This window comes from Thermobia domestica, chromosome 6 (assembly GCF_964235325.1).
Source record: "Thermobia domestica chromosome 6, izTheDome1.hap1.1, whole genome shotgun sequence".
In the NCBI taxonomy this organism is placed as follows: Eukaryota; Metazoa; Arthropoda; class Insecta; order Zygentoma; family Lepismatidae; genus Thermobia; species Thermobia domestica.
In genome coordinates, this window is record NC_137459.1 from 64,227,282 (window position 1) to 64,299,370 (window position 72,089).

A 72,089-nucleotide genomic window follows, 5' to 3' on the forward strand; every position below is an offset into this window, starting at 1 on the left:
CATTCTTCTATATCTTAATGATTTATCCTTAAATATAGAGAGGGGGTAATTTACTTCTTTTTGCTGATGACACAACAGTAATTGTAACTGAGAAAGACAGATATATAGCTTGCAAGAAACCATTGACCTTACAACATCCAAACTTACGCATTGGTTTTCTTCAAATAAATTAAAACTAAATGCAAATAAAACAAGGTGTGTTTTCTACTATTTATCTCACAGAATATCACACCAACTGCCACAGATATCATTGAATAATGAAATATGTACATTTACTAATACTGTAAAATTTTTAGGTAAGTATATGAATGATGATTTTCCATGGAAAGAACACGTACAGAAATTAAGCAAGAAATTAGCCCAGGCTATGTACACTCATGTTCAAAATGATTGTTACATATCTATAAATGTCTTCTTGTAAGAATATAATTTGATAATGATTTTGTACGGTACATCTAACACAGATACTATGTGTATAATCGAGAAATGTATATTTGTGGTAAATTTCATAGGAAAAGAATTATAAATAAGTTAATTAAAATGAGTAAAACAAAATGTTGCTAAATGGACACGAAAATTTTATTTTTGTTTTATTGTTCTTATTTACTGCTCTTTTGACCGATTATACACATACTAACATTATAAGAAATACCGGGCGAATTCGTTATCAAATTAAATTCCTACAACAGCATATTTATAGACATGCGACAATGATTTTGGACATGAGTGTACATATGTTTGGAATTTGGTGTCAATTCGTTGGACGGCATTTAGGCGACAGGAATAACTTGAACGAGCATACGGACACTCGGAGAAACGCCCAAAAATCTTGATTTCGGTTTGTAGAACCCAAGAAATGTGTTTCCGTTGAAATGTCTAATTCGATTTTTTCGCGAACACTACTTTTTTCTCGCTTGAAAATAAACATACAAGAAGTCACTATAAATGCTATGGCAATTATTGCAAACTATTGCAAAAGTCAAATTTTGGTTGCTTTGACGCAAACCATTATGGAAGGTTAGACATAAGTCTTTTCTCATATAGTTAAATTTCATTCGTGGAATTTACGTTTTATGCCAGTTTGTTCTTAATTTAAAGCGTATTTTTGTTTTAATCTTAAAACATTCACTTTATGATAAGTTATTCCAACCTGCACCACTATTTGACTAATTTCAAACGATTTCATTCAAAAATTACCAACATTTTACATATTTTGATAGCGCTTAACTGGAGGAAATAGATCTTTTGCCTCACTCCGTAACATTCTTTCACAAAAATTCGAATCGCAACGGAAGGCAAATAATGTAGAAAAATATAAAAACAATTGTAGCTGTTTGTCAAATAGCGCAAAGAAAAAGCAAAATTTTGCGTTTCGTTGATGGAAGCTGGTAGAGAATGAGGGCTCGTAAGTAGCATCGCAATAGTCATTTGTTTTAATGTCGTATTTACGAAAACACAATGGACAAATGAAAATCATCCGAAGGATGTGATATTCGAGGCTGCTCTGCGTTTATTAGTTTTCTGGTGAACATATACATTTTTCTTTCGTATGTACTATCTAAATGAATGAGAGTATGAAGCTTTAACAGCGGTAGAAGTGCTTCTGATAGAAAGAGGACAAAAGCTGTCAATCAGGATGCACGTCATTCCGATTTGTATGGGGCATATGTACTGTGTAGAAATTAGGTGCTCTTAGTAGTTGGACCATTAATCTTATGGAATCATTGACATGTTTCAGTGTCAATGAAACCAAAAGCTGCAGTAGTTGGTACAGGGAAAGAAACGTAAGTAAGACTAACATTTTTTCTCCTCTTAATGGTTCATGTTCATAAGTTGTTTCAATTCTAGGACAGGTTAAAAGTTGTAAGACATTCCTTAAATGTAGATATCTTAGCCAAAATGCTTTTCGGTAATTATGCTTAGTCCGTAAACGGCATACATATTTTTTGTTACACTAAAGGAATAAATGGATCCCTGGAACCCAGTATAAATTATTTGTTTAACATAATATTTGTATATTCAAAGATGATTATAATACTTGTGCCTGCACATTTGAATTTCTTGAAAATATGGACAATCTTGTCTTGTAAGTTTTTAATGAAAAACAAAATTTACAAGGGACACGTGATAAAATTAAGTGTGATTTTGACACCACAATTTTACTTAGGACTTATAAAATTATTATTATTTTGAACTCGACAGTCCATTATCTCATTTTACTGCAATAGTTTGAGTTCTTAATACAGTAGAAAACTGCAATGTGTTCTGTAAGCAAGTTAGATGTAGCACTTGTATGGGAGATGACAATTCTGACTTTTGATATTTGCAGTGCTTTTCCTATTAGTTCAGGTACAGTAGCTCACAAAATTGATCGTACACTTGACGCTGTGAGATAAATGCATAGAAATAACCTCTTTTACATATCTTATATTACAAGAAACTGAAATATATTATGTCAAGGGATCTTATAAACAAAATATATTTTATTCATTCCTTTACACAAAATCAGACCTTGAAAGTAGAAACAAAACACTTACATACACAAACTTAAGAGTCACAAAATTATTCGTACACCTTGTCCATTTACAAATTTGGAAAGTTCAGTAGCGAGTTGCGAACTCGTTTCTTCTTATCATCTCGGCTAGTCTGTTTGGCAATGATCGCATCAACTTCTTTGTAACATTAGGGGTAGTCTTGGCCCATTCTGCTTTGAGGAACGTCTACATTTCTGTCACGTTATTCGGTTGACGCTGCTGCACGTTCCTCTCTAATTCCCAGGTAATAGTATACATGAGAACCCCCTGATCTGAGTTTCTTCTGTGTTCTATTACCACCTCTACATGAAATACCATAAATTTTCTACATAATGCAATAGTAAGAAGTATCCATGTGCACAAGACATGCGATATGCGTTAAATTCCCCTCCCCCCCACGCACACACATAGTCATAGATAAAGTACAAGGGCACTACACATGCAGATATAAAGTACAGGTACGTTCTTTTTTATTTTCGTATCAGTCGATAAGTAAATAAAAGTCGCTTTGTTACCCCCTTTGTAAGTCCGTACATACTCAATAAATAATCCCTAAAAGTATGAGCGTCCTGCTCCTTCTGGAACTGATGCAGCTTCATGTATACTATATCTATTTGGTGATTGAGGAGGGGTTGCAAGAGTCTTTGGTGTGTTTTACAATAGCCATGAGCGTCAATGTAAGCATTATGCTTGGGATCGTTGTCTTGCTGAAATCTGTAAAACTATCCAAGTCCTAATTTTTCTGCACTAGACTTCAATATGTTGAGATATACAAATTTATCCATTGTTCCCTCAATAAGGTGTAGATTTCCTACGTCAGAAGCTCCTATGCAGTCCCAAACCATGACTGATCCTCCTCCATGTTTTACTATTGGTCTAGTGTGTTCCTTCTTAAATTCTGTATTAGGTTTTCGCCAAATAATTTTGTGTCTGTCGGATCCATGCAGGTTAAATTTGCTCTCATCACTAAATATTAAGCTATTCCAAAAGTGTTCGGAGCATTGTTTGTGTTCCAGAGCAAATTAAAGCCTTTTGCGTTGATTTGTCTTGTTAAGATAGGGCTTCTTCCTAGCAACTCGGTCATTGAATCCAGTTTATTTTTTTAGGATTCTTCACACTGTTTCTGTGGAAATGTGTCTCCCGATGGATAATGCCACTTCTGTTGTCAGTTTTGGTATACTCTGACGAGGATTCTTTTTAATTTTTAAAATGATTCTTCGTTGGTCTCTTTCACTCAATATACGTTTTCTTCCTCGACCAACTTTATTTCTTATCCTGCCCTCGTACTTGAATCTGTTGACAACTTCCTGGATGGTTGAATGTGTTCTGCCTGTTACTTTTGCTATAGTTCTTAAAGGTTTGCCCTCCATAGCTAGTTTAATAATTAATTTACGTTCAGAGTATGTAGTTTCACTTTTTGGTGCCATTGTACTGCAATTTTGTTCGTATTTCACTCACCTCAAATACGTAGAAGGACGTGGATAACTTACTAGTACGGTGACTTACTCCTTCAGCTTTGTTTGTTTCTACCCCCTCCTTCAACACGAGCTAAATGTAAAGTGTACGATCAATTCTGTGACTGTCTTTTGTACATGGATCTGGAGAATCCACCAACAACTGTAGATACGGTGGACAAGAAGGTGCGATACTCATACAAATAGGTTCCATGATCATCAATTCCGCCTCAATAACTGCAAACATGTGGACTTGGTGACGAGTAATGACTTTACTCGTTCATAGTTAGAAATTAGTCGGGTGTACGATCAATTTTGTGAGCCACTGTAAATGGAATTTCATTATGTTATGGTGTTCTACCGCGGATTGAAGGATTATCTGACACTTGCATCGATTCTTTCCGTAAAAAGTATGTGAATCATTAACCACTTGACCCTCACTTTCAGATCTACTAAGATCTTCATCGCCACTTGACACTTCACAAAGTACACGTCTACTTCTTCGTCTACAACAATCTTAGCACAAGTCGTTCCCCTGAACTTCTGAAGCATTTGTAAAATGTTACACAAAAGGAACATATGGGTTCCCAGGACCCGAACAAAGCTAGTTCACAGAAACATAGGCACGGCAAGGACCTACCTTATGCTGTTTGAACGAGAACTGCAGCGTACACGAGTACTGCGATAATCACTACAGTATTGACAATACAAGCGGAAAGAAAGGCAAGAAAATATTTTCTGCTTGGGTCCCCAGGACCGATATATTCCTGTTCCGGGTTATATAAGTAATCCTGTAATCACTGGAAATTAGTTTAAAATTATCAGCATCGTTCAAATTACATCATATATGTGTGTGATTACACCATATCCATATATATCACGCTGATGATGAGATGGATGGTAATGGTTGAATGAAGAAAGTGTGAGGAAATGGGAGAACTCCGAGAAAATCCACGCACACGATGTTTGTCCACCGCAAACCCCTCTTGGCGCTTGCTGACATGGAGCAATCTCCTCTACTAGAAGTGAACGTTATTTTCAAAACTGAGGTTGTATGAGACTCAGTGGCGGAGCTCAAATTCTCAAATTCTTGGCCCCCTAGTGCCCCACCCCCCACACACAAAGTGATACTGCTATAGGTCGACAAACGGTGAGTTGATAGTGGCCACAAATGAAACTACTACCGAAACATCTCTCGACAACAGTTACCAACTGCAGAATACCGTATATTTCAATAGTCTGCGTTTCGAGTGAAAAGCTTCAGGCTCGTTTTTGTTTGTAGTACAGCAAGATCTAATTCATGGAAATCTGTAAGTTGCATGCATTGACACCCTCTGAACGTTCCTTTTAACCTCAGTCCCTTATCTGGTTATCTTCTTTGTTTCCGACAAAGAACCAGAAAGAAAAAGCAATCTCAATCGGCATTCTCATTCACTTCGATGTTGAAAGTCATACTAAAGTAAGAGATGCTTACTTACAAATAGCATGCGCTGCAGTAAAACATTACACTTTTGTTGGACTAAAGAAGTCTTCGTGAACTAAATAATTAATTTCCGTTGCTTATGGCGACATAGAACAAATGCATCCATTAAATTTTTTGGTATTATTATTATTATTATTATTATTATTATTATTATTATAAAATAATATCGAGCCGTCATGTTTAATATAGAGTAAAAGAAGAGAGAAGTTTTTTATTATTATTATTTCTGTCATTCTCTCTGTTCTTCGTATCCCAATCGTTCGAGAAAGTTAAGATACTAAATACTACAAACACCTACTATTTGCTAGTGATACTGGTTCTCCTACTCGATTACCTTTTGGTCTTGTCTCTAGTACGTCTAGTTTCTTTACACACTTTGCAGTTGGCAACTCAGTAGTGTCAGCGCTTGGTGGACCTATACTACTAACTAAAGCCTGGGGAAATGAGGTTAACAAAAATCAGTGATTCTTTATAAATAAATCGTTCAGAAGTAGTTTCTTTTAAACTATTTTAACTGTAACTTAATCCCAAAACTGCTATTACTAGAGAAATTATGATGTTTATCACAGAGCCAGTGCTACAATCTTCTGATTGCTAACCATCATGTAAGATACCAAGATGATACAACTTTGTCGCAGCAGTAATGCTATTTTGTGTAAAAGTAGTAGATAATCCCGTGACCAGGTTGTATTATCCCGTTATCTGATGTTTAGTAATGAGATATATCAGGAGTTTGTGGGACTGGTCCACAGATATTGTATTCAGTATGTTCAGTCACTGAATAGCCATTTTTATCACAGATTTATCATTTCTGAGAAAATTACATTGTAGTCATTATGCAGAACAGTAAATCAGTTGTGGCATGAATTTTCAACAGGATATACTAATAAATGCCCCTCCTTCAAATCTAACCTGAAAAGTAACTATATTAATTTAGCATCGACGACGGGATAGTAGCGTTAAGTTCTTCAGAGGATAGAAATTAGATAAATGAGTCAATATGGCCACAAAAATTTCCCTAGACACCGAGGAAGAATCTTGGTAATCTCCTCAGTCGAAATATTTATCTACGAGGGATCGATTGCACTTTCTTCCGAATATTAAGCTGATGTTCTACCGCTGAGAGTTGGCCATTCGGTGTGGATGTGAAGTGTTTGTGTATTTGAATTTACGTCAAATTCTAAAAATTAGTGAAGGTAAACAAACAAACGAAAGAAAAAGCCCACGTATACTTCTTTTGCTGTAAAGAGTCCCGATCGAAATGTCTGTTCTAACACTGTTTGATATTAGGGAAATAATACATTTCCTATCTGTTTCAAAGAATGTTCACTTTACCATTTTAATAAAGTAAAGGCACATTCATTGCTGTTTTAGAGTTCAAGGGTAAAAGTAACCAAAAATAATTGAACTACGGCCAGATCAAAACAAGAGGCTGCAATAGGGGCAGTTGCCCCTGGCACCAGCAAACTAATCTGTGTGTTTATTGTTGTAGATGTAGATGAAGGGGATGCTAATTGCAAAATTTACCCTGGGCACCAAATGTCTAGTTTCGTCATTAATTAGGCTACCCTATTTTTAGAGCGTGAAATCAAGATATTTTTCTGAAATATTAAGAATACATGATAATTATTGGCAGTTTACTTTAAAGTGAAACTTAAGCTTGAAGAGCAATACTTAAAATTTAAAGTGGGCTGAGACGACAAATCAGTGTCCTATTAGAGTTCAGCTCCTGTTTCTGTGCGACGTTTGTCTCTTAAGAACATTTGTCCTTGTCCATCACTTTTTACGTTATTATTATTATTATTACAGTTTATCTACCAAACAACTGTTTACATTATTATGCGGTATTAAACCAAATCTGGAACTTGTGATATTTATTTGCTTCCATCATTCCATCCGGCAAATTAGTGTGATGTGTATGAGAGGGAATGTTTTCGGGCTGGTAAAATTTGAGATGACTGCTACCACTATAACCTTGAGCTTTGGATCATGTAGCAAAATCGTTAGATCAATCACCACTCTACATCCAAAATATGAAAGCTTTCTAAATTACGACATTGTGGATCCTACGGCCCAGTATTATGGAAGTGATCTGGAAATATTCAAATGTGAACTCAAAATCCTTCCAAACACAATTAAGTTTATGAAGACGAGAGAAAAGCAAAGTTGATTCCTTGATGAATTTAGTTGATCTTGGCGTCTACAAAAGCGCATTCCTAGAAACCTAAAAGCTAGATATCAACTTTGTGACTATATCCGTTTCTAGTGCTACATGTGAAAGGCCATACTCATGTTTGAAAAGATTAAAGACATATACGCAATTTAATGACTGATGATAGGTTGAAAAACTTAGGATTACTTTATATTGAAGAAAATTGCAAAATCGTTAGATCTTGAAGTTGTTGATAAGTTTGCTGCTGTCCACAAGAATAGAAATATCTTCTTTTAAGTTAAGGCATGAACCTATAAGTTATTTTCTTTACCTGTAAAAGTGTATTTCTCTGCTTCCACTTAAATCAACCAGCCACACATAATTTAAACGCCATGATTAAATGGCTACTTATTTATATTAGAAATCAATTGTATTAATGTATCCTAGTTGTTTGAGATAGTAAATTCTTACATTTTTGCTGTAAAAGAGTAAAATCATGAACAACGAAGATAACAACATTCAACTTGAACACACACAATGTGTGTATGTTAATACATTTTTTAATTCATTGGAGATAGCCCCCTCAAAATTTTCTTGGGCTCTGCATTGACCTTCCTTGAAGAGAATTCTAGCTGCGCTACTGCTTAGACTTGAAGCTTGAAGTGGGATTGGAATTTATATAGGTGCAGATATACATGTTTATAAAATTTACAGAACAAATTTGTAACATTGTTTTTACACACCAGTGTGCCAATGATCTAATTATGTTGTTACATGCGAGATGCAAATCTACGTAGACATACATTAATGAAAGTATAACCTGTTAAGCACGAATTCGCCCATGCGGTAGCCATTAACCACAGTAAACAAAGTGAAGTGTCTGAAATAAGTGTGGTAACTCAAGACGCGGAACTATAGGAGTGTTCGAGAGTTAAGGTTTCTATATATTTGAAAATTTACATTAGTAATGTGGGGATGATTCTAGATCGAAGGTCCCCCATATATAGGTTAGTAGCGAGGTTGGTACCTTTCTCTACAGAACTCAATACTTACCTAATTCACACAGTATTGCCGAGCGAGTGAATGCGGGTTAGAAGCCCTGCCGGGCATGTTGTTTTCTATCTTCATTACAACTCAATGGTGAGGGGGACCTATATTCTAGAATCCTGTCAATAATGTGTTATGTTACTTTGGATCACAAATGTGCAAACAATGAGAAGCGTATCGGGACATCTTCAATAACGTGCAAATATATAATCCAACACATAAGGTAAGATTTTTTTAATGCCATGTACAGTGTTTTGCACTTTTCTCGTTTGTATGTGTACTCGCCATCGCTAACGCGCCTGTTTACTACTGACGCATGCGCTCGCCCCTTCCCTTCGTGCTACAGTTCTAAGTCAGTTAGATAAGATTGTACTTTTCATTGGCTACCTAGTACAAGTTAGTGTATTTTGCACAATACTTCTTATCGTGGACGTACACTGATGCCCTTCTAAACTAAATGTGCACAGAGGAATGCAAGCCTTCACCCTAAAAATAACTGTTTGATACAGGGAATTCCTTTACTGAAAAAGAAGCATGTATGCAATTATATGTTTGGATTTGTACAATAAATTTTCACCCGTGTTTGAGCCCCCACCAGGGATGGAACATTGGTTTCCCGCCAAAGCGGTACGTACAATGATTCTGAAATTGCATGAGGTAGCGCAGAGAAGTAGGTTAATACATAGTTAGGTTTTGTTAGTTTATGTGCTACATTATTACTCTGAACGCATATCTTAAGCACGAATTCTTTCGTATTATTCTTTCTCAAGTAGTGTATTCAGACTGGGAAGTTTCTGTAACCCTATTCGCAGTTGCCACTGAAACTGTAATTCATTGTCAAGCACGAAATTGTGAGAAGCCGGTACTGTTAGTGGGCCTAATATTGATGAACAAAATTCTTTCGCTAGTTATCAATTTATTTCTCTGTAAACGATCAGCGCAGGGCGACATGACATTGCTTATATTAAGTATAGCTAAAGTTGAGGGGACAACCACAGATATTCCCTTCCTCAAGGACTTGTATGCAATCCCCAAAATTTAAAATTTTTCAGTATGATTATACCATTCTGAATGGAAAATTATACCCCTCCAAATATTTTTTCGGGCGCAAGCTACGCCTTAAAACTTGCTTGTGAGACCCGTGAAAATGACTATGAAAATAGTTTTTTTTTTCTCTCTTTCAAAAGTTGTTACTAATACCGTGCAATCCTATATATTTTAGCGACTTCCCATTTGTATTAGGAACAGATGAAGTCAAAAGGAATTGCCTAAAACGTGGCTGTAAGTAGTTCTTTGAAAAGATCGTCAAGAAAGCTCATGTTAGTGACTTCCCATTTTATGTAGTTTTTACTAGGATGATTACTGGAGGGAATTTGTTTCGTGACTCACGGGAAGTTGAAGGATCAAATGGTTTTGGAGACTCTCAACTTTACTTACACATTTTAAAAGTGGAATTTTGCTAATAGAGTAGCGACACGTTCGTAAGAAACAAATTTTTGCAAATAAAGAACAAACAACTCATATTTATAGACATATTTCTTGTGTCTACCCTGAAATTCACTCATGCCAAATGGATGGAGTCTCATGTCAACCAATAGAAAAGCTTTTGCAAATGACATAAAAATCCAGTCCAATGAGTACTACGGCATGATTCTTGAAGACTGCTTCGCATCCCCATTGAATTGTAATAACGAAAGCAATCGACCTGGTTGTTAACCTTCCTTCACCTATGTGTGCAGGCTTGCATTCTATTGCCTTCGCGATGCTGTATATTGTTCTGTGACATACTTCGTAACTCTACAGTTTATTTTCTCCGTTAGTTAATACTAGCAAGTGCCCGACATGGTACTGTGAACAACGAATATTTTGCGTTCTTTGAACTCGAGGTCTCGCTAAAACTTTGAACCTCTTGTATGAACATCTTAAAACGCTGAAACGTTTTTATTTTAGATTAAAAGTCCAAAACGAGTCATTCCAGGTCAAATCATCAAGCGGAGGAAGTGTGTAGCTCGACCATCTGTTTTTTCTTATGTGGCGGTATATATAGGTTTTCGAAAAAACTAACCTTACTAATGGTGCACTAAGAAGGGTTATCGGATTTTTTCATCTGCCACCGTCTTGGATTTAGATTTTCTTTTGTCTGCCTCGCGTGCAATTAAGGATTTGCAATGGTGTAGTGAACAACCCCCTGCACGTTACTACGAAAGATAGGAAATTGAAGTTTGTACTACCTTAAAGCAGATATGTTGGTCTATGTAGAGTAGACAGTATGATATTTTGGTAAAAGGAATTCCGAATATCTTAGATGCAGCCATCAAAAGCACAATAACTGTGGGTAGAAAAGTTTTTAGAAATTGTAAAATGTAGTTTGAGTTGGAAGTCCTTCATACTAATTTTTGGCTCCGAGAATCAAACATTTTTTTATATTGCAGGATAAAATATTTGCAGGTTTTTACAATCCTTCTATACAGTATGATTTTTTTAGCTTGAGGTTGCAGAATATCTGCAGAGACAAGTATCCGATGAAGAAAGAAAAAAAAAAAAGACATGTTCGAAATAACAAGTTATATTCAATATATGACGATTTCACATGGAATGCCCCAAACACCAAATTTCATCTCTCTAATATTAAAGGATTCCGATATATATATAGTCGTGTTTTTAATGATAATTGTAACCCCGAGCCCTCTTTCTTCCCACATCTTTTCTTCCCTTCTAGAGCGAACATCAAAAAATGCTGAAATATGTGTATTATCATCATTTTAAATAAGAAATCCATATACTAAGTAAGTTGTCTCTAACCTTCAAAAATTCCGAAATATGAACATCTTAATTTAACAATTGTCACCTTTATTCTCTCCTTCCCCATTCCTCGTCGAATTTCCGAAAGTGCTTCCATAGGTCACAAATTTAGGTCCTATTCAAAGTTGAAATTTCTAGCTTAAGCAGTTTTGCCTGAGCGTTGATCAGTTAGTCAATCACTCAGTACTTGTTCTTTTATACATGGTATTGACGAACTGTACGACAAATTGTAAGAGCTATTTCCTCACATCAAGATAAGAGAAAAAGTTCTTATGGATCTGTGGGGAAAAGTACATAGTTTCAGAGCTAGGGTTGTCCAAAATCGTGAAAAAAGTTTAATTTCAACACGCCCTATTTCGAATTCGAGAAACTGTGGATGGTATTCCTTATCTGCATAAAGGAAGTCACACATACAAATCCAAAAATGCGTATTTCATTAATGTGCAATAGGTGTGCAAGGTATTCTCTGGAGGGTATAATACCCAGACATGCTCTTAACAAAATTCTCAAATATGCTCTGATTTCAAGGTGAATCCAAGATGGGTAAAACGATAAGCATTGACACCTGTGAACACGGAATGCTTCAGCGAGATGTTGGGGGTATTAGGAATCATCAGCCCCACGCTTTTTCATATTCGGTAAAACGTATGTTTCTACTTTTTTTTTTCTTTCTTTTCACGCTTATAAATTTGAAAACATGGAATACCGTGACAAACGAAGGGTTACTTGGCAAGCAAGGGACACTTGTAAAAATTAAAGCCAGAACCATTTATCAGCTATAGTTCTATGGAGTTAAGAGTGTAGTACTGTATTTGTGAGAGATAAATATTGTCTTTGGAGAAATACTATTCACTTCTCATAAATAAACAAATATTTCTGGATAATATTCCATATGTTTACCTACCCTTTCAAAAGAATATAAATTTCATGTACTTATTTTTTTATGTTCTGCACTTGTATATACCGTAAAATAATGGAATGTTATCTGAAAAAAAAAAAAAAAAAAAAACTGCCCAGTAGTTGTGTACATAGATTCTGGGTTTTAACCATCCTCCCTCCTCTCCAACAGAATATTATAGGGAAAAAAAAAAGAAAGAAATAACATTTCTGTCTTTAGCTATGTATACAAAAGTCCTGAAACTATTTGAACTGTGGACCTTGAATCTCCTTGGTGAAATTTTGCGCCCATAGTGTGTGGTTGGTTACCCGTCAAACTGACATAGTATGTGTGAACTGAAATTGAATTCATGACCCATTCTAACCTCTGTCTTTATTCACTGCAGCGTCTTGTATTCTTCAATTTAAGACCTGAATTGCATAACATCTCAAATCCACTCTTTTTCTTCGTATTTTGCGTTTTCTGTTTGTTTGTTTATGTTAGCATCTGTGTCTTAAGGGCTATTCACTTGCGATAATAAGTAAATCCAAATCAAAACCTTTTTAAACAAAATACAAAATAATTTCAGCTAAACAGAATAGCATGCCAAGCATAATCTTCGTGTCTTTCTTCTAAAGTCACAAAAGTACTCCGGATGTTCTGCAATTCAGGTCTTCAATTCAGTACATCTGTGGTGTAAAATATAAAAGATATACAACTTAAGAAAAAGTAATTAAGTACGTGTTCTGAGACATCTTCGGGAATGGTCATCGCTCCAACATTTTCAAAAGAACAGTTGAAATAGAAGAATAGTACCAAAATTTTATAGTACTTTCAGAATATTATTTAGTATTGTGAGTGAAAGAACTTTGTGTTATGAGGTAAGCAGGAAAAAATACAATTTCATTGTGACGATGTAGACGACAAACCGGACAAGAATAAACATAACCTAAAAGACATTGATTAATAAGTCAGAGAACACAATTGGTTGTTGACTTACTATGTCGTTTGCTGAGTTAAATTTCATGCTTACCAGAAAATTAAGGTAGTAAATTATAGTATTTTTTCTTTCTACATTAGAAGGTACTTAAGAAGAGGGGATATATACACAATATATATATATATATATATATATATATATATATATATGTGTGTGTGTGTGTGTGTTTGTGTTTGTTTGTGGTGCTATGACACTTTTTATAATTGCACTTGAATTGAAATTTATATTATTACCTAAATTATTTATTTATTCAAATCTGAGATGAATGGAACTGAAATTAATAATGTGGATATTTATGCCTACAAAACAAGGACGACTTTTTATACCTATCGAAAAATGGAGACAGTGCATGTTTAACCTTTCAGGATAAGCGTTGTAGTTTGTAATGCCAGAACGGCATTTTTGTATTTTTACATTAGAAGAAAATGTTTGTAAATAATGATTCCATTTGATTTTATTTCTTATATCAAAATATTTATTTTTATCTTTATTGACGTTTACGTGTGATTTGGCGTACACTATTATATTTCCCCCGTTGTTATTGCACCATACAAAACAAACCAAATAGCAGATAGCCGGTGTGATATAAAACGCAAGAACATGCTCATTTTAATTTTTACACCATAGAAAGCTTCCATATATGGGAAAATTTATTACTGCATCTGATGATCTAGGCTGTGTATTGTATATTTATTAAAACTTATATATTTCATTTACGTAACTACACTTTGCATTATATTTATTGTAATCAATGGCGACGATTAGGGGGGCAAGAGGGGGCAGTTGCCCTCCCACTTTTTTGAAGTGATACCCTAATCTATATAGTTTAATTTGGAAATGTAAACAGGGTGTCCACACAATTTGGAGAAAACATCCCCATGACGAAAGTTCCAGATTTCCTTGACCCCTAGATAACTTAAAAATACAGAAGAAAGTAAGAAACCCCAGCCTCCACATTCCCCATAGTTGGCCTTGTTCTCTTCCGCTTCTGTTTCTTTCTTTTCTCAATTTTCTTTCCAAAGGAATGTAAATTTACAAACATGTGCATTAGGCTGATATTGATTAGGCCTACATATTACACAAAATGTAAAGTTACAAACGAAAGTGTGTAGTATACAGAGTACTTAAGATATGAAAAAAATACACATTATAATACCAATTACACAACATTATAATATTGCCTATAGTAATAAACAGTCCATACATGATTTTACTGATTATTAAAAAAAAAAAAAAAAAACTTTCATGTAACACTTACTTTTGCTGGTGCAGTTTTTAAGTGCAACCCATGTAGAAATTCGTTTTCATCCTTTCTCGCTTAATTTTCTTCTCATTGATCTGAATATTCTTCTTGTTGTCTCCGCAGTTTAATTTTCTTCTCTTCTTCCTCCAGCTCCTTTAGTTGTTGCTGAATTTTCCGGTTCCCTCTCCTCTTCTCGCCTCCTGCATTTATTTCCCTTTTCTTTTCTAAAATACACCTGATATTGTCTCATTGAACTTCTCACTGAACTTCTCATTCATACCTCTTGAAATTATTAATCCTGATGATCCACCTATTCTCATCACAGAATCATATATGATCCACTGAGCCACCAGAGTTTCTTCTTGTAAGTTGTCAACAATGAGAATTTTATTTATTGTGACACCACATTCAAAAAATGCGTTTCCGTGAAAGAAGATAAAAGACAATTTCATAAAACTGACCGTAAGTCTACGAAGTTCTTCCCATTTCTTAAGACTAAGAAGAAAACTCATCAAGTCCAATACCATCTCTGCCATTGGCTATGAATTCATTTGAATGTTCGGGGGCGCGGTGGCTCAGTGGTAGAGCGTTCACCTCCGGTGCTTGGGGTCCCTGGTTCGATCCCAGCTCGCGCCGTGTGGACTTTGTGGTGGACAAACACCGTGTGCGTGGGTTTGCCCGGGGTTCTTCCGTTTCCTCCCACTTGCTTCACTCCACCATTTCATTCATTTCTCATGATCACCGTCTCCTTTAGCCTAACCGGTATAAACGTGGAACGTAACACTTAAAGATTTCATTTTTTTTTTTTTTTTTCATTCTAATGTCCCTTAAATTCTTCAGTCTGAGCTTTCACTGTGAGCTGGAGATACTATTTTTTCGCGTTCTCAGCCACTTGTCCAGATATCCTCTTGGCACCATGCAATTCTTCTAGAACAGCGTCTACTCTTTTGAGCAAATATGCCAGGATGCAGTTAGATGTGTTTCTTGCAGAAAATTAGTTTCAACAACTATATCACAGAACACTGACTCCCTCAATATCATCATTGAGAATGCCACATTTTGCATCCAGTAACAATAAAGAAAACAAACCTATTTCATAAATTCAGTAACTGAACAATGGATCTAAATCGTTTTTTCCCTGACTTTCCCTGACCAATCTGCCATTACCCTGACTTCACCTGATACATTTTTACTTCCCTGACCTTTCCCTGACTTTCACTTATTTTCCAGAATGTGGACATCCTGGTAAAGGTTTTGTATTTATTACTGTTTCATAGAAAGAAATGTTGCCATATATTTGCCGTTGCGTGAGTACGTATTGGTTATTTGTCTTAACGTGGAGTTAAGAAAGCTATTGGAATTGCGTTTTAATTGCAATTCAAAGCAATTAATATTGCAGTTGCATATTTCTTTAAATGTCATAGCATATGCTTGCAATACTTACTATATTTAATTTTCTAAGAGTAAAAACATTCATTTAATGGCATGTGTGGAATTAAAAGTATAAGTTGTTCATTAATTCCCAGTTTCAATATAACTTCTGCAAATCAAGCGTCATTAATCATTACTATGATTAATATTATCCCTTCTATTTATTTGTTTTGCAAATTTATTAAATAATCTGATCACACAATTTTCCAGACATAATTTTAAGATGTTCATGAGCAAGGACTCAAATCTCTTCTTATTCTTTCGTTGTTTAAAAGTGTAAAGGAGTAGTACCTACCAGTATTGCTCTTATGAATTTAGTTAATAAAATAGAAATACGATATACGGTATTTTTAATAAAGAAAGATACTATCCTATTAATTATACAACCTTTCATGAAACAGTGTTAGAAACAACCAGGAAATCTAAAATTGATATATAATTGTTCAGATCACGTCTTGCCCCTCCCCCCTACTTTTAACGTCCAACCGCCGCCACTGATTGTAACAAAAGTACCTGAGAACGGACACATTGCAAAAGATATATCACTGCGAGAATGCTTATGTCACATATTACGCACCAACGTGGCAAAGCAAGTTGCTACCAGTTAGTAGTGGCTCGAGGAGGGTTGTCTTAGAATAGGTTAAGGACGCAGCCTGCTTCCTGGTGACATCTGTAAATTACACCAGATAAGACGTCATTTGTGTACTTTTCACCCTAGCGCCCGTCCCCGAAGGTCAAATTGGGACTTGTAGTAAAGTGGACCAGTAATAACAGCGCTTACCTTTGTTGTGAATGAGGCCATATCACCTTGTCGTGTGTTATTTTGCGCTTCGTTCATTTCGTATCTTCACTTCACCAATTGAATCGGTTATTCTCAAACGACGAGGGTATGTGCCGTGGAAATATCCCCTTTTAACAATAACTTATTCAATTTTTAAGTTATAGTTCAGGTGCGTTTATTTATTATTAGTCCTTCTCCTATAGGATATAACAATGGGACATCTAATATTTCCTTTATTTTCTCAAGCACGCATTTTTGCGTACTCTATAACCTCTTGCCGCCTCATTCTTCCTATTTTCACACATACAAAAGCAGTTGCTGATGCATATCAGCTCTTAGGCATGGTATAGCTGATTACTCACTATTACTTGACCTCATAAATAAGATATTCCTTATTTTTTAACGTTATATTTAGTCATATACCAGAGTTATAGAAATTGTAAACATTTAGTAGTTCTCATCAGTCTCGCTAAAATTGTTTTATTTTCTGTTTTTCAGGAGTGAGAAGAGATCCAGTTCGTTTGACATGGAATGAAGGGTCAATCAATATCATCTGTGTTTTGCGTGGATTCCACTTTCCTACAGATTTGCAGAAAGTGTATGAGTCATGATTTTGAACATGGTGATAATCCAATGTTCCTATCACTAGTAATGAGCTTGTGTGTTCTCGGACTACTGTACGTAATCGTTCCAGACATTGATCTTCCTGACGATGAAGTAGTTCTGGCTGTCGTTGGTCTTCTTATCAACTGCATCTTATTTCTTGCACTCGTCACATCCCAGAATATGTCGCAAAGTTTGCATCAAAAGTCTGACATCACACGAGTATTTTTATGATCAGAATGACATCCTTATTGTTCAATTCTAAAACAACATGATTCTTTTTGGAATGACAGGGTTGTATATTGCTTTAATAGTTACCATTTGTGGACTTGCTGTTATTTTTTTAGCCGTTCCTGATTTGATGGAAAATGACTTATGGTTTGTGGCATTTTTAGATTTGCTAGCGAACTGGGTGTTAGTGTGGGAACTTACAAGTTTTTGTCATTTTATTGAAGGACTAAGAAATCGGAGTATTTTAGGAAAAGAAGTGGGAATTATCAGGATATAGGACGTTTTCTTATTATCACAGTACTTGCCGATTATATACTGTACTTTCTTCCCCCCTTTTTTAAATGTGTATATATATTGCTCAACATTTACATCAAAAGAGTAATAGTATTCGGAGAATTTTCATTTGTTCTGCAGCTGTGAAAATTGCTGTTCAGTGTTCTTTTGTGTGTGTGGCCATAGCTTCATAATGGTGGCTACTATGGAACACAAACGTTATTTTACAGACATAGCTTGCTGCTCAACAGACATCTCAAGAAACCTATCTAACGTTGAAAATTCTCTAAACAATCCAGGACTGTATGGTGGAAGCAGTGCTATAGGAGTTTGCGAAAGATCTACTTTTTTAGAGAATGTGGAAGAGGGCGATGTTGAAGATATCGTAGTTCGCTCATTATCTATGAGTGCTAATGTTGCCAATGCCGTTAAAGATGAAGTAAAACATTTAATACGTGTGAATCCTCATAGTGTTGACATGACTTATTCCAGCGAAACGAGTGATAGTCCACAGGATGGGAATAAGGACGATACAAAGGAGGTGAGAGAATCCTCGACAAATAAATCCGAAAATCCAGTTGGCCAGTCAGAGTATCAACAGTTCCCGAATCCCTTAAACATTTATTCGTATATACTTCCCCGTAAAGATAATATCATTAGCGGGATAGTTCTTTCAAAATGGGACGATATTATGGGCCCTCAAACGGTACACGTTTGGTTACAAGACTTGCGTTCGAATGTACGGAAACTAAAGTCGAGCAAAAGCGACGGAAATAAAAGCAGTGACAAAAATTATAAATCAAGAGTTACAGATATCCTATCTTCCTTAGAACAAAGTACAAGTAACTCTTCGTCGGAATATGAGACTTCTAATGTAGAGGATCATGAATCCTTGTTGAAGAAATCTGTGAAATATGTAACATGTCATACAGTGAATTGTGCAAGTGTAAATATGGGTGGTAGTTCAAGTATATCTGGAACCTGTGAAGAAAGCACGATGTTGTTTTTAGTGCCTGACCTCAAAATGGTGGCACTGGCTGTGCTGTTCCTAATTGATTTAGAGTTGAGTGTACCATACTCGTTAGCAGTAATAGTAAATTATGAACATTACGATTACTTTCAACATGTGCGTAGCTTGTGCTTACATTGGTTACGAAGACTGGCATCCAGATTACACGTACTTCTTGTAAAGGTGAGTTTTCCTTGTTTTTATCCGTTAATATACATTAAAACCTGTAAACAGTCAATTTCATTTTCTGTTTAACTATTGTGGCAAATGTAGGCTTTTTTTATTATTTATTTATTTATTTATTTATTTATTTTTAAACACTTTACGAAAATCCCTGTAACAATTTTTTACTATATTTATGAAACTGCAAATCGTCGATGTTTAAGTTGCATTACTATAGTGTTAGATTACAGCTTCACTTTATTATTTATTTTAAAGGAAAGCGTTGTTAAAATGTGATGGTAATGGTCAAGAATTTGTGTAAAAAGCGTAGTGTTTTATACTATCAGTGGAGAACTGGTCCTCCGGGCAAATGCCCAGTGCGCACTACCGTTTATGGCGCCCCTCCAATAATATGAAATGTCTGTAGCAACAGGGTCTGGGGGGCCAGGGCCCCTTCCTCAAATTCTTGGCTTCCCTAGTGCCGCCCCCCCACACAGAATTATACTCATAGGTCGACAAACGGTGAGTTGATAGTGGCCACAACTGAAACTACTACCGAAACATCTCTTGAAAACAGAGTTACCAACTGCAGAATACCGTATGTTGCAATAGTCTGCGTTCCGAGTAAAAATCTCCAGGCTCGTTTTTGTTTCTAGTACAGCAAGATCTAATTCATCGAAATCTATAAGGCCCATGCATTGACCTCACCATCTCTATGTTCCTTTTAACCTCCGTCCCTTATCTAGTTATCTTCTTTGTTTTCGACAAAGAACCAGAAGAAAAGCTAAATCAATCGGCATTCTCATTAGTTTCAATGTTCGAAAGTCATGCTAAAATAAGAGATGCTTACTTACAAATAGCATGCACTGAAGTAAAACATTACACTTGTGTTGGACGAAAGAAGTCTTCGTAAGAAGTAATTAATTTCCATTGATTAAGGCAACATAGAACAAATGCATAACATCCATTAAATAATTAGGTATTATTATTATTATCAAAAAATATCGAGCCGTCGTGTTTAATATACAGTAAAAGAAGAGAACAGAAGTTTTTATTATTTCTGTCATTCTCTCTGCTGTTCGTATCCCAATCGTTCGAGAAAATTAAGATACTAAATACTACCAACACCTACTATTTGCTACTGACACTGGTTTTCTTTCTCGAATACCTTCTGGTCTTGTCTCTAATATGTCTAGTTTCCTAACGCTCTTGGCCTTTGGCAACTCTTTAGAAGCCTTCTGTTGCGATGTTAACAAGCGATACTAGCGATATCCAAGGAAAACGGATTCAGCACTTGGTGGACCTATACTACTAACTAAAGCATGGGTAAATGAGGCTAACAAAAACTAATGATTCTTTATAAATAAATCGTTCAGAAGTATTTTTCTTAAACGACTTTAATTATAGCTTAATCCCAAAACTGCTACTACTACAGAAATTCCGAAGTTTATCACAGAGCCAGTACTACAATCTCCTGATTACTAACCATCAGGTATGATACCGAGATGATACAACTTAGTTGTGGCAGTAATGCTATTTTGTGTAAAAGTGGTAGTTATTCCCGTGGTTGTATCATCTCGTTATCCGATGTTTAGTAATTAAAGATATATCAGGAGTTTGTGGGACTGATCCACACACATTCTATTCAGTAAGTTCAGTCAGCAAATACCCATTTTTATCACAGATTTATATTTGTTCTTCAAAATATGCATTTCTGAGAACATTAAGCAGTAAGCATTTCTGAGAAAATTACATTGTAGGAATTATAGAGAATACTAAATCACTGGTGACATGAATTTTCAACATGGTATACTAATTAATACCCAAATCTAATCTGCAAACTTAACAATATTAATTCAGCATCGACTACAGGATACTAGCGTTAAGTTATTTCAACTACATTTGAATTTATTTTAAGACTTTGAAACATCCGAGACTCATAGGATAGAAATGAGGGAAAGTAATCAATAGGGCCATAAAAGTTTCCCTGGTGACACCGAGAAAGATTCTTGGTAATCTCCTCAGTCGAAATATTTATCTACGAGGGATCAATCACACCATCTTCCGAATCTTAAGCTGATGTTCTACCGCTGAGCTTTGGCTATTCAATGTGGGTGTGAAGTGTATGTGTATTTGAATTCACGTCAAATTCTAAAAACTAGTGAAGGGAAGCAAACGAAAGAAAGAAAAAGGTCACGTATATTTCTTTTGCTGTAAGGAGTCCCGATTGAAATGTCTGTTCTGACACTGTTTGATATTAGGGAAACAAAAACACACTTCCTATTTTTGCTTCAAAGTGTGTTCACTTCATCATTTTAATGAAGTAAAGGCAAATTCATTACTCAGTTTTAGAGCTCAAGGGTAAAATAAACCAAAAATAATTTAACTACGGCCAGATTGAAACAAGATATTGTAACTGAGCCAGCAAACTAATCTGTCTGTTTATTTGTGTAGATGCAGATGAAGGGGTGCTAATCGCAAAATTTGCCCTGGGCACCAAATGTCTAGTTTCGTCACTGATTAGGCTACCATATTTTTAGAGCCTGAAATCGGGACATTTTTTCTTTTTCTGAAATATTAACAATACATGATAATTATTGACAATTTACTTTAAAGTGAAACTTAAGCTTCAAGAGCAAGGCTTTAAAATTTAAAGTGAACTGGGACATCAAATCAGTGCATTCTTAGAGTTCAGCTCCTGTTTTTGTGCGACGTTCGTCTCATAAGAACATTTGTTCTTGTCCATTACTTTTTACTTTATTATTATTATTATTATTATTATAGTATTAATACAATTTACCAAACAACTATTTATATTATTATGCGGTATTAAACCAAATCTGAAACTTGTTATATTTATTTACTTCCATCATTCCATCTGGCTAATAGTGTGATCTGTACGAGAAGGAATATTTTCGAGCTGGTAAAATTTGAGATAGCTGCTGCCATGCTATAACATTGAGCTTCATCTTATCTCAAGTAGATGCAGACATGTTGGAAGGTTTGATTCTTGTAGATTCACTAGTTCAAACGCCGTTGAAGATGAGGTCTGGAGAATAAGGCTCTCAAAGAAAAACATTCGAACAAATTTATCAGGAATGTTTGGAGATATGCAAAGAAAATAATCTTGAAATTTCAGAGCCGGAAACAGATAGACTATAGGAGTTCCTCGTGGAAACGAACTAGACAGTAGCCATCGAATTATCACAAAATCATCTTGGATGAATCTCTTCCTTCATTGGGGGAAGAAAATAAATTTTCTATAGATAATATACTAACGAGGGAACCTATCCAAGTGTAACTCTGACTTCGAGTCGAGACTATGGCCGTTGGTACCTTGTCTCAAAAGAACATAACACGAAAAGGGATACATCCTCGATCTCAACTGTTGTGGAGATATAAGTGTGAAAAGTTAGAAATTGAACTCCTTACCATGCATTATAAATTCAGATTCCGGGTCAGATTTTTCGGAAACGGTCGGGAAAGAAAACTCAGCGAATACATATCAAATTAGTGTGGGGAGCCCAACACCTTTTGAATGAAAAATTTGTGTCCCCTGGGCACTCGCAGGGTCCCAGGCGAGGTCCAACTCAAAATTTGCAAATGGAACCGGGGATCAAGTAACGTATTGTATGAAAGCTATTGTTAAATAAAAGAAGATAGAACAAATCTCCACTCTCTACGATAATCTTGTGCAAACGAGCAACTGGTCAAAATGTCAATACAACCTACATCAGAAAACCTGTTGCCACGCTTCTAAATCCGTTAAGTTGCGACAATAACAAAACAGAAAAACACGTTTAAAAGTGCAAGGTATTGAAGTAAAGCAAATTGCTGCAGTCTCTGAGTCGTACAACGAACCTTATCCAAGCATAAGTGTGACGTCGAATGACCATGGCCATTGGATTTCGTGTCCTAGAAGAGAAAGGATACATTGTCAATCGCAACCGTCGTGGAGGGTGAGAAGTTCAAAAGGCAACGGTATATGCTTCGCGAATCGGGACCCCAAATTCGCAGAGTGCACCAGAAAATTTCTGTCGGAGGATGTGCTGAACGAGAAACATGATGGTAAAGACGAAAAGAATTTACCTTGAAACTTTGAGGCACATCGAAGAATAAGGTGGTGGAGAAAACGTGAATAGTGATGCAAAAACAAAGTATATCGGGGGGGGGGGCTTGTCTAGAGATATAGGAAATGGTCAAGAATAATATTTCGTGAAAATATACAATTGGAAACCAGCTTGATAATTGTAAATTTGACAAAGAGAAACAGAACCATAATGGAGTAGATGATGAGTAAAAACATGGTGGACGGGAAAGGGAAAAGGGAAAAGTTTGTAGAAGAACGTTGCTATCGGCGTGATTTACTTGTCAAAGCGCTTGCCTACGGTACGCGTGTGTGCGCGTTCAAATCCACTGATATCCCTTGAGAAAAGTGGTTGCAATTGACAATGTATCCTTTCTCTTCTAGGACACGAAATCCAATGATCGTGGTTATTATATGGTCCATTGGACATTCGAAGTTACACTAGGGGTGTTCGGAATTCCGGAACGTTTCGAAATTCCGGAATGTTCCGCAAATTCCGTAACATTCCAAAAGTTTGGAATTGTGGAATGCTCAAAAGTATGAATTTCGGAACTGTTTTCAAGACTGAAATTTTGAGGCTCACTGTTGATTCTGGAATCGTAATATTAATATTAGTTCGAAGTTTGAATATAAAAGTTCGAAACAGTCCTGAGGCAATGGTTCTCAAACATTGTTACAAGGCTTTAATCCCACAAATTTACTCGCAAATACTTTCTCGTTTTCACTTTGGTATCTATGGAATATAGTAGCAACATGTCTTAAACAGTTATGCATTCTCGTATTTACAATTATTGGAATAAAGTACAGCATTTTATCTTTATCTTTTACATTTTTCTTCAATCATTGCCATTTTGTATTTTGAAGTACCAACAAGGAAACAACTTACATGTTTGGCATTTTAATTCCAAAATATTTGTTTTACTATTAAGCAAACAATACAAGAGCACATAAAACATTTGTAGTCATGTCATTTGGAATTATATTAATGAACTTTTAATCTAAAGTACAAGGAGTACACATGAGTAATACATAATTGTGAAAATTTTGACAACTGAAACCCTGAAATGGTATAACTGATGCTACCTGAGACGTCATCAAATAATGCAACAAAAATATAAATGTAAATTACTATTGAAAGAAAAAGCAAAATTTCTGTGCTACAAAATAATACTGTTAGAGAACAATGATGTGGATAAAATATTATAAGAGCATGTATTAAATGTCAATTTTCATATAAATGCCCAGATGATTTTTTAAAAAATTAGGGGAAAGTAGACTTTAGACGATATTAGACAAGGCAATTATGTATGCAAAATTAGGAGACATGCATTCAAATTATTTCCTGTAATAAAAATTAGAATTCAACTTTCCATGGTAGATTGCACATGTTCTATCTCCGAACAAGGTGAAATACGTGCAATTTACTATGGAAAGTTGAATGTTAATTATTATTACACGAAATAATTTGAACGCATGACTCTTAGCATGCAAGATTGCATAGAAAATTGCATCGCATAAAATGTGCTGTAGGGACTTTTAGCTTAACAAACTTCTTTTATCTCATTGATCTTTTTTATCTGATTTATTTGAGAAATCAGGAGAAAGAAAGTTTTCGCCAACTTTTCTACTCAAGGAAAGTAAGACATCAATTTTTGTAAAGATCAATTTACGCGAAGTACGAATAGTTTTTGATACAAATTAATTATTTCGTAAGAGCGAAATATGAACATTAGGCTAATACTTTTAATGTGAATATTAACATTTACGAAATGATTTCTTTCATTTTTAACTTTTACCATCGCTTTATCCCTTGTAAGGTATTATTTCAGATTGTTTAATACAAAAGCGTCTTATTTCCAAAAGGACACTGCTTCATAGCGTATGCTATGCTATGGCATACTGAAATGCCACGAAAACTATAATCTAGTGTTCACGTCATGTTACATATGCACATCAAGCTTTAGTCAACGAAATGATCTATTTGTTCACAAAACGGAAACACCTGACTTAGCAAAATAATATTCTGTGCACTATTGCAGATTATCACAAATTAAAATGCCAAGCCATCAACCAACTATCAAGAAAAAAAAATCTAGCAACAAAGCACGGACGTCGGTGGGTTGGGAATCATGTTCCTCTTTAGATTATTGACAAATAATTTCTACTTCCCTCCCAGTAAGCAGGGGTGTGGGGCCACCGGAAATACTGGTCAAATTTTTTTTTTCAAATATTTCAGACTATCCTATCCCTTTAATTACTGAAAATCGTATTTTCTTTTAAATGATTCTCTGCCCCTCCTTCAGGTACTTATACTTAACAATGGCCATACATCAAAAGATATGCAGTTCAATTTCTTGTTAGGGTTGCCTCGTATAAATGGAAAAGGTACAGTCGGTATTCATTTAAAAATGAATATACAAAGTGGTTTATAAAAAAGGTGTTTCTTGGAAGATAAACCAAACTAAAGGGAAGAACTAGCTCGAATTTCTATGTTCCGATTTTTGCAACAAAATCACGGAATTTACACTGAATCACTTATGATTGAGACTATGGATAACCAGACAAAGTTCCAAATCTTATGCGCAATCGTTCACAGTGAACGGATCTAGAGAATGAAACAAACCAGTTGCCGTGGACCAAAACTCCTTCCTTCAGCACAGCGGAATCAATATCCAGTTTCAAAGCTAAGCTTTGCGCACACCTCTCAGTTCGGGGTAACAGCAAAAATTATTTTTTCAATAAGAAGTTCCGGCATGTTTCGAAATTCCGGAACGTCTTGAAACTGTGTTCCGATTCCGGAATTAAATTTCCGTTCCGAAAAATTCCGGAATTCGGAACAGCCCTAAGTTACACTTATACTTGGATAAGGTCCGTTGTGCGACTCTGTGAGAGACTGCAGCAGTTTGCTTTACTTCAATACCTTGCACTTTTAAACGTGTTTTTCTGTTTTGTTATTGCCGCAACTTAACGGATTTAGAAGCGTGGCCATAGATTTTCTGATGTAGGTTGCATTGACATTTTGACCAGTTGCCCGTTTGCACAGGGTTATCGTAGAGAGTTGAGATTTGTTCTATCTTCTTTTATTTAACAATAGCTTTCATGCAATATGCTACTTGATCCCCAGTTCCATTTACAAATTTTGAGTTTGACCTCGCCTGGGACCCTGCGAGTGCCTCGGGGACACAATTTTTCATTCAAAAGGTGCTGGGGTCCCCACAACAATTTTATTTGTATTCTCTGAGTTTTCTTTCCCGACCGTTTCCGAAAAATCTGACCCGGAATTTGACTTTGTAATGTATAGTATGGAGCTCAATATCTAACTTTTCACGCTTCTATCTCCGCAACGGTTGAGATCGAGGATGTATCCCTTTTCGTGTTATGTTCTTTTGGGACAAGGTATCCAACGGTCATAGTTTCGACTCGAAGTCAGAGTTACACTTGAATAGGTTCCCTCGTAAGAGATCTTTTTCTGCCTACAATTGATAAGGTAATCACTGCGACGGAAAAACGCATTGGATCATGTAACAAAATCATTAGAGCAATTACCACTCTACATCCAAAAGATGAAAACATTCTAAATTACAACATTGTGGAGCCTACGGCCCAGTATTATGTAAGTGATCTGGAAATATTCAAATGTGAACTCAAAATCCTCCCAAATACAATTTACTTGAAAAAACCAAAGTTGATTTCTTGATGAATTTCATTGATCTTTTTATGTCTATAAAAATGCATTCCTAGAAACCTACAAGCTAGAAATCATCTCTGTGACTATATTACTTTCACATGTAACACTAAAAACTAATAAAGAAAGGCCATTCTCATGTTTGAAAAGATACGTATACACAATTCAAGGACTGATGATAGGTTGAAAAACTTAGGATTACTTTATATGGAAGAAAATTGCTAAATCGTTATATCTTGACAAAGTTGTTAATAAGTGTGTTGCTGCCCACAAGAATGTAAAGATCATTCTCTTTTAAGTAAAGGCATGAACCTATAAGTTATCTTCTTCACCCGTAAATGTATTTCTCTGCTTCCACTTAAATCAACCAGCCACACACATTTTAAAGGCAGTGATTAAATAACTACTTACTTATATTAGAAATCAATTGTATTAATGTATCCTAGTTGTTTGAGGTAGTAAATTATTACATTTTCACTGTAAAAGAGTAAAATCATGAACAACAAAAATGAAAACATTCACTCACTCACTCACACACACACACACACACACACACATATATATATATATATATATATATTGTATGTGTGTGTGTGTATAAAAAATTTTCATTCATTGGTGGTGGCCCCATCAAAATTTTCTTGGGCCCTTCATTGGCCCCCCCTGAAAAAATTCTAGTTACGCTACTGGATGGTTTACAGGGTTGAAAAAAGGAAGTGTCAAAATCTACAAATAAACTTCAATTAGAAGACCAATCAGGCTATGTCACCGCTCTCTATGAAGGAAATGGTGGCTCGGGTATGTTTTACAGAAAGATGAACTTGAAGTAAAAAATAACTTCTTCATCCACCTGAGCCATCGCCGTCATTCTCATATCCAAGAAATTCTGATGTTCTGTAGATGTTAGTAGTGGACGTTTTGGCAAAAGTGAATCCTGTAACTCCCACTGGAAGAATTTGTTCTCTCCTTGAAAATGATATAAATTTCAAAATTCATTGAACATGCTATTTTGGGGATTTTTTCACTTTACATAGCCCTATCATCAATACTGGTTGATATATAAAGTTGAAATTTGGTATTTTTCTTAATCTATCTAGGGGGCATCTATGTACCAAATTTCATTAAAATCTGCGATGGTGAGTTTGTCACTGTGTTGAATTGACATGGAATGACCCTAAGCTGATTTTTTTTTTTTTTTCAATATCTGCTGTTTTATTTATTTATCGTCGATGAACTACGGTTGAAGGGATGAGACGGAAGTTGGTTCAAAATTGGGTACCGTAGTGGTGAAAGATTCTCAGTAATGGTGTAAGTCTTATTTGTGCGAAATTGAGTGGAACAACGGGACAGGTTTACAGTTGCACAGTCCATCCTACGTGGATGCCGGATGTACTGTAGTATATTTTTTATTGCCTCTCCTGCACAATCTGCTCGTTGGCGCTTGTCCCATTGTTTGGTCGAGCGCTTCATTTGTTCTTTTGCATGAAATTTTGTGTGTATGCGTACATCAAGGTATGTGTATATTCGCAATTGTGTTTGTGTGTCAGTCTTCCACCCCCTTGGAAAAAAATATAATGTGGGTGTCTCTGTGTACTACCGTCTTTTTAATGACATCCTCCCAATGTCTGTGCCACCTTCTTTTTCATATAGTCAGTCTACTCCTGCTCTCTGTAATAGAATTTCAATACGTAAAAGAGTAGAGAGATTATACTTTTTCTTTAAAATCACGTTACCTGGTCTGCAGAAAGAAACGATTTATGAAGGGAGGTTGGATCACAGAGTAAAATTGTCTTGATGACAGTTAAAACAACTGTTCGGAAAATTTTCCCTATTGTATAGAGAAGACGGTACTTATAAACTTTGTTTCCTCTAACGTGTAAGTTGTGAGTGGAAATAACCTGAACTGTTTGATTTCAGAGAGAAGAAACCTATTTATTTTGTAGTATCACTTAATCCTTGCACTTTTTACTACAAAGACCTGCAGAATCACACAGTCCTTATAATTAGAGTATGATGTGGAACGATCATTGTATTTCAAAACTGCCGAGTATATACGAGTTGAGTTGATTTTGAGTTTAACGTCCCGTTCAGCAGCGAGGCTATATGAGACTTGGACCTACTGAGTAACGTGGAATCCGAACCACATGAGCTCCCGCCGGGAATCGAACCCGGGCCACCCACGCCAAAGGCGCGTATGCTAACCACTTAGCCACAGAGAAGCTCCCGAGTATATACGAGTTCTGGATGTTGGACAATTGGTTGTTTTACCACTTCTCTTAAAGAAACTGTTCCGATTCCTTCAGAGTTGCTGGAGAAGACATGAGAACCTTGCTCTCGGTTTTCAAAGCTTGCTCTATAATGTGGAAGCCTGGCAACTATGAAGGGCATTTTTTTTTTCCTAACAATGGTCGGATCTTTGCGGCTACGTAAAAATGAGCATTATCTGGTTGCTGGATGCCATCCTCGCTGGAAACAGTAACAGTTGTGTATATATATATATATATATATATATATATGGTATCTTTTTGGTTTACTTTTGCTGATTTACTACAGGCGTAAACACATCATTTTACGATGGGAAATATTTTGACGGTTGATTCAATGGTCCACATTACTTGTTTCCATTGATCGACAAGAATTCATTTAGTATTAGAGTTGATCTCCTATGTACATTCGGATGGTTAGAATAGCATTTCAGCGCTTAATCTTGTATTTATACAATTTCTTCCGCTTTTTAGTAAAAACTAAACTCCATAGGTATTGGTTTAGCTTAGCTTTTACTTTCTTAGTAATTTTCGTTTTACTCGGGCCAACGAATGCCTCACTGTCTTCGCGAAGTCTGTTCAGCTGAGCCTTCTGTTTCGCAGACGATCCCAACATGATTATGCACTCACCTAGATAAAAATAACTGCTGGTAATGTGACATTGTCGATTACTTTAACACTGATAATCTGAGTACAAGATAAAGTTTCGTATTCGTTCGCTATAAAAGTGATATTGTATTATAATCATGATGCGCTCCCTCACTATTCGGTAGATAGTCAATGTGGATAGATAGTAGCTTAACCTAACTGTTTATATGATTTTGTTGTGACAAATTGGAAGGAAATTGGTGATTTTTGACCATACTATATCATTAAAAATAGAAAAGTAATTTTACTTTTGTTTTATTTTCAGTCCATTTCATCAAATTCGGATTTCGAAGTTGATAAGCAAATTGACAGTTGGATGTTGGACTTGTGCAATATGATTATTTTAGTCAGAATGTCGGGGTTAAATAAAATTCCTATGGACAACTGTGAGGATATTCTAAATCATTCTCTTATCGAACGTGCCTTGACATCTCATTTGCAGACGTTTGGATGTACTTTAGTAATGGGTACATCGCCAATTGAAATTAACTCGGTAAGTTTATATCATGTATTTGGTAAGTGACTTTAATACTTTTGATGTTTTTGGTCCATAAGTTGAAAGTAAGCTTGTAAATCAGACATAACACATTGTAAACATTTTTAACTAACAATGTATTTATGTTGTATTTTTGACATAATTATGATTTATTATACTAACGCATAAGATTAATTAAAATGTGTTGAATTTATCCTTTTCTGTCTCCGTTTGCAGCTTACACAATTTTGAGTGCTACGATCACTCTACGATTTTAACACTTAATAGTTGGAAGGCTATAATTCGAGAACCAGGATGAGCATGGTCTGGAGATTGTTTTCAAACAGAATTCAAACCTTCCTTCATATTTACGTTTGTAGGTGCATTTATAATAGAAAAGAAATTCCTCTTGTCCAGTTTAATATTGACAAAATCTGTTGTTCAACAAGTAGTTTCCTTTTATCTTTATTTACGGTGCTACTTTTTTGATAATAACTCACTATTTAGTAATCTTTAAAGAGATTTTAACTTATAAAATAGTGAACAGTAAAACATTTAGATACTATCCTAACTGAGAAATCCGAATCAAAACATGTTCAGGTTTTGTCAAAAAGAAACACAAAACTTTTGCTGAACTAAATTTCTGTGGATTATAACTCTGTGCATATTGCGTTAGCAAAGTTGCCGAAAGAGATGGGAAAGGATAATACTACTTTCCTTTTCAGACTTGCACATCCTTGAATTGATGTTGTTTTCTATCCGGTAGCTCAATAGCAATAAAATATATTATTACTAAACTAAAAGTTTAATGTTGTTTTGAGTAGGAAAGTATGCTTACCTCAAAATTAATACTAGTAAAGGAACCATTTATCGCATTTCAGGACTCAGAAAACAGAGTACTCGGTTTCAGATATTATTTCACAGCATTTAAAAGAAACACAGCACAATATTTTACATTCAGGAATGTTATTTCCTGAATTCAAAAGTAAAACCTGGGAACTGATGTATAAAAAACATGTTTATTCTTTTAATACAGCCAAGATTTCACATAGATTGATAAATAAATTGTGAAAACAAAAGTATTGAATATTTAAGTGCAATATGTTTTTCTTTTTTTTTTCTTTTTTTTTCTTTTTTTTTTTTTTTGTAAGTAAGAATTGAATTATTTTTTTAAATTACTTATTTACTGTAAATAAATTAGACTAACGAGTATTGTATAATTTCCAGTTTATTGCATTCCTGTCCTTGTTCTTAGAAGGAGATGAAGTTTTTTGTTCACGAATTGTGCTTCCAGCAGAGAAATACTCTTTCCACATCGGACTCTATCTTCAGGTTAGTTGACTTACTTACATATAAAACCTTGTTGCAATTAAATCCTATCTTGCATTAATCCAACCCATTTAAAATTGGTATCCTCTCATTTCTTTCTCGGTCTGCCCAATCCCCCTTTCCCTCACTGACTTTCCAAAGGATACATTTTTTAATACTGTGACATTGCAAATATAATTAATACTTTAACATTGTTTCATCTTCCTTTTTCTTTTTTTCTGTTTCTTTTTTTTCTTCTTTTTTTTCCGTAACTTAATATGAACACAGCCGAAACCATTTATAACAACATCGCTTTTAATGACGTATTGAGTATAACGACGAAATCTAACGGACCCGTCTAAACCCTATATAAAACTGTATTTAAGAAATCGCTTAGTACGACATTGCGTATAACGACTTGTTTTTATCACATTATCGGAAAAATGTATCGGCTGTAACGTTCAATGTTGATTTTTGTTTGTTAAGTGTTTGGAGATTGCTGGCAACAAGGTAAGGTTTATTTTCAAACTCTTGTTTTGCTTATACTATACAACACATACAGAAAGTAGAACATGTTCAACATTTTATCTAATTCATTAGCTAAGATCGTGTATGACATTACTGAACAATTTACACTGTTGTTACGTTTTCTTCACTTATTATAAGTCTTTTTATATTTTATTGACATACAGTATTATTACTGTACGTACTGTATAAACATTAGAAGAAAAAATTATCTTCAGTCCCATTCCACAAATATTGTATTGTATTGTATGTAGTGTATCTGTATTTAGTTAGTTTTTAAGTTTAAGCGCTATTCTGTACATTAACCATGTAAGGGTACAGCCTAAAGCTTAGATATGAAATTTTGAGCAAGAAAAGAAAAACCCGGTTTGTGCTGCGACTACGGGCTATAACGACCGTAAATTTGCGGTCCCTTCGTAGTCGTTATGAGAGAGAGAGCGAGCTAGAGCTAGCTAGCTAGCTTTAAGTGAAGTAATCTTTGTAGTTAATATATTATTTTACAATTTCTTCATTAATTTTCATTTTTTTGAACTGTTTTTCCTATATCATACAGTTTTTCCTCTTCATTGACTATTCCTGTGATCTCTTGCCGACGTAGTCGTCCTCCACTAAATTCTTATCAACAAGATAATTCAAATGTCTTGGCACCCTCTACGAAACTGTATAAGAACAATAGAATAATACCAAACACTCATTAGATATAGTTGGTCTCTGTGTGTGTCAGAAGGTCTGTATGAACATCATTTGCGTGACAAAATGATTGTGTACCCTGTCTTGTGTGATATTTTACGAAGCGTTGTCTTCGTGATTGTTGCAGAGCCTACCGTAACAGCATCCTACAACTGTTGGGTTGTCTGGTATCACTTTAGGGAAACACGGTCCTTGATATTCCTCCACAGAAAGTTGTCGTAACACGTGATATCTGGATCAGTGGGAGGCCAATCGAGAGGCACTGGAAGTGGTGATGGTAGCCCTATTACTTGTCCATTCCTTCACGTATTCCCTAACAGTGTTGGCATAGTGTTGTGTTTAAAAACACCACTGCTGCAAAGTGTATATCATTACATTATATTCACATGCGTTTCCAACACTATTACAGGGAGTGACAAGACGTTTGGACCACCCACATTTCAGCATGATGAAACACTATCGAACTCACGCTTGAACAGTTACCCAACCTTGATCATCCTTATTCTTTTTCTTCCTTTCTCCTCCTTCCCCTTCTCATCTGATGACGTATTTTAGCGAGAGCTCGTAACTTGTCTACCTTTTCAGTGTTGGTTATATAACGCGTGATAATTTTATCGCGCACATCATTTAAAATTTGGAAGTTTTGGAGACACGTTTGAGGACTGATTCATCTCAGAAGGTCTGTGGCTCCCTTGTTCATTTGATTTATTGTCACTAAACTACTTTCGCTGTGGTCTTTGTGCAAGGGCGAGTATATCAAAATACGACTGTAAACCTGGCGTGTTTTATCTTGGTACGATCAAAATTGCAAACGCTATCACGTCAACATATTCGTTACACCCGTAGCCTTCCCATATATACCAAGAACGTAACATTTCCTGTTGGTTGCATCTCAAATCCAAAAGCCTCTGAAACTTTGAAGATCTTGCAGCTGCTGGAAGTACCTAAATATTTTGGGGTATGAAAGTAACCCCACTTAATACATGAGGTCAAATTTTAAAAACTCCATTTAAAAAAAAAATAAAAATATTTTTGTAAATTTTTGACGATAACTTGTTTGTTAGTTTCAAAATCCTACGAGAAGGCCAAGTTTTGAGTTTCTGTTCCAATTAGAAGTAGGTAAATATTTTAACTTTTCATTGAAAAATAACTCCATTTCTGTGGGTTAGTCCCAACAGGCTACAAACATGTAGATTTCTTCATTGTAATCCTACCGGAAGGGCTTAATAATTATGGGGTTTAGAAAGTGTCCCATTTAAATAACACGAGGAAGATTTTTTAGTCCCCCATAAACCTCATTAATTTTGGAAATTTTTATTTTTGGTAATTTATTTAGATAACGCCATCAAAAACCTACAAGTATACCGAATTTCAAGTTTTTGTTCCCATTCTAATTCCTAAAACCTCTCTCTCTCTCTCTCTCTATATATATATATATATATATATATATATATATATATATATATATATCTATATATATAAAAGAGAACGCACAAAATCCTTTGTCCGCTCATCACGCTAATACGGCTGAACCGATTTCTTTCATTTTTGGGGGGTTGTTAGGATTTGGACCCTAGATGGTTTTTATCATATCACTTTAATTTTCAATTACCAGTGTCTTGAGATAATTGACCAATCAGGTGTCAATACGTACAAAAAATCCTTTGTCCGCTCATCACGCTAATACGGCTGAACCGATTTCTTTCATTTTTGGGGGGTTGTTAGGATGTGGACCCTAGATGTTTTTTATCATATCACTTTAATTTTCAATTACCAGTGTCTTGAGATAATTGACCATTCAGGTGTCCATACGTACAAATCCTTTGTTATTAGTTCATCATAGGTATAAAAATAAACGTATTTATATGCAACCCGCATGACCCTGTGACTCGGCGGGTTAACATAACTGACAGGCGCTATAAATCACTTGAAAGCGAAAAAGTAAAAATTATCTAAGTAACAAAGTTTATTGCGTTCCGGGATGACCGCAGCGAAGCGGGGCGGGTTGGGGTGACCGCAGCGAAGCGGGGCGGGTTAACATAAATGACAGGCGATATAATGTTAACATTAGTGCAATCTTCTATGGTTTTTATCATATCACTTGAAAGCGAAAAAGTAAAAATTATCTAAGTAACAAAGTTTATTGCGTTCCGGGGTGACCGCAGCGAAGCGGGGTGAACGCTGCTAGTATATATATATATATAATATAAAACAACAAAAAAACGCCTATTTAAATAACATGGGCAATTTTTTTATGCACCCTTTTTAACTCCTTAAAATGTAAAACATATACTTTTAACAATTTTCCTATTGTTTCTCTCCTAAACCTATAAGAATGCTAAACTTCTATTTTCCACGTCACCCAGAAGTACCCGTGATTTTATGTCAGTGAGTCAGTCAATTTATGTAGAGTATTATAGAGAAGTAAATATCCATAACTTTGAACTTGGTTTTAACAAATTATCAGACTAAGAAAGTAAACAAAATGTAGCTTTAAATTTAAAAATTGTTGTCAATATAGGTTTATAGTCATATTTTTTTTTATTTATTTTATGTATTTTTTTTAAAATTTATTATACAAGATGAGGCAAAGGCCTTGTGACATCATCATGTCTCAGGTCAGCAATTTCTCGATTGGTTTTACGCAGCTTTGCACCCTTCCCTATCCTGGGCCAGACTTTTCTTTTCTTTGTAGCTTTTCTTATCTATATCTTGTATTACTTGGTCCGTATATTTCAATCGCGGTCTTCTCCATCACTCACAATGTGTCCAATTATCCTATCTTGTCTTTTCAAAATATTCAATATTTTTCTCCCATATTTCATTTGATACCTTGTCCATCCATCTAATTTTCATCACTCTCCTGTAGCACCACATTTCAAAGGCTTTCATTCTCCGCTTTCTTTTTCTAGTGTTCGTGTCTCACATCCCTACAATGCCCCACACCACTATTTTTTCCTGCTTTCTTCCTGTACAGTATGTGAGCATTGACATGTGTGGTAAGTCAAACAGCAGAAAAAATAGCTTCTTCCACCACTTGACAGATATACTAATAGCTCTTGCGTAGTTGATTTGTAAAAATCGCGTAAAGCTGGCTTCCGTACAAGGCATATGTGAATAATTAGTGTAAAAAGTTCCTTGTTTTCAATTGAAGTAACACGCTTTCATTTAGAAAACAAAGATTTTTGTTTTAGTATTTTTTTATTTTTCTCAATCTGCTGTTTTGCGTATTGATTCATAGCTTCTACTACTATTCCTGGCGGGAGCTCATGTAGTTTGGATTCCACGTTAATCAGTAGGTCCACGTTTCATATAGCCTCACTGCTGAACAGGACGTTCAATTCAAAAATCAACTCAACTTTTTTTACTATAAAACTTCATCGGTAAAACAGCTGAAACACTTTATATGCGGAGTACTCTGTAGATAGCCCAGCATTTTGGTCAATTCCCGGGACACTGCTAAACAGGGGGTTTGCATTTACTTGAATTTTATCGCTCCAAGCTACATCAGAATCTGTCTTTGAATAGGAACGGCACGTTTTTTTCTCTTTCCCGGTGCAGCCTCAGGTTCACTTGAAACAGTTACTATCTTGTTCACTCCCGAATACGCCACTGAGCACAGAATAATCAATGTCATTACTATTGATTACTAACTCATAACCGTCTGAGTTGGAGTCATTCATCAGTTCTGCAATTTCATTATCGCTAAAAATTTTGCCTCTTCTTTTTGTAACACCGCCGCTCGTAAAGGAATATCCATATATATATATTGCCCATTCGTCCGTCTCATTGCAATGAACCCATATGGTGTGAGTGCGTGTGTAAGTTTTTGACGCCTACGAACTGAAGGGAAGTGTTGAAGACGTAATCAGTGCGACGTAATTAGAAGCAAATACAGCCCTCGTCACCTACTCATTGCATTGTTTTCTTTCGTTGAAAGAAAACAAAGGACCCATTCTGTGTTACTGTACATTCGGCAGGGGAATTGATCGCAGAACTTGAGTGAACACGTGATTGCCAAGGCTACATTTCTTTTTAACCTTTAACATGTTCGTAAGCTGGAAAATGTGTATACTGATAGATCTTGAGGTAGAAATGGAGCCATTGTTAATAAGTATTCAGGAAGATAGCAGGAGCAGCGATGAGTCAACAAACCCATTACGAAAGTGAATGAAGTAAATAGATTAAGAGATGAGTTTTTGGATGTTTTAGTTCAACGTTTTATTTCGATTACATTGAGATGTGTAATGCATTATTATTATTTTTATGATGATGTGAAAGGTTATAATAAATACTTTTTCCTATTACATTCTTATGAAGTAGGCTTCGCGCTACAAGCTTCCTGAACGCGACAACACTGCACGACAGCGGTGCCGCACTTCCACTTACTGTATGCTGTTTCTTCATATAAGCACGGGGAATTTAAAGATTGGGCTGCAACATGGCTCACCGCTTAACGCAGAGAATGTGTTGAAGTAAAAATTAAAAAAAAAAAAAAAATAAATAAATAAATAAATACTCTACCAACTAAACCTTTTTTTGTTAATAGTTTCAAATATTTGGAACACTAGACTTCCAAATTTTCGAACAGTGTTTTGTACGTTTCTCTACCTACCATGGTAAATGAGATCAGAGCGTCGTATATTTGTTTTAATTACACAAAAAGTATCAAGTGATGAAAATTGAACTTTTCACAACTTAGTTAATGGATGCGTCTACATATTGTACACAGGAAATTATTTCACGTGATCTCTTTTCTGAGATATAGTCCTATAAACATTGATCTACCAAAAAAGTACGAAAAAATACGTACTTTTTCATTAATTTTTATTTTTTTCTCACTACATAGTACAAAGAATTTTTATGTCTTAAGTACTGAAAAGACAACATTTCAGCAATTCCAACGGGGTACGACAATGCAATATAAGTTTTGACTGAACGTCATGGCAGCACCACGAAGTCAGGGGCCTGTCTTTATGAAATGGATAGTAGTTTTTGCGTGATGGGATCTTTTACTCCCATTAAAAAAAAAAAAAAAAATGTCTGGATCATTCTCAGTAAAGTGGTGAATGGTATACGAAAGCTAACAATGTGCGTATAAAATTAGTAGCACATTTATTTAGTTAACCTTGTGTCCCATTCTCAATTCAAACGATGAGAATTTTCATTGGATACTCTCACTGGATGCGTATAGAACTGTAGTTAACTGTAGCTTTTCGCTGTTAATTCATCGTAGAAGTTCTCTTTTAATTGCACTACCAACTTGGCAATCGCATTATGTGAGATCAGCGCTCTATCTCCAGGTGTAGCTAATGTAAATTCTTGTCTCTGTAGCTTCAATTTCCCACCATTATATGACTACTTCCACACACTCGTCTTTTGACAGTGTAATCTACTTCATTCAGAACCTGTAAAATGGAACAAAAGGATATTTACCTCACCCTGGATATTTTCGCTTTTATTATTTGTGAAAATGAGGAGGCAGAAGTTCTGTTTGACTTTAAAAGAAAAATCTATGGGTATTCACCTCCTAAAAGACAGGAGGTACATCGATAACATTAAACAACCTGCTTAGTTGAGGAAACCTAAACCAGACTTACTTAGTTTTTTCTTGTTAATAACTCATTATTTGGTGCATGATTTTTGCAAAATCCTAAGATTAAACATAGCGTTTTGTCTAGGAGTGCGCATATCGTACTTTTACCTTACCTATATATAAGAATTGGAAAAAGCAATAGAATTTTTATTTTTCAGGGCTTATTGTTAAATGAATTTGGTTGCTGTGAACTTCCATCAGTAGAACTTGCTGCAAACCCGTATCCCGTAACAGCTGTTGATTTGTCGCGACATGGTGAAACGAGCGGTGTGAAGCAGACTCCGCTTTACCATCTACATCTCGCTCAGTGTCGCCAAGTATTTCAGCAGGAACAGGACAAATTATGGAAGGGTAATGCGACGGACACACCTGTTACACATGAGTAAGTATTGGGAGCTTTTGTAGTTATAATAAATAGTTGTAACGTGCAAGAATTAAAAAAAGGGAAAAGAAAAGAAGAAAGTTATGCTATTTTCATGTTCAGATCACATTGAATCATTTAACTAACGTAATTAGTACTTACAAGTCCATCGACATTCACAGAATAAACACAACAGTTTTCCAAATTTTTGCTGGGAAGCGTTCTCAACTATGAAATGATAAATACAGATGTACGGAATTGGGTTCAATACATGAAGTATGGATCGTACGAATAAAATAATTTAAAATCTTTCTCCCAATATCTTAGTCTATATGAATATGTGGTTGATTCCCTTAATATTTTTCTTTTAATTTGCAACATTGAAGGTGTCAGTGAGTGACAGGGCACCAGCTTTTATCCAATCTACACATTTCAGTATTCAGTTTTGTTTTCGCGATTGTAATAAAGAAGAAAGATGGACAAACATTTCAATTGAACAAAATGTTCAATAAAAGGAGATTCTTTTTTAATCATGTGCCTTGTTTCCCTTAAATATTTAACCAAGAGGAATCAGTATATGTAAAGAGTTCTATACTTCCCAGAGGCATGCGTCGCATAAACATTGTAGTTACTGCATGTTGAGTACCAGAAATCAGTCTATGCGCAAGGTTTTGGACGAGGCATTCCAGATATTTTTTCCCCATTTGTAATGTCATCATCATGTTAAGATCAAATCAGAGAAATGTTCGTAAATATGCTTAAAATCGCTTTTTAGTTGAAACGAGAAGCAACCATACACAGTAATACGTGCAAGCAGAAAACCATAAGCTTTAACTACCTTTTTCTGGTTTGGTTTGGATTAGTTTATTTAAAAAAAATCTCTTGGAATACTTTTGATCGTTGAAACGAATAAATTTTTGTTATAGATGGACTTCAACGTATTATTTGAATGTTACAACTTTTCTAGCATTTTTGTATTGAGTTTTACATTTTGTATTCTTCGAATTTTCTTGCAGGAGTATATTGCACTCAGTTAAGGAAGGTAGCCACCTTGTAAAGACACTGTTGAAAGAGTTAAAGTATATGCCGTTCACTAACTGGAAAACATACATCCGTCTCTTCAACCGAAGACTGAGTACTTTAGCATGCACTGTAATCAGTTTGTCTCGTTCTAACATGTAAGTCAGTCTATGAAATCGTTTGCTATATGTTAATTGGTTACAATTTTCATAATTTTCCATTTCTATTTCATCATTGTGCTTCTTCGTAGCTAAGTGGTTAATGTGGCCTTCTGTATGCGTGATCCTGGATTCAATTCCCGATAGTTGTATTAAGCGTTCAATAAAATCACGAGTAATTAGTTCGGATTACACTCTAAGCAGTAAATCATGATGTCGTACATAGCCTTGGTAGTGGAAAGAGACATTAAATGGCAGTTATTCAGTAAGTCAATTTCCTAATCGTTTCATTTTTCATCGTGTTACTAAAATGAAGGTCAAATGTATAGAAAATAGAGCTAACTTAAGATATTCATTTATTTCTTGTAACTAGTTCAGGATTGTCCACAATGCCTAAGTTGTATTGAACTTTTGGGTTTACATGATGTGTCAAAATTATGTACTTACATTAGAAATATGAAAGAAAATATTACAAAGAACGATTACAAGATTTCACTTCTGTTAGTCTCTCTTGAATGGGTTAGAATATAAGAGGGCTATTTAAACAGAAATCTCAACTTTCTTAGATGCCAACATTGCAAAATTAAAGAACAACTGCCGACGAAATTAAATTGAAGGAAATTATTGCATGCTACTATTACATGGTAAGAAGCAAGCAAATCAACATTAGGAGTACATCATACCATAATTGATGTTAGTTCATAGTACAGAGAAACTTGTTGTAAATCTCTTTTCTTAGGTCATGTAACAGGGTTCTAAAAAGTCCCCTGACATAGGGTAACTCTGTTATTATCAGGCTTACAACAAAGTGTAAGAGGGAAAACTGTATCCAGATATGAAGTTTTCAATCTAAAGTGGAGAATTTTTTTAAATCGGACGAGCCGTTTGAGGTGTACACTCTTTATGCGCCCAATGATAAATGAAAATGCAACGTTGCCATTTACTTGGACCCACAACATAAAGTGAATGGGGGTATGTTTGAAATAGAGGCTGACCATCGAAACGTTAGCGTAAAAGACAGTAACTTCATTCGCTTATGTTGTGGGTGCAAGTAAATGGCAACGTTGCATTTTCATTTATCATTGGGCGCATAAAAAGTGTACAGCCCAAACGGTTCGTCCGATTAAAAAAAATTCCTTCACTTTAGATTGAAAACCTCATATTTGGAGACTGTTTCCCCTCTTACATTTTATTGCAACTCTAATAATGACAGGGGGGCGCGGTGGCTCAGTGGTAGAGCGTTCACCTCCGGTGCTTGGGGTCCCTGGTTCGATCCCAGCTCGCGCCGTGTGGACTTTGTGGTGGACGAACACCGTGCTCGTGGGTTTTCTCGGGGTTCTCCCGTTTCCTCCCACTTTCTTCATTCCACCATTTCACTCATCTCTCATTATCACCGTCTCCTTTAGCCTAACCTGCATAACCGTGGGACGTTAAACTTAAACCTTTCATTTCATTTTTCTTATAATGACAGTGTTACGTTATGTCAGGGGACTTTTGAGGCACCCTGTATACATATTATGAGGGATACGGTGGATTTTTCCATTTACAAACACATTCCACCAATTCTTTCATAATCATTTATCTAAGTTAATTATCGGTTTCGTTTAGCCTAAGGACATGGTCGTGGGATATACAACTGAAATGTTTAATTTTATTTCGAAAAATAATCCAAGTTAGGGTTCATTCTTTCCAAACTTTTTGGCAAAATAACATATGTGTTCAGTGGTTGTACATTTTTTTCCAACTGTACATTGAAGCTTAATGATTGGATTAAACAAAACTTTTTTGTAATCATGTTTGAGTAGACTGCTTCTGCATTTTTTAATTTGATATTCAATGTTATTATAATAGTAAGTGGAGGCATTAACCGATTCTGTGTCACACATATGCGATATTATATTTGTTTCTTTCTTTTTTTCTTTTTTTTTTTCTCGTTAGGATGCTCAATAAGGGTAGTGAGTGTGTTGCTTCCCCCCAGAAAGGAAAGTCAAAAGTCTGTTCGCTGAAAAACCTTGTAAAGAAAGCGGTGAATCTAGAAGAAGCTGATTTTCTCATTGTACTGGCAGTGGCGGAGAAGCTAAAGCCTGGCATTTATTCTTATGTAATGGAAACAAACTGTCAACAGAGGTGACGACGAGATTAATATATGTTTCAAATTAATCACGGGAAGTCTTATTGCTCTTCATTCTGCTTTCTCTTACAGTTATAAACAACCACTGTGTAGAGCTGAATCATTTTGTTTTTTTACTTCAAACGTGAGAGTTAAACGTATAGATTTAAACAAATACATGATAACTGTATTTTACAATTATGTAGAATGGTTTCTCCGGTAAAGCTCCAATGTCAATATTAGAAACAACTTTGCTTCGCAAATAATGTGTCAAATGTTTTTGAAACAGTTGAGCCACGTAATGACGGAATTTAATTGACTTTTGTTTGTTGTGTTTGTAGTTCAAATCATTCAATTTCGAATCAGAGCTTAATATTTTAAGTTTAGCAATAAAAGTATGACTATTTGAAAGGGGAAAACTGTATACTAGAATATTCTTTTCCTATAGAATCTTTTTTGCATATGATTCATATGTTTTATAATTAGATTAGGTGTACTTCTGATTTTTGCACCACGGTAAGCTCAGTTTTGTTTTGAAAAGCTGGTTAAATACACAATCTATATATATAAAAGAGAACGTACAAATCCTTTGTCCGCTCATCACGCTAATACGGCTGAACCAATTTCTTTTATTTTTGGGGGGTTATTAGGATTTGGACCCTAGATGGTTTTTATCATATCACTTTAATTTTCAATTACCAGTGTCTTGAGATAATTGACCATTCAGGTGTCCATTACGTACAAATCCTTTGTTAGTTCATCATAGGTATAAAAATAAACGTATTTATATGCAACCCGCATGACCGTGTCACTCGGCGGGTTAACATAAATGACAGGCGTTATAATGGTTTTTATCATATCACTTGAAAGCGAAAAAGTAAAAATTATCTAAGTAACAAAGTTTATTGCGTTCGGGGGTGACCGCAGCGAAGCGGGGCGGGTTAACATAAATGACAGGCGATATAATGTTAACATTTACTGCAATCTTCTATGGTTTTTATCATATCACTTGAAAGCGAAAAAGTAAAAATTATCTAAGTAACAAAGTTTATTGCGTTCCGGGGTGACCGCAGCGAAGCGGGGTGAACGCTGCTAGTATTTGTATATTTTAATACAAATACATCCACAACTAATTGTGTGTGTACCGGTTATGCCTGATAGCAACAAACATGTTAAACAATAAAGTATTTACATCAATACAAAAATGAGAAGTAACCGTATACTGCAATATTGAGTAGCTTGCCGCTTGTACACTCATGTCCAAAATGATTGTCGTATATCTATAACTGTCTTCTTGTAAGAATATAATTTGATAATTATTTTGCAGGGTACTTTTAATACTGATACTATGTGTATAATCAGGAAATGTATATTTGTGGTAAATTTCACAGGAAAAGAATTATAAATACGAAAATTAGAATAAGTAAAACAAAATGTTGCTAAATGGACAAGAAAATTTTTATTTTCGTTTTATTGTTCTTATTTACTGCTCTTCTGACATGAAATTCGCCACATACATGTTTTTACCGATTATAAACGTACTAACATTAAAAGAAAGAAATACCGGGCGAAATCGTTATCAAATTATATTCCTACAACAACATATTTATAGACATGCGACAATAATTTTGGACATGAGTGTACATACGTGTTTTTAATATTTCTCTTTTGCTTTCAAGAGTTCCGTTGTTATATTATGGTAGTAATTCACAGTTTTAATTTTATTAATCTTGTATTAGGACTGATAATACTTAAATTCGAAACTTACAACTAGTTTTACCAATGTGGATCTACTTAAATATCCCCTGTTCAGATTCGCAAAATATTAGTCTTGTTTCAAAATTGTTATTGCTTGGAACAGATTTTGATTTTTCTAACGATATATTATGAATGATTTGATTTCCCAGTAGGCAATTAACGGTAACGCAAATTAAAAAAAAAAAAAAAAAAAATATTACCTGTCAAATATACACCAATATCATTGCCTTAGCTGTTCTCTAGTACAAATAAATGGACGAAGTATATGAAGACCTAAACTAGATTTATATTTTCGTATTTCAGTGACGTCAAGTTTCTTTTATATTTAGTCCGTGGTATTTAGTTGTATACTTAAGATCGTTTCTTTTATGCTTTCTTTTAGTAATTATAATAGTAATCTCATATATATTCGTTTTTTAAACGTTATTTCTAATTGGTGGAAAACTAAATTTCTTGTAGCAAGTACTATAAATGAATCTCATCACAGAAGTAAGTTGTTATTTAGCTAAAACATTAATGATCATGGTTTTTCACAAAGAGGTTGTTTAGGTGAATTTGTGCCAGACATTATTTGCTATAATTAAAATGTTATATACTTATAAGAGAATTATTTTAAATCCATAACGTGAATAATCTCAGCTCTTTCAGTGTTTTCTTATGAATAATTTCTGAGTTTTGAGCCAGGTGTAATGTATTCGTAAAGCCTGTGGAAATGTGAGAAGATAAATGCTCAGAAGGTTCTATAGGAAAATAACGTGTACTCTAAGAGAGATTACCACAGATTCCCGTAGAGAAACATTCTTACCATGGTGTGTAATTTAATGTAGTCTAAAGTTCGTTATTGTTCCTTGCTGTGTTAAGTTAGCTGTGGTTAATGAATTTTTAGTCCCATAATATTATTTATTTAACCCTTTGTTTAACAAGTAAAAATAGTTACTTTGTTTACCGTTTTTTTTAAAGTAATATATATATACACACCATACTTTTCCTCAGATAGATCCAGGACCATCAGAGTAAATGAATATTCTAGAAGGTATTAACACAAAACGTTTTATACAAATAAAGATGGTCAGTTATTTAGTGGTAATTCAGGAAAATATTTGTTGATTTATTTACAAACTGGGATGTACGTACACCCCACTCTAACTTAAAATTTCAACAAGGCAACTTAATGAATAGTCCTGATTTTCTGTAGATATGTTCAATAGATATAAATAATACAAATCAAGGAATACCATCTCTGAATAGATATCATTTAAGTAACAATGAAAGAAACAGCACTGGGATCTGCGCAACCTCACTTGGTGAACAAAGGGTTAATTCAATACTAATAACCTGTGAGAGCTGTGTAAGTTTCTACCTTTAATTGTTGTTTTACTATGAGAGAAAACATATCATGGTTTCTTTGAGAACTTTGCTGTTAAAAATAATTTTTGGAGGGCCGTTTCATAAATGGCATTTAGGAGATTATGTAGCGTAATTAAAATTTGTATTAGAGTTTGTATTTAATCAATTTCTGAAATTCAGTGAATTTTGTTCATTAGCCAGAATTGTGCATTTGTTTTAAAATTCGAAGCATTTTAGTTTTATTGATTTTGAACACTATTTGTTGACATCTTTGTGCTCAAGAACTCAGTGAATATTGTAAGTTATAAGATTTGTTCAATAGTATGCTAAGAGATAATGTTCTTTCTTCCTTGCGCTGAGTTTCTTTGTCACTAGCCTTTTCTGGCGAGTATATTTTTCATGTATACTTTGTTATTGGATGATCGTAGTTGACTGTCTGGTATTTTACGTCTTTGATCCTCATCAATTGTGGATTACATTAAGATTCCACGTAATTCAAGGTGGAATCCAGTTAAATTGTATTGTTCTTTTAGTTCAAAGAAATAGGTTGTTTTGTTTTTCTGTAGATATTTTAATAGTACACTTCCTTTCCTTCCCTAGAAACAAGAGCTTACTGTATGTTCCCTCATTAGTCTTCCGGTTTTGTAATGTCTGTACAAATATTCAAGTCTCTGTGCTCTGTTTCAAGTGTTTGTTTTATTTGGAAATAAATTTTTCAAGTATGTATTGCTCAAAAACTGAATCAAGTGACTGGTTTCTTTTTAAGCTTGTATTTCTTTGCAACTAGTGTTTTTGGTGTATGGAAAGAATAAACACTTAATTTTAAGTGTGAGAATGAAATACTTGTGGGAAATGCGACTCATTAATCGATTTGACATGAGATTTACTATTTCTACAAGGTTAGTTGTATAATATAAATTTGTTTTGTAATATGTAATCACACGAATCAGTTGCATGGTAATGTCATTAAATAAAATTTCTCTTCGTTTCAACGTCAAAGGAAAATGTTTTCAATATAAGGTAATGAATAATAGTCTTAATCATTACTCAAGTTTTCTTTGTTTTTCCACTCGTATTGTAATAATTTAAGTCCTCGGACGACTGATTGTTTTAATTACGTTGACCATATTCTGGCCAGTACATGCAGTATTGTGTTAAGAGAATGGAAGGAAAATACGGTAAATTGTTTTAGCATTTAGTACCCCCTCTCCTCACCAGAATTACAATTTGTTTGTTCTTATAAGGCCAGAAAACAGTGAAACGTCTCTTCCATGGGATTTTTTTTTTTTTTTTTTTTTACTAGTTTAATTCATGTGAAAAAAAGCCCATGGAAGACGATATTTAATAGACTACAGGTAAGGAAATACTAAATTTAAACCACAGTTGTTGTGATGATACTGGAGATGTCTCATAATACGAAGGTAAGTGTAGCCAGCTTTCAAGAAAAACTATATAAAAATAAGTATAGTATTATGAAGTACGGTCTTTAATTTTTACTCAACAGCTCTGGCTACCGTTATTTTTCTAAATTTACAGTATCATGGTCGTACAAGTCATAAATGACAGTTTTAAGTTATATTGTACAGTCCGCAGAAAAAAAAACTGCAACATGAGCATGTAAGTTTGTGAAACAACGAAATCTTTTGCTCCAAAATAAGTGTGCAGGGTAGGGCGCAAAGGTTTGTCCTGGCGTGATTGGTGCTACTTAGACGTTATGTTGATTCGCTGGGCTATTAGGAGTAGTTTCACAATAAATTTACATGCTCATGTTGCAGGTTTTTTGCTGCGGACTGTACAGTCGAGTTAAAAGAAGAAAGAAAGAAAAAAAAAAAACATAAACTAGTGAATTCAGAGGAATAGAAGACACTTAAAAAGTGTGGTAAGATCAAGAGGTTCATGCCTTTCTGATACTTTTTTGCTTTTTTAAGTATCTTCTTAGATAGTAAACTAGTGTGTTTTCTGGAATTGCTGTACGTTACGAAGAGAAGATTGTACTTAAATAGATTAATTCATTCCGAATTTCCCCCCCTTTTTTCAAATTTGAATGTACAGTTACTCGTTTTGGAAGGAAATTACAAATTGTAGTTTTGATACAATGCAGAAAATGTAAATCATTTCTTTATGTATTTTGTTCCTGTTCAATTCAGGACAATTTGGTTTGCTCTTCTTGTTTCGGAAAGGTTATTAAAAGTGCATCTTCTTTTATTATGATTTAAAAGATGTGAAACAAATCACTATACTGCTAATTTTGAAAGACTGAATGTAGAAAAGAAATTATAATTTTAGGAAGACAATACATATATTTGCTACAAACAAAATAAGAAATCTGGCTATATTATGTGAAGACTATCCCTCTCTCTAGCGTTGTTGTATTACTATTGGTCGAAATACTGCTCTTTGATATTCTTTTAATGTTAGCAGTTCCACCTACTTTAGTATATTCACCATATAAACTTGTCTTTATAACGTATAGGTAAGGAGTGGTGTGGTAAAAGAAAAAAATGAAATCTTCAGTGATTGGCAAAACTTAAAATCACTTCCAATGTAGTGTCTAGTTTTAAACGCTTGTGTGTGCTTTTTAGGAAAAAATGATGTGTGTGCTGGAAGGGGGTATTTGTGTTAATATGGCATTAAGTAAGTATTTGTTGTTGAAAGACGCATTACTGTTGGTAAAGCAATATTACATATCTGCCCATAAAACTACTTAGCAAAGAGGGTTTTTGTATGAACAAGACGAGTATAAAAACAGCGATTAAAGCATTAGTCAAAATTATTAAATACATAGAATACATACATACATACATACATACATATATATATAAATGAATGTTGTATTATTATCGTTTGTTTTTCATACTATTGTTGTGTTTGTAACTATTATTAAGGCAAATTTGTTTCCTTATTTCTGTTGTCAATATTTTAAGTATTAATAGTCTATAAAATGTATATTATGTTACGTACGTAATATTTAATGTTATTATTTATGTACAGTCGCCAGCAATAGAATATGCATATTTAATGTTGTTTTATTACTAACTTTCAAACAAATGGATTAATTTAAGGATAGTTTTCTTTGACGTAGGTAGAAAGAACATTGTTCTGTGCAGGTCATCGACAAAATAAATAGCATATCTCATATGTAAATGATGTACAAAACATGGTGGCATTTTCTTTTGTCGATGACTGCACAATATCAAAAATTGTACACGTATTGTTCTATTCGTTACACAGTTATTAACAAAAGAATTTGTAGGAACAGAAACGGAACTTTGTTAACAACTGTACGATATGCCACAGCCTAATAATATTCCTTTTACCAGCTCTGTATATACATGTAACAGTGCTTTATTTTGAGGTGTAAGTGACGGTACTTCTACGCTAGTCACGTATCCTGGAACAAGCATGCAGAAGTGTTTCGGCTTCTCGATTCCACAGGAAATTTAAAACGAAGAATGCTGAGCTGATACTATCTATCGGAAGAGTCATTTCCAGTGGCACTACACCTCGAGAATTGTATCACTTTCTGTGTGTGATTTAGGGAGTGTATCACTTTCTGTAGTCTGACTACTCGGGCCAGGACAAACCTCAGGTTCATTGCGACCTTCAACTTCGTTGGTTGGATCGTCTTTCGACATTTCTTTTCGCTTTTTATTTATTTTTTTAAAATTTTTTGCTGAACTAATTTTCAATTTCGGATTATCAGGGAACTTCCAGGACAGATTGTAATGCACTACACCGCACTTAAACTGAGGTTTTTGCTTTGCCTTCATCAGTCTTGTTTTCCTTTTCCTGTTTCCATTCTTAACAGCATAAGCTTCCTAGGATCGTTTGTACACATATCTGGAACATCGATCAACGTACTCCTTCGTTTATTGAATATTGCGTGTCTGTCATCTGATCTATCTGTAGATCTTTGCAAGCAACGCAACGTTGTATTACCTTCTGTATTACTACTGAAGTTCGACGGTTTCGCTTTATAATTTAAATGACTATCATCTTCTGACAGTTGCGTACGGTCCATGGCGCTTTACTTAATTGCCTTCAAGCAAAAATTTATTTAATGTTCGATCCACCACACCACTGATCACAACTCTGTGCTCATAAACGAGAATAGAAATTTAGTATTTTTTCGTTGAATATAACGTAGGAGAACATTGGATTGAACTTACTGATTCTCGATAAAAAGTTTCCACAAGTCTAGCCAGCAAATAAATTTCATAAAGAATTTGATTAAATTTCATGGTTTCACTTTTACTTCCAGATATGAGTGTATAGTGAAATTTTAGTTGAAAATGGCTACTTAATTATGTCTGTTAGTAATGTGTACAATATATATATAATAATACGTGTCCTTAAGAGTTTTATATTTCACCTCCGGCAAAATAGATGTTCATTATTAATATAATATCATACCTGCATGTTTTTTTCGCAGATGAAATCTGTATTAGGTTATGTAAACTTGGACTGAAACACTTTTTTTCTTTCTTTTTTCTTTTCTTTTCTTTTCTTTTCTTTTCTTTTTTTTTTTTTTTTATCGAGAAACCGCAGTGTTTCACATTTTCTCCACAAGTATTTTGTTTGCGTGAGATAGAATGATATTGATTGCATACAAGGTAGTTTCATTAAGTTCCAGTAATAGTAATAGAATGTTCGAGTAATTAAAAAGGAAGTCTTGGTTACTGCTTCCTTCTAAATATATCTTTCGGCACTGTACAATTTTGGCAGTGTTAATTTCAGTTGTTACAAACCTGAAAACTTGTTCTAAGAAACCTCCTTCAGATGCGTCGTTGTATTGGTGATACGGTTTCTTCCTAAACCTTGATTCATACAGAGCCGTACGATTTTCTCATTTCCCATTCCACCATATTCCATTAATGCTTATAATGATTTTTTTTTTTTTTTAAAAAGAAGACAAAGTGTGATATTTATACGTTGCGTAATGGTAAACATCGATATTGGCATTCGCACGTTACGTAGACGTTGTGTTGTCACGGTTTGAGGTAAAAAAGAAAGTAACTCTATGGATGCCATTAATTCATGCTATTGTTACCCTGCAACAATTATTTTAAAAGAAGGATAATGCCGAACTTATTTGAACCTACCTCGTATAGTTTATAAAGGAAATTAAACTGCAATATAGTCGGCGACTGTATATTCTGTTTTAATCATTTAAGTAAAAATGTTAGCAATATGTTAAAGCTAATTTAATTAAAGAAATGCAGTTTTGTATGGGAGAATGTGTAGTACAAAACACGTTACATTTGCTCAGAGTTATTATTTCAATTTCAAAATAGTATTATTATATTTAGAGTTCAGTAATGCGGCAAAGAATTTTCCTTAAATCGTATATTTTTAATATAAAGTACTTGTTTGTAAGTTGGAATGATCTTGAAGAGGCCTACAATATGTTATGCTATGCTGTATCTTGAGAGACATGTTCTCTATCAAAATATTTAGGTACACATTGCTTTTTATTATTTGATAATAAATTTATTACCGACGCCAATACAATACTTTTAATTTGTAATATGCTTTTGTATGTCGATATTATTCCTTCCTAACCTAGTTGATATTATTAGCATAATAACGGCATATGAGTTATATATAACACTATATTTGCTCAATAGATTGCGTAAGTTAACCCATTTGTCGCTGACGTTGCATATATGCAATACTTAATATTTTTTTTTTTTTTTTACTCAATTTTAATATATCTCTTAACCATATTGTATTGTTGCTTCAAGTAGGATTTGGACATTGTTCTCGAAGTAAACAATTTTCAATATATGCCAGTGTCTTTGGAATTGTACTTTTTAAAATAGTAATTTTGAGTTCTGCGTCCAGTGACTTTTGTATTTCGTATCTGGAAACACTGTCTACGCTTGAATACAAGTGCCTCGTGTTACTCAGTTGTTGTTATATTCGTAGTAAGTCTAAATGTGCACTTCACTTTTACCATGTTCATGTGATATGCAAAATATTTGTGTTGTACCATATATGCAACGTCAGCGAAATATGGTATATAAAATTCAGTGTAGTAGTCAATATGGGAGGAGTCGGCCTACTTGACAATTTGGTGTCAGCCTATAGAATACGCGTTCGTGGGGGAAAATGTTGGTGGACGTCGTTCCACTACTCCAAAAATATCTATGGTGTCTCCCACTTGCTAGAGTTGTTAAATGAGCAAAGATAGGCACATGGGACGCCGTGACGTCAAGATTGTGTGTATTGTGCTTTCATAACTTTAGTTCAAATAATATACACGTTTAATAAAATCAATAAATTCTACTACCTCATTACGCTAACGTTGCATATATGCAACACCCCGGTTTTTTTTTTTTTTTTTTTTTTAATCACCTTTGTATATTGATGATTATTTTTTCATTTCTCTAATATGAGTCTATAGCAACAACATACGTAAAATTGAACTATTTTCCAAAGTGGATAACATTGCGGCGAAAAATGGGTTAAATTGGCTGAACGCATTGAACACGTAGTGACGATATCGGGAATTTTTGAACATAGTTTCTTATGAAACGAACACTACTTCTGTAGGGTTATTCTTGCTTCTTAGTTGAAAGCTCCAATTTCGTAAGTTCGCTTTACATTTCTGGAAGGTTTAGTTTTTCTGTTTGAATGTCGGATGCTTACTTGTATTGTTGAACTTCTTTGAGCTTCGATCGTTGAACATATAATCGAATGTTTATCGTCTGATTTGTGTCTAGGGGCATACAGCAAGTTACTTAAATTCCTTTATAGGCATTATCCAACTATTTTGTCTTTTCAGCAATCCGAAGATGAGAAACATTTCTGCTATCTATCTATCACCAGGGCCGCCCATATATATCATTTACCACTGTTGCCAGTTCCATTTTTTATAAAAATAACCAACAATTCAGTACAGCCACTACCAGCAGAAGAAGCAGAAAAAATCCGCCAGGACATATGTTTGGCCCTACATCGGCTCACTTCATATGGCTTGACCCTCCTGTATTGTCAATGGGCTGATTCTATTGTTGTTAGCAAAAGGTATTTAGAAAGTCACTTAATGATTATTTTATTGTGTGAGGAAACTTGAAAAGTCTCACAATTAAATGAAAAAAAAATAATAAAAATAAAAATAAATTAAAAAAAGAAAATCTCTTACGGGTCCTTTATGGGCGAACCTGCTGCAGTTTCCATACTATAATAATAATAATAATGGGGCCTAAATGTTCATGGATACAGATGTTTCACAAAACATAATGTAGACACGATTCGCAGTTCTTGACCCTTATACTTTAAATATTTTCCGGAAATTTCGTGAAAGAAAAAAATTAGTTTCCTTTAATCACTTAAAATTCTGGAAAATTGGATTCCAGAATCCAATTAGCAGCGAGGTTACATGAGACATGAGTTTAACATGGAATCCGAACCCGGATCTTCCGCGCCGTAAAATTCGGGAAGAAACTTAGAAAGCAATCATTTTTTTAGGAAAAACTTGACAGATTAATATTTCTTTGTGTACTGCAGCATGGCCTTTGCTGGTAGTTTGTTTTCCTCATTTTTCATCATCTCTGAATGGCCATTCATGAATTGAAGTTATAGATATATTGGGTGATATGCATAAAGATGAGTAAGTACTAGTGAGTATAATTTCACATCTCGAATGAGATTAATCTACAAATGAGATCTTACTCGTAATTGTATGCATAAAAAGAACGAATAGCGAATGAGATAGTTCTCACGAGTCTTGGGGGTACTGATATGCAGTTCAGTCTCGTGTAAACTTGGCTTTCATACAGGAATGACGTAATGAAAGTAAGGACGTATTTCCTTCCCTTTCCTTGGCGTGGGAGACCCGGGTTCGATTCCCGGCGGGAGCTCATGTGGTTCGGATTCCACGTTAATCAGTAGGTAAACGTCTCATATAGCCTCGCTGCTGAAAGGGACGCTAAACTAAAATCAACTCAACTCCTTCCCTTTCCTAAATCAGGAATTCACAGGTGTGCAGCAAGTGAAAACATGTCAGTAAAATTAAAAGCAGTAGCGTTATTTATCCAGCACAAAAGCACGAAGTTTTCTTCTGTAGGATTAGATTGATTAAAGTACGGCTACTTTCGTTTGAATATTCCAGCAATATAAAACAGTGACGACCAAGTTCTTAGCACTACACGGCCACAGCTCTGTTTCATTTTGAGGAACCAATTTGGGAACACTTTTGCATTTGTGATAGGGAAATAAAACGGAAGTGCTAACTCGTGCAAGAGGAAAAAAAATGAAATATTTCAGTTTAACGTCTAACGAATATATCCCTTAAGACTAAGGGAGACGATGATTAAGGCAGGTGAATGACGATGGAAGAATTGGTGGAACAGAAAGTGGGAGGAAATGGGAGTACCCCGAGAAAATCCACGGACACGATGTTGTCCACCATAATCTCACTTGGCCGGGATCGAACCAGGGAGCCCACTCACCAGAGGTAAGCGCTCTACCACTTTTTTTAAAGTTAACTGATTCACTAAACGAGTCTCAGTAACTTACTTTCCTTATATTACTCTATTTTTACTTCATTGCACAGTCAACAGTTTCTCCAGCTACTTAACGACAGGGACACGAATACAGAAACATCGAGCACAGTTAAAATTCCAATGGCTCTCACCGGGAATCGGACCCGGGACCCCGTACACCAAAGACTCACGTGCTAACCACTAGACCAGCGGGGAGGGCACCACTAAGCCACCGTGGCCCTATCTCATAAAACGGTATTTGGGGGTTTTCATGGATTTTGAAAAAGAAATGGCAATCTTGGTTTCTCGAAAACATCCTGAAGAAGTTAAAGAACTGGAATCAGTTTTACACTAAGCAGAACAAATTCGATTAGCTCCAAAATTATAAGAAATAGAAAAAAAATGATAAAGTGGAATCTTGTTCTTCATAAAAGGTTACATGTAATCACATTTAGAGAGTATTAGAGCGCACATGTTGAAATCGGAAGTGGACGGGGCACCCTAAAATAGAGTCTACTATGAATTACTAAAGAACAAGAAGTGGTTCCTCCCTACATCACCATATTTATTTATTATATTTTTGAAACTTTTTTGTTGTTCAAAAAATTCGTAGATTAATCTCAGCTAGTTGAGATTATACTCAACTTTGTGCATACGAAAAGTGAGAAATCATAGTTTAATTCATAAGTTCCGAGTATTTATTTAGGTACCTGAGATTAAACTCAAATGACGTCACGTTGTCTCACTTTTTATGCATACAACTTTGAGATGAATCTCAATCTTGAACAAAGAGTAAGATCTTACTTTTATGCATATCACCCATTGTCGAGCACAATTTTCACATTTAGAAAGAGAGACTCTAATGTTGGACATACTGCAATATAATTTTAAGCCACAAAAATAGGTTAAAGGTATTTTGCCATTACAAATAACGATATTTAAACTATTAAATATGTACTTGCAATTGAATGTATTTATCGCTCCATAGGCTTGCACTAAACTTGATGTTTTGGACGTATACATCCAAAAAAAAAAAAAAAAAAAAAAAAAAAAAAGCTCTAGAACAGGTTTGACAGCGTACTAATCGGGCATCATCAGAAGACTGAAGCGACTTGTAGTGAAATGAGCAGTGGTCATGAGCGTAGCCAAGAACAATTGACTAAGAGGTTTCAATTGTTTCCATATTATATTCCTTATTATCCTATTTATATTTATTGGGTGATTATAAACGATTCATCAGATTTTAAAGTGAAATATGCCGAAAACTATTAAATACAATACGTTTGTGTTAATGAAACGAAATAACACATTTGAAAGTTTAATTTCTCATATTTATAATTTTGGCTCGTGGTGACAGATTGGAGCGGAAGGGTAGTTTCCAAAGTGATATGTATGTAGCAGGAAACACTGGTTTTGGAACATGAGAACTATTTTCCGTTGTTACCGTGCAGTTGTGGAAGTGAAAAAGGAGTCCACTTGATTGGGGTACAACCTCATTGGCGCATTGAAGTGCGTTGCTACCTGAACGAATGTGCTGAAGATGACTTGCGCTTTTCCCATAGCCGCCCAGATCTCCCGATCTGACAGTATGTGATTTTTCTTGTGGGAGCATGTGAAAGAGATACTATGTGTGCCTTCGCTACCAACTTTGGATGAGCTCCAATGTCGCATTTCAGGTGCATTTACGACCATTAGTAGTGATATGCTACAGCACGTGTGAAACGAATACGCGTAATTAGGCTACCGCATAGATGTGTGACGAAAGGAAGCCACATGTAACATTTGTACGTATCAAACTTGAACAGTTTCTGTATCATTCATTATTGCATATGTTACACACTTTTAATACAGTCCTTTCAAACCCAATGAATCATTTAGTCATCATGTATAATAAAACACTTAATAGTGCAGAGAATTCCATATTTGAAATTTAAGTTTATAAATGAACATACGAAAAGCTTAAAACATTTGTCCAGAAAATTGTATTTTATGAGATTTATAATTGAATAATCTAATTAAATGAAAGTACTCTGTTCTGTAAAAAAAATATTATTTATAAGGTTACACACTTTTTAAAATTTCGAACAATAAAATTATAATTCGAAGTCGAAGGGAAGTATCTAAAATATGAATTGTTAAATACCTAAAATCAATCCGAACCATTTATCCTCTCACCGGGAATCACACTCGAAACTTTCACACTAAGGATGAAAATATTAACAGGTTGGCTGCCATGAGACCCAAAATTGGGTCTCAAATACTGTCATTCGTGAAGTCGTGATACCCACTTTTGTGTCTCACCTCACCAGCTGTTACAAGCCGCGATACCCGTATATAGGTTTCACTTGTCACTTGTTAACATGGTGGAAAAATTATCTTTTGGCTCCAGAATGTTACACGATACTCGTAGCCTGGTCCTAGAAAGCAACCGGCGCTTATAACAATGGCGTCAAAATGGACGCGTACCATGTTGATTCATTTTCGCAATTTTTTATTACTTGGCCCCATCTGGCCTTGGCAGTCAACCTGTTAAATAGCAAAGAGGAAACTCTTGTCTTGAGATGGTAATTTCGCCAAGAGTGGATGACCTGCATTTATCTCTGTATTATATAATTACATTTACATTTTCCTTCCACTCCCAGTAAGTAAAATCTTTCAGTTTAACGTTCTACGATTATGTCCTTTAGGCTAAGGGAAACGATGATTAAGGCAATTGAACGATGAAGGAAGAATAGATGGAATGAGATTGTAGGAGGAAACGAGAGTACGCTGAGAAAATCCACGGACCCAGTAAGCAATGTTTGTCTTTCAGATTGTTCATTGAAGCCTGCTTTGATCTACTGATCATACCATAGAGAACATTTCATGATATATGTTTTGGTAACTCTGGAGTTCAGTTGTTTAATTTTTCACATCGTGTTATGATATTGTACTAGAGCGAAGTTGCACATCACGGTATTCTTTGATATTAAGGCACTAAACACATTTTTCAAAAACTTCTGTTTTCGAAGAAAGTACACCTTAAGCAACTACGTAAGTTCTGAAAGTACGTGGTTGCGCGCCTAAATGATAATGCAATATTATCATCTCTGTCAAAATACATGAAGCCATATTCAGAAACAATTTTAGGTGTAATTAGCATGATACTAAGAATTTGACTAATGAATGATTTTGATTTCTGAATTCAGAAGAACGTTTGTTCACGACTTTTTATCGAAAGGTGCAAGCTATACCTTTTCCGCAGGGTTGTCCAAATATGTAAAGAAGATAAGACAAAAAGGTGTTCAATGTTCTGTTACCTTGGGTGGTATCAATAAAACGGAGAAGTTACTCATTATTCCCAATTTTGTAGTAGTTACTCACATTGGTATCAATAAAAAAGAGAACTGAACACTACTGGCCTCGGCTGACCTCGGAGAAGCCCCGCCCTTTTGAAGTAACCACACCTCTATTCTCGAGCCGAGTAACTCCTCCGCGTTTGAGATCAATAAAAATCAAAGGCTCCTCTGTGATGCTAGTAACTTCTCCACATTTGTGGAGCAAGCTAAAGAGGTGACTCCATGCGAAATATGGCAGAATATATGATTGTTTTGCTACGTAGAAAAACTTATAAACTGCATAGAAATGTTGCAAATGGAGATTACAAAAACATTATAGGTTCATGAAAGAAAATGTAGAGTGGTTAGCACAACATTTTTTAGGAGAATCAATCGAAATTCGGGGTGGTGTATTACGTAATGACGAAAAGATGCGGGTTTTCTTGCGTTACGTGAGTGATCCGGGATTCCAGGTCGGAATGTTAGACGATGTTGGTGTGGCTCAACGTACTGTGTCTATGACTACTACAAGTGTAATAGATGCGATTATTGCGAAATCTGAAAATTGATTGTTTCCGGAAGTGTGCGTAATATGCAAACAGCAAAGGTAGACTGGCAAGAACAATATACATTTCCGGGTGCTATCGGAGCACTTCCCCATCAGGATGCCGCGGTCGGCAAGAGGGATTGCCGCCGTCGACGGTGGCAGGCCGCCGGTAGGCAGCCGGCACCCGTCCGCGGCGGCACGACGATCTACTTGTTCAAAATTGCCGACCTTTTGCCGAGGCGGCAAGCGGTCGAAAATCGTAAAAAATAATGCCCTTTGCCGACTTTTTGCCGACTGTTGCCGACCGCTAGAGTCGGCAAAACAGTCGGAAAGACCTCTTTCCGACCCTCTGCCGACTCCTTATGCCGGCCTCTTTTCGACGGCGGCGCCGGCGCATTTAATGCACCTTTACGGCTGTTTGCCGACTGCTCGGCAAGGCAACTTTCCGACGGCGGCGCCGGCGCATTTAATGCTCATTTCCGGCTGTTTGCCGACTGCTCGGCAAGTCAACTTCTCGACGGCGGCGCCGGCGCATTTAATGCTAATTACCGGCTGTTTGCCGACTGTTCGGCAAGGCAACTTTCCGACGGCGGCGCCGGCGCATTTAATGCTCATTTCCGGCTGTTTGCCGACTGCTCGGCAAGTCAACTGTTCGACGGCGGCGCCGGCGCATTTTATGCGCCTTTCCGGCTGTTTGCCGACTGCTCGAAAGGACCTCTTTTCGATGTCGGCTTCCCGATTCTCCCACTGGCGGCATCCGACTTCTTGCCGCCGTCGAAAAGTGGCCCTTTGCCGACTGGAAATCAACACTTCAGGAAGGCAAAATTTTCATCAGCTTTTACATTAGTCTTGCCTAAGTCTTCCTCCATGCTATGATTTCTCGACAAGGAGCACCCTTGGAAGTTCTTGAAGTATAATACTTGCATTTTTTTGTGTGTCCCAGTACAAAATTTGTTCTTTTTTCTTTTTGCAGCACTTTCAGCCAAAAAACAAGAAATTGAATGGGACATGGAAGTATTATATACTTTCAGAACTAGCAATTGTGCCCTTCATGAGAAATCATAGCACGGAGGCAAACTTAGGCAAAGCTACTCTAAAAAGTGGTGAAAATTTTGCCTTCCTGAAGGGTTGATATCCAGTCGGCAAAGGGCTACTTTTCGATTGCGGCAAGAGGTCGAATGCCGCCTGTGGGAGAATTGAGAAGCTGACATCGAAAAGAGGTCCTTTCGAGCAGTCGGCAAACAACCGGAAAGGCGCATAAAATGCGCCAGCGCCGCCGGTGGAAAGTTGCCTTTCCGACCAGTCGACAGACAGCAGAAAAGATGCGTAGCACTGCAATGAAAATCATGGCGGATTCCCACCAGTAATAAAAATGAAATGAAATCTTTAATTTTACGTCCCACGGTTATGCCGGTTAGGCTAAAGGAGACAGTGATGATGAATAATGAATGAAATGGTGGAATGAAGAAAGTGGGAGGAAACGGGAGAACCCCGGGAAAACCCACGCATACGGTGTTTGTCCACCACAAGGTTCACTTGGCGGGAGTAGGTTTTGAACCCGAGACCCCTAACACCAGAGGTGAACGCTCTACCACTGAGCCACCGCGCCCCCCCCCCCACCAGTAATATTGCACTCGGTACATACGCAGTACATTTCTACAATTCTCAGTACGATTTAAGTGCTATATAGAGGAAAAGTATCTGGGAATGACTTACAAATGCTTAAAAGCGAACTAAAAATAACAACTGAGCAGCTAATAATGAACGTTAAGAATAATTCAATTAACATGTCTGTGCGCCTAATGTGAAAAACTTATAACAGTCAGTACATTTTCCCCCTGAAAGCACATCTTTCACTATCACGACCACTAGGAACAACACTGTTCTATGCAATCAAAATTTGCTAGTTGCAAACGCTTTCTTCGGAAAAAAAAAAAGCCGCAGCAATCCGTCGGAAATACGGTCTTTTTAGGTTGTCGTTTTCCCATCAACTATTGGAAAAGGATTTTAAACGTCAATGATTTTCTAAATTTTTTTAAAGTACAGGGGTCACACTCCCAATGGAAAATGAGATTTAAATAAAAATTAATGAAGTAAAAATTATAAATAAAAATACTGTAATAAAAGGTATGTGGGGGCGGAGAGATTCAAACCGAGCCTACACGCAAAAAAAAAAAAAAAAAGGTTAAAGTAAACAAGAAAAGGTGGACAGTAACCATGTTAGTTTGTCAATATATGGAAAACAGAGACGTGTATCCAAGCAGCCAAGCCAAAATGTCTCTGCATTTGTTGTAACTTTGGTATAAAAAAAAAAAAAAAAAAAAAGTGGCCGGAGCGATCACTTGTCTGCTTACACCTATGACTATATTCGTAGAAACCAAACACTGAAATGCACTAAACACAAGTTCTAACGACTAAGCTGTCAGTTCTAACTCTATGCCTTAAATATTTATTTAAATACACTTTAAAAGTGGAAATCATATTAAGATAAAATAACAATTAAGTAGGTAACTAATTGTTCATTTAATGCGTTCCTATATGATTTATACATTAATTGTATACAATGAAACAGAAAAATGTGAGAAAATAATTTATATCGTAAATGAAACAGCCACATGTACAGTATACTCATAGTGCATACCCATTATATAGAGAAAAAAGGTTAATGAAGTCATTTACATAAAAAATGAAGTGTTTTAACATAATACTTTGCAAAGATCCTTTGTTTTAAAGGAATTCTTTAAGAGAATAAATGAAGGGAAGATCACAATTTTTTCTGGTCTATATTAGCACTAAAAACACACCAAATTGTATTAACAAAATACAATGCACATCGTATTAACTTATATACATTAGCCTATGTAATGAACCTTATCATCATTTAGAAGTTATATGTAATATACCTTCGGATGTACTACTACTTTTTTTTTTTAAACAGAAATTTGTAGCATTCCATAACATTGAGTTTTAACACAGATAGCCTTCATACAGTATGTAAAATCAGAAAAGCAAATATATATGAAGTGATTACAATGTTCAAAAAAGCACTATATTATTCTAAAGAATTCCTGCTATCCATATTTTGTCTTGAATAACTCAGCCATTTTTCTTTTTTAGCCCATTGATATATACGAGGAAATCTTCCTCTGTTTCTTTGAGATTTTAAGGGTTTTACTTTTTATTATTTTTCTTCAGGTCTATTTAAATGTCTCTTACTTTGTGGAAATAAAATTCTGTGTTGTATGTTTTTAATATTCATAAATGACATCTAATTTAAATAATAATATACTTATATATACTAAAAGATCATTTTGACAAAGCAAGGGACATTTAAATAGATATTCAGAAGAAATCAGTAAAATCAGAACATCAAAAATTTTATTCATTTCAAAGAAAAGGAAGAATACTTCCCCTACAAATCAATGGGATAGAAAAGAAAGGAGGCGATGGTACTGAACCTCACCGTTAAGGAGCTTGTACTCTGAGAAATATAATTACACTTTCTCTCTTAACTGATTCCACGCAAAAAAAAAAAAAAAAAAAAAAAAAAAGTGAAGAACAATATCAAACAACAGTTGTCTTTATAATTGAAGAAAACTTCAAACCTATGAAATAGTAATGTAGAATTTAAATAGCTCAGAATCAGGATTGTGAGAATATAGAGAGATACAGAAAATTTTACAACACTGCATAGAAAAGATGAAGTAATAATAAAAAAAGAATTTAACGACAAAAACTGGGATAGGGAGACTAAGGTAATATTGGCAAAACAAATATCAATTTCAAAGCCGTAATTCTCAATATTCGCTTCAAAGGTAAGTGATGACCATAATTCCCGTGTGATTTGAAATAAACCGCATTAAAATGGGAAATGTTTTACAAATGTTATGATTCAATGAAATTCACCCGTTCTAAAAGGAAAAAAAAAAAAAAAAACCTGTAGTCCCACATATATCCTACCACTCTTCACAAATATCTTTAAGGATGTTAGTACATATGATTTTTGTCAATACTCTCCGTTAGTGGCGTAGGGAAGGGGGGCCCAGAGAGGCCGGGTCCCCAAAGAGGTCCGACAATGTAGTTTGATGTTTGTAATTTTTTATATATTTTTATGTTTATATATTTTTTGTTTGGAATTGTTCCATATGTACCTATAACAGCACTTGCCCCACCAAACACACATCCTGGCTACGGTACTGCTCTCTGTGGGTCTTCTTCCATTGCAACACTTCTGTATTTCTTGAGCAACATTTCCCCTTGCTTCCAGAAATAAATGAACTATCTAAAATAGAACAAATACAATGCTTTGTAAAATATACTCTTCAATGTGTACGGCGTTGGCACATCACGTATATTTATTACAATAGAAAATATACTTCATCACACCAAAACCAAACCAAACTACACAGTGTAATAGACCTTGTTGCAATGAACCGGCTTCAACGCTATATGTTAGACGCTATATGTTACAAGAAAACCTGTAAGAGTAATGAAAACTATAGTCACTGATGAAGAATTCAATTACGTCGAAACAGTTAACTTTTACTTAACCTTTTGTCACTCGCGCTGTTGGAAAAAAGCAAACAGGTGAGTAAAAACTAATGATTTTTACGAATGGGGTCGCATTAGCGGAGTCGCCCTCACTGCTATTCCTCAAGTGGCTCCTTCCCCTCTTTCACCCTAAAGCTCGCTGACGTGCTGCAATTGTAGTAGCTTCCAGTACAGGTTGAGGAAATAGTTTCGTCTGCGTTTGCTTTTTTCAAACGCGCGAGTAGTTCCGTGATAACACTAGCAAACACATATTTTTATGGAGTTTGAAATTTTCCAACGCGCGATCGTTAATGTGGTAATTATTGTTTATGAGTGAAGTTTTGTTTTTCTAAGCAACGTCTCGCTTCTTGAATAGAAGTGAGATAGAGAAGTGGCTTGACAATATTAATGATGAGTCTGATGTTAACTATCGAAAATTAGTGGCTGCTGAAAGTGATGCGAATTGAAGTAATGAAAAAGTGAATGAAGATGATATTGATCATGATAGTGAAGCAGATAAGAATAGTGTAGATGCAGATTCAGATGCAAACGATATGGATGTGAATTACAGTTACAGTGAAAATATTGTTTCATTGGAAAAGACAGGAAAACAAAATGTAAATAGTAACTGGCAACATCAGCAAAGACAAAGTGTAAAAACATTGTGAAAAAGATGCTAGAACCGAAGTTTACTGCTAAGGGTATCACTGAGTAAACAGTTTTTTTTTTTTTTTTTTTTTTCGAAATTTATCGATATAGCCGTGATTGATGAAATTGTAAAATGTACTAACAATTATTTGGATAAATTACGAACAAGTTTCGGCGAAGAACGCACTGCAACTGTACAGCAACTTCAAGAGAAGCAACTTCAAGAGCAAAATTAATGACTTTATTTCGACGTCTTTATTTGATTGCCAAAAGAAAGGAGCACGTGATGATGTACGATCACTGTGGACATGTGACGGAACAGGAATTCTAATCGTAAGAGCAGCAATGAGTTACACGAGCTTTTTACTGCTACTCAGGGCATTAGATTCGATGATTTCGAAAGCCGATCTCAGAGAAGAGATATTGACAAGCTATAGATATACCACATTGACTTGACACCTAGTTTTCTGTTCCAAGCGTTGCTATCGGCTGAAGGAATTCACTCCCTTTCGCCAAGGCTCTCTCGTTTAGCAACAGCTGAACCCTTATTGGCTCAACGCGTGGATGTGTCGATGGTTTGAACTTTAGTTCGCATTTTTGCCACAGATCAAGACATTTTGACAGCACTATAGCAACAATTCCAAATATCCTAAGTATTTACTCAACAATTGCATGCATTACTTCAAATAAGTTTACTAAATATATTGTTTGTATCTCAAAATGTCAATGTTGGAAAAAAGCAAACGCGCGAGTAGTTATGTTACTAAATTTGGCGCGAGTGACAAAAGGTTAATCTTTATTACAACAGTACGGTCGCCACCCCAAACGAGAATCAGAAAAGAAAAGAAATCCTGCCGTATATCTAATGGTAGGAATTTGAGTTTCTTGAGAAATCTTTGAAACATTACCTTGAAGCTGCAAGTTAAACAATAAATCCCTAAGTCCCTCACCAGACAAAAAGATGTATTAAAATAGAATATTTTATTTAGTGAAGATAGCATTATATTACTTTGAAATAGAACTTCGATACGCGTCAGGGTTTTGCGACACTATTGTATTGGCAATTGAGAATTTTGTATTCGGCTGAATACAAAATATTACATCTTAAAATAAAACCTTGTTAATGGAACAAATAAAATGCACATATACTTAAATAAACTACAGGTAAAATCGATCAGGTGGGCAAAAATGATAAAAGTTTCAAAACAAATACATTTTATGTTCTCCTAGGAGTCAATTTGAGTAACATATCTAAAACACAAACCATCTGTAATAAGAATTCAATCGAATGAACATAACTTTGAGAAACGCTATAAAAAAAAAATCACAAAACTATAACTTTACATTTGTTCGTTTGTCTGCCGAGCTCCTTTATGGCTGAGCGGTTAGTGTACGCGTCTTAGGCGTGGGTAACCCGGGTTTGCTTCCCGGAGAGAGCTCACGTGGTTCGGATTCCACCTTAATCAGTAGGTCCCGTCTTATATAGCCTCGCTGCTGAAAGGGACGTTAAACACAAAATCAACTGAACTTTCGGCCTTTTAAGTTAAAATTTTCAGAGTACAAGCACAAGACACTCTAAATTCCCTGTTTAGATTTTGGCGGCATACCAACGTAATATATCAAAATGGCGGCCATTTTGTCAAATGAACGAGTATCTACGCTACGAAGCGCAATTTTCAGTCTTTTAAGTTGAAATTTTGACGGTAGAAGCACAAGATATGCTAAATTTGCTGTGTAGATTTTCTCGGCGGTCCAATGTAAAAAAAAAAAATCAAAATGGCGGCCATTTTTTCAAAACGGCAGTGAGTAGAAAATTGTTGCAAGTTGTGACAATGACAATATTGAAATATAAATCACATTTTAACACTTTTACCCCAAAGACATTGAAATATTTCGAAAAAAAACGATTAAACCCGAAAAAACCCAATTAAACTCGAAAAACACCCGAAAAAATGGGCCCAGGTGGGTTTGGCTTTTTCAAAAAAGCCCGGGTTTTTTCAAACCCTCGTTCATGATGAGCTTTTCTCCTCAAAAAAGTTTTAATAGTAGTCGCTAATGGTTTTCTACAGATGTTAATGTTAAATTGTTAAATTTTTTCAAACTTCCGATGTCCAAGTTTTTGTACCTACACATCGTGAAACAGTGTCAGGAGAAAGGGTTAACACTCGGAAAATGAAAATGAAATATTTGAGTTTTACGTCCCACGATTATGCCGGTTAGGCTAAAGGAGACGGTGATGATGAGAGATGAATGAAAATGGTGGAATGAAGAAAGTGGGAGGAAACGGGAGAATCCCGAGAAAACCCACGCACACGGTGTTTGTCCACCACAAAGTTCACTTGACAGGAGCAGGGTTTGAACCAGGAATCCCATGCACCAGAGATGAACGCTCTACCACTGAGCCACCGCGGCCAGCAAAAAATCAAAATAAGACAGTCTGGTGCAGGTGTAGTTTTGGTGCACTACATTTTGGAAGATTTACAGGTAAAATTCAATACTTTCCATGAAAAGACATGTTTATAAGGAACGAATTTCTACAGGTAACTTAATTACATACAATGTAATACAACTGTATCTTACGTTTACTAATGTTAAACCATTACAAGTGCTTTACGACGAATAAAACAAATGAGTGCATATGAAAAATGGCTCTATTAGATGTTATTTTCCACGGGCGGCTTATTTCTGCACCGTGTACACCGTCATCATATTTCTGCACAGCGCGCAGAACCTGTATTTTGTTTACAAGTGGAGAGTTACTAGTATGAAACAACAACAAGTGTTGTTGAAACTTGTATTATTCTCAAAACGCACTTCCTTCCATTACCCTCACTTCTCCGCATACACACTATCGCAGACATGCCTGCTCCCTTCGGACGTATTCCAGCGCGGGCCCACCAGCTTCGCCCTATCTGACTCGGTTCGATAGCATTCGTGCTATTTAGTGGCCACCCAGCACAGATTGTTTTGTGCTTTTTTGCGCTGTTTTTATGCTAGACATCTGGAAGCCTTATTTATACGCAAATCGTAAAAGAATTATAATTTTTCAACAATTACTTCTAGAGGTCCCCTTGAATTTTATTTATGCCAAGTAAAATATATTCCGCCCATTTGAAACCGACTAGGGGACAATAAAAAAGAAACTGGTGAAAGAATTATAATTTTTCATTTTTTTTTTTTTTAGTATTGCGTCACAAGTAAACCTGTACACAAGAGCGTTTATCCACTACCTCATTTCTCCTGTTTTTTTTTTTTTTTTAATTGGAAGTTTTCGCTCACATGTGAAACAAGTCCTGCAGTATATAATCTAGTTGATCTTATTAGGTTACTAAAGATACACTAAATACTAGAGAATACTAAAGGAACACAAACCTTATCATGGCACAAGCATTATGAGAAATTGTCCACGTTTCTCTAAGATAATTTAGCACCAGGTGCTAGTTGGCCACTAAAGAGCACGAATTCTATATAACTGAGTCAGAGCAGGGCAACGCTGATGGGCCCGCGCGGTAGCGCGGGGGTGTGTCCGAAGGGAACAAGTGCGTCAGCGACGGCGGGTATACGCGTAAGCGAGGGTAGTGAAAACATAAGGGCTTTGGTAATCATACATTTTTCAATATCACTTTTTATGGTTTCATACTAGTAACGCGTCAGTTGTAAACATAAAATACAGCTTTCGTACACTGTGCAGAAATACATTGGCGTTGAGTTAGAAGACACTTATCTTAAAAACTAAGACATGTAAACTTTTGCAATTTCAAGAAGAAAATAATGTACTACAGTTTCTTAACTGTCCCTCGTTTTGTAAATAAAAATTAAGTGAAACCTTTAAGTTTTTTGTCAAACGGTTATGCCGGTTAGGCTAAAGAAGACGGTGATGATGAGTAATGAATGAAATGGTGGAATGGAGAAAGTGTAAATAAACGGGAGAACCCCGAGGAAACCCACGCAGACAGTGTTTGTCCATCACAAAGTTCACATGGTGATGGCTGGGATCGAACCCGGGACCCCAAGTACCAGAGGTGAACGTTCTACCACTGAGCCAGCGCGGACCCTACAATTGTAAGCGAGTTCTTGATATACCGGTAACTCTTTACTTTGGGCAAGGCAATGATATCCTGTCAGTACATAGTATTGCCGAACGAGCGTTAGCGAGTGAAGGCGGGTTAGAGCCCCGCAGGGCACTTTGTTTTCTGTCTTTCCTTCTTGGGAACTGTAACTATAATTGCGGGAACCAGTTCAGATGACTTGATTATTGTCACTGCCTTGCCTAAAGTAATGACTTGCCGATATACCTTAGGGGGTTCGTGAAGGTAAGCAGCAAGGCAACAAATAGAATCGAAGTTAATACACAGGTTGGGCTAGGTAGTACCATTTAAATTACTTTCTTTGATACCCCCCCCCAAAAATTTTATATGCCAGAAACGCCAGTGCGCGGGAACATACTATAACCGAATCTTTTTCATGCGCAGCAACAATTAACATATGTAACAGAACATATAAAATTCATGACAATTTGAAATGTATATACATAATATTAAATTAACTCACCCCATGTATATGCATAATAAGTGCAATAATATATGCAAATGTATATGAATAATATTAAATTAACTCACCACTCTCTCACTTCATGTTTTCGTGGTATTTGCTTAACCAGCAACTGCGTACAGTTCCAATGAATGAATATTTTTATGATAAACATTATTTTTCCCATTTGTAAACTTATCTCAACGAATTTTTTTTTTGAAGGACTTTACCCACACTGCATCACAATGTGACAAATGAAGAACGCGAACCGAACATACAGGCAGCGCAACCAGACTACGATTTCTGCAATCAGGCTCTTCAGCGGCAAAGGCGGCTCGGCGCCTGTCCGAGCATCTTTTCAAGGTCGGTCCATCCGCTGTTTGCCGACCTTCTTTCGGCTCCTTTACTTGTCGGCACGCCGCCAACGTTTCGGCGTCTTTCCGACAATATTTGCCGCGGTCGCCGTCCGCTGTTTGCCGTCTCCTTGCAAAATGTTTGTCAAGAATCCTCTCGTACTTGTCATTTATTTTAAGTATTTACTTCTCATATACCCTTTACGTGCAGTCCCTTTACTACATTTCTTTTCATGCATTTACCTTTTTCGTGGTCGGCACGCCGTCAACGTTTCGACGTCTTTACAACCATCCTTTGACGCTGTCGTTCCGTCCGCTGTATGCCGACTTTCTGCCGACTCCGTTTTCACAAGACATATTTTATGGAATTAGTGCCCACCCACAAGAAAAACCTTCGGACAGTTTCAATTTTTACTTCATCATTAAAGAAGATACAGGCTCTATTCATTTTCCAAAATTCGACTCTTTGCCGCTGGTACGCGTTATTGCAACTTTCGCCGACGTCGTGCCGACGTCGCTTTTCAAGAAATTGCCGGCAGTCTCTTTTTGCAGTCGTCGTCCGACTGTCTGCCGACTGTTTCGAGAAAGCTTTATACGAGGGAAATATAAGCCCTAATTCGTATTTTAAAGCAACAAATTACCTTCTAACTCTCTTTGTTTTCTATTGGTGAACGAATCTCTTTTTGCTCGTCGCGGTCGAAAATCGAGCGGAAAGACGCCGGTGTCCGGCGCCGGCAATCCGACCGCGGCATCTGGTCGGCATGAACAAATTGTCCGACTATAGGCGGCAGGATCCTGATGGGGTTGACTACACACGTGACAATGAAGAAACCTAGTATTTTGGAGACGAATACGCTAATAGGAAGAGCTCCTTCGTGGCTAAGCGGTTACCGTACATGCCTTTGGCATGAGAACCGCGTTCGATTCCTGGTGGGAGCTCATGTGGTTCGGATTCCACGTTAATCAGTGGATCCCGTCTCATATGGCCTCGCTACTGAAAAGGACGTTAAACTCAAAATCAACTCAACTCAATGTTGATAGGAAGGGTGTATACATGAGAATGTATTTTGTTTATGTCAAGGCGAAAGGGGACACGTATGATGTGGACAACGCAATCAGATGGACGTGATTTATGACGTGGGTGGCTGGATTAAAAAAAAAAAAAAAAAAAAAAAAAAAAAAAGAAAAAAAGAAACAAAGGGGCCAAGTGTCTGATTTCGTTCTTAAAGCCAAACAACCTACAAAGACCTTGGACAACACGTGATATGCGCTTGTCGTGTTAATCTTGATATTGCTGGATTCGAATCAACATCCATCAGCTCCAATAGGTTCGTTCTCATGGTTTCAGTGTTACTTTCTTGTTTCCCGTTTTTTTCTTCCCCTTTTTTATTTTTGTTTTATTCTCGCTCGAATATTAAAGGTTCTCTTTTGGATTTGTGTCTCAGTCGTAGATGAATTTGATATTTCGTTGCATTTCACTGTAATTGCCTTCAAAGCTTCGGCTTTCCTTCCTTTACTTTCTGGTAACTGCGACTTTGAAAGTCTACCACTAGAAACTCTTTTATAATATCCACTTGGATTAAAACTTGAGTTGAGTTGAGTTGATTTTGAGTTTAACGTCTCTTTTCAGCATCGAGGCTATATGAGACGTGGACCTACTGATTAACGTGGAATCCGAACCACATGAGCTCCCGCCGGGAATCGAACCCGGGTCTCCCGCGCCAAAGGCGCGTACGCTAACCGCTTAGCCACGGAGGAGTTCCTTGAATTAAAACTGTCGTTGCTACTTGCCCGTTCCATGGCGTTTAGAATACTATGCCATACGTTAAAAACAACGAAATGACCGCGCGACGGATGGGAGAAATTAGTAATCACTTCTTTCATTGATACGACTCACTGCTACGCGCAGAGGAAACGCGAGTGAACGTTCATAAATCTGGAGCAGTCTAGACCTGAGTAGTGGCTTGTTTTATTGATACGAAATTGAGGGAGGAGATTACTCCAGGTGTAGTTACTCCAATTCTCGAGCAGGATTTCTCAGGAGTAGGTACTTATTTTTATTGATATCACCCCTTGTTTTCTGCTAATGTGTTTGGACATCACTGTGGAAAAATGTGGTTTATTTTTTTCGATGTAGGCCTCAGTCGAGGAAAATATAATCAAAATGTTCCTCAATACTACGTGTGTAGTGGAAATATTATGTGGAAATCCTAACTACGTGTTAGTCAAATCTTTAGTATTACCCTAATCACACGTAAAATCGTTTCTGAATACGTCCAATGAAGATTGGATTAAGTGGTCCCTCTTGAGACAAAGGAGCGTATCTTATTTTCTTAACTTTTCCAGGAGACAAGTTTAAACATATTCTAATTTTTATTCTATCATCTTCTTTTAAAATTTAGTTTGGTGTCCTTCCTTTCAGATATATGTTACGAGATCAAACTAAATTTTAAAAGAAGATGATAGAATAAATAATGAGAATAGGTTTAAACTTGTCTTCTGGGAAAGTGAAGAAAATGAGATACGCTCCTCTGTCTCGAGAGGGACGAAATATACTATCGAAGGGGCAAGAGTCAAACACAGTGGGTCTTATGCAGAGTCGTTTTGACATATGATTAACGTCATACTAAAGGCCTGACTACTGCAGAAACATATGTTAATCGAACTCTTTAGTATGGTACTAATCGCGCGTCAGAACGACTCTGCATAAGGCCCAGTATGTTTATTATGCTGCAAGACGAAATGAGTTGAACGTGATAAACCAGGATACAATATAAATATGAGCGTGCTTGGCTTTCACTTTACAACTCATACCATGAACTGGGGTTGAATTCACCTAATATTTACTAGTATTGTAATGCAGGCACATCTAACGTAACCTGTCGGACAAACCTTCGAACACACGGATTCATTTTCAAAAGTTGAAAAATCTAATACAATCTTAAAATACCAGATATAGATATATATATATATATAATCTGGTATTTTATATCGCGGACTGTTTTTAATTCGAAATTCAAAGAGAGACAAAAACAATTATTCGAAATACACAAAACTGTGCATTTTTAAATGCATAGAATAAAGCGAATGAAACTACCGTATCTGAAGAAAATAAACAACATGCAGTACACTTTACCTTTAACGCAGCATACTATTTACGTGATCGAATACATTCAGTTGTATATAAATTAAGCCAGACGTTCCATGAAAACACATTTCAGTGTACACTTACCAGTCACAACAATATAACCACCCGCTACTTTTTGAACGAAGTCGTTGGGAAGACGTAACAGGCGCGAGACACAGCAGAACCGCCCGTGTCTCACGATCTCACTTGATCAGTCAGTGTGATGCTCGTGCGTAGAATGGAGAAGGCCGGTTGTGATAGCTAGACGGCTGGGAACGAGACTTCGGAAACAGCGCGAGATGTCGGGCGCTTGCAAGCTGCCTTATTTAATGCTTTCCAGAGGTGAGAAAAGGAGGTGAAACCAGCACCGAACCACACGACTTGAGGCGACCAAAACTCATTAAAAATGTTGGGCGTCATTGAATGTCGAGGTTGGTACAGTCCGCAGCAAAAAACCTGCAACATGAGGATGTAAGTTTATTGTGAAACGACGGTCTTTTGCTCCAAGATAAGTGTGCAGTTGAAAACGACGAGGTTTCTCCTGGCTTGATTCGTGCCACTTAGCGTTATGTTGATTCCCTGCGTTGTTAGGCGTAGTTTCACAATAAACTTACAAGCTCATGTTGCAGGTTTTTTTGCTGCGGATTGTACAACAGGCTCCGGTGCAAATTGTGGCATAACTAACACCAAATTTAACAGTGTACAAAGCATGTGTGTGTTTGAGCACACAGTTCACCCTACACTGTTAGATATGAGCCTCCGCAGCCGACATGGCACACGTGTACCAATGTTAACCGCATGGCATCGTAGATTACGATTTGAATGAGCACCTAGCGAGCAATAGCAAGTAATTGTTACTGTGATTGGGCCGCTGGACAATGGCACAACATTGCATGGTTCGATGAAACACAATATTACCTTTATCACATGGATGGTCGGGTCAGAATCCGTCGTCTTCCAGGCGAACAGCTGCTAGAGACTTGCACAGTCGGACGGCAATCCGGTAGTCGCTCCGTTTGATTTTGGGAACCTTCACATAGCCATACATGTGCTTTGTGGTGCGTGTGGAGGGCATAATGATGGCTCCTACATGTCGACAGGTCATTGTTGGTCGTGTACATCCGTTGATTATGGCCATATTTCCAGATGGCAATGTTATTTTTCAGCAGGACAACACTCCATGACACAATGCCAACTTTGTGCTGCAATGGTTCGAAGAGCACAGTGGTGAATTTTAATTGTAGCATTATGGTTAAAGCAGCCACATGCTGCACTATCTTACAGAAACTCTAAACGCCGATCAAGAGTAAGCGAGATGGAATGTTATCAAATAAAGTTATTGTATTCGAAAAGTGTGCCAACTCAAGATATGTTGCTCGACTATCCACCGTACAGATCTCGATCTTTACTCTGCGACTTATTACGTCTTCGTGC

The 72,089-nt window shown here is 35.9% G+C and overlaps 1 protein-coding gene across 1 annotated transcript; it reads left to right on the forward strand.

Moving 5' to 3' along the window:
- The first annotated feature begins 1,438 nt into the window (after window positions 1–1,438).
- Window positions 1,439–50,012, forward strand: LOC145688040 (uncharacterized). Its single transcript, XM_081761738.1, has 7 exons — window positions 1,439–1,784; window positions 17,303–19,103; window positions 30,032–30,259; window positions 31,469–31,573; window positions 38,519–38,742; window positions 39,738–39,899; window positions 41,838–50,012. Exons 2-7 carry the CDS (start codon window positions 18,105–18,107, stop codon window positions 42,028–42,030), a joined length of 1,911 nt encoding a protein of 636 aa, XP_081617864.1. The 5' UTR covers window positions 1,439–1,784; window positions 17,303–18,104; the 3' UTR covers window positions 42,031–50,012.
- The last annotated feature ends 22,077 nt before the right edge of the window (window positions 50,013–72,089 follow it).

Coding starts and splice junctions, on each gene's coding strand:
- LOC145688040 (XM_081761738.1), top strand. CDS start 18,105: ATGGTGGCTACTATGGAACACAAACGTTATTTTACAGACATAGCTTGC. Junction 19,104..30,031: donor TACACGTACTTCTTGTAAAG/GTGAGTTTTCCT, acceptor TTTTATTTTCAG/TCCATTTCATCAAATTCGGA. Junction 31,574..38,518: donor ACATCGGACTCTATCTTCAG/GTTAGTTGACTT, acceptor TTTATTTTTCAG/GGCTTATTGTTAAATGAATT.